The sequence below is a fragment of the Diplotaxodon limnothrissa genome, linkage group LG17 (genome assembly GCF_057381915.1).
Source record: "Diplotaxodon limnothrissa isolate DT_005_m linkage group LG17, D_limnothrissa_male_GT1.1, whole genome shotgun sequence".
Lineage (NCBI taxonomy): Eukaryota > Metazoa > Chordata > Actinopteri > Cichliformes > Cichlidae > Diplotaxodon > Diplotaxodon limnothrissa.
The window spans coordinates 2,731,202-2,800,691 of record NC_140612.1 but is presented as its reverse complement, the minus strand read 5'-3'; the positions used below and the strand labels follow the sequence as shown (position 1 = coordinate 2,800,691).

The 69,490-nt window shown below is 41.1% G+C and overlaps 7 protein-coding genes across 7 annotated transcripts; all 7 read right to left on the bottom strand.

Moving 5' to 3' along the window:
• Positions 1-12,969: 12,969 nt before the first annotated feature.
• LOC146614476 (serine/threonine-protein kinase pim-2-like) lies at positions 12,970-15,488 on the bottom strand. The gene is made up of 9 exons (XM_085376437.1): positions 15,416-15,488; positions 15,135-15,314; positions 14,702-14,890; positions 14,342-14,436; positions 14,209-14,256; positions 13,679-13,900; positions 13,417-13,597; positions 13,151-13,327; positions 12,970-13,061 (listed from the first exon to the last, which is right to left on the bottom strand). The coding sequence occupies exons 1-9, from the start codon at positions 15,486-15,488 to the stop codon at positions 12,970-12,972; spliced, it is 1,257 nt and encodes a 418-aa protein (XP_085232563.1).
• Positions 15,489-20,842: 5,354 nt separating this feature from the next.
• On the bottom strand, positions 20,843-23,358 carry LOC146614475 (serine/threonine-protein kinase pim-2-like). The gene is made up of 9 exons (XM_085376733.1): positions 23,286-23,358; positions 23,010-23,189; positions 22,575-22,763; positions 22,215-22,309; positions 22,082-22,129; positions 21,552-21,773; positions 21,290-21,470; positions 21,024-21,200; positions 20,843-20,934 (listed from the first exon to the last, which is right to left on the bottom strand). Exons 1-9 carry the CDS (start codon positions 23,356-23,358, stop codon positions 20,843-20,845), a joined length of 1,257 nt encoding a protein of 418 aa, XP_085232859.1.
• Positions 23,359-29,259: 5,901 nt separating this feature from the next.
• Positions 29,260-32,803, bottom strand: LOC146614474 (serine/threonine-protein kinase pim-2-like). The gene is made up of 9 exons (XM_085376701.1): positions 32,731-32,803; positions 32,450-32,629; positions 32,015-32,203; positions 31,655-31,749; positions 31,522-31,569; positions 29,969-30,190; positions 29,707-29,887; positions 29,441-29,617; positions 29,260-29,351 (listed from the first exon to the last, which is right to left on the bottom strand). Exons 1-9 carry the CDS (start codon positions 32,801-32,803, stop codon positions 29,260-29,262), a joined length of 1,257 nt encoding a protein of 418 aa, XP_085232827.1.
• A 4,885-nt stretch (positions 32,804-37,688) lies between these two features.
• LOC146614473 (serine/threonine-protein kinase pim-2-like) lies at positions 37,689-41,233 on the bottom strand. The gene is made up of 9 exons (XM_085376742.1): positions 41,161-41,233; positions 40,880-41,059; positions 40,445-40,633; positions 40,085-40,179; positions 39,952-39,999; positions 38,398-38,619; positions 38,136-38,316; positions 37,870-38,046; positions 37,689-37,780 (listed from the first exon to the last, which is right to left on the bottom strand). The coding sequence occupies exons 1-9, from the start codon at positions 41,231-41,233 to the stop codon at positions 37,689-37,691; spliced, it is 1,257 nt and encodes a 418-aa protein (XP_085232868.1).
• A 4,346-nt stretch (positions 41,234-45,579) lies between these two features.
• LOC146614472 (serine/threonine-protein kinase pim-2-like) lies at positions 45,580-48,095 on the bottom strand. The gene is made up of 9 exons (XM_085376731.1): positions 48,023-48,095; positions 47,747-47,926; positions 47,312-47,500; positions 46,952-47,046; positions 46,819-46,866; positions 46,289-46,510; positions 46,027-46,207; positions 45,761-45,937; positions 45,580-45,671 (listed from the first exon to the last, which is right to left on the bottom strand). The coding sequence occupies exons 1-9, from the start codon at positions 48,093-48,095 to the stop codon at positions 45,580-45,582; spliced, it is 1,257 nt and encodes a 418-aa protein (XP_085232857.1).
• Positions 48,096-53,999: 5,904 nt separating this feature from the next.
• Positions 54,000-57,543, bottom strand: LOC146614471 (serine/threonine-protein kinase pim-2-like). The gene is made up of 9 exons (XM_085376704.1): positions 57,471-57,543; positions 57,190-57,369; positions 56,755-56,943; positions 56,395-56,489; positions 56,262-56,309; positions 54,709-54,930; positions 54,447-54,627; positions 54,181-54,357; positions 54,000-54,091 (listed from the first exon to the last, which is right to left on the bottom strand). Exons 1-9 carry the CDS (start codon positions 57,541-57,543, stop codon positions 54,000-54,002), a joined length of 1,257 nt encoding a protein of 418 aa, XP_085232830.1.
• A 4,883-nt stretch (positions 57,544-62,426) lies between these two features.
• LOC146614470 (serine/threonine-protein kinase pim-2-like) lies at positions 62,427-65,971 on the bottom strand. Its single transcript, XM_085376705.1, has 9 exons — positions 65,899-65,971; positions 65,618-65,797; positions 65,183-65,371; positions 64,823-64,917; positions 64,690-64,737; positions 63,136-63,357; positions 62,874-63,054; positions 62,608-62,784; positions 62,427-62,518 (listed from the first exon to the last, which is right to left on the bottom strand). The coding sequence occupies exons 1-9, from the start codon at positions 65,969-65,971 to the stop codon at positions 62,427-62,429; spliced, it is 1,257 nt and encodes a 418-aa protein (XP_085232831.1).
• Between the last annotated feature and the right edge of the window lie 3,519 nt (positions 65,972-69,490).

Here is a 69,490-nt window from a genome sequence, read left to right as displayed (position 1 = left end):
GTTTTGGCTCAAAATCTCACGATACATGGCCCCATTCATTCTGTCCTTAACACGGATCAGTCGTCCTGTCCCCTTGGCAGAAAAACAGCCCCATAGCATGATGTTTCCACCCCCATGCTTCACAGTGGGTATGGTGTTCTTGGGATGCAACTCAGTATTCTTCTTCCTCCAAACACGACGAGTTGAGTTTATACCAAAAAGTTCTACTTTGGTTTCATCTGACCACATGACATTCTCCCAATCCTCTGCTGTATCATCCATGTGCTCTCTGGCAAACTTCAGACGGGCCTGGACATGCACTGGCTTCAGCAGCGGAACACGTCTGGCACTGCGGGATTTGATTCCCTGCCGTTGTAGTGTGTTACTGATGGTGACCTTTGTTACTTTGGTCCCAGCTCTCTGCAGGTCATTCACCAGGTCCCCCCGTGTGGTTCTGGGATCTTTGCTCACCGTTCTCATGATCATTTTGACCCCACGGGATGAGATCTTGCGTGGAGCCCCAGATCGAGGGAGATTATCAGTGGTCTTGTATGTCTTCCATTTTCTGATGATTGCTCCCACAGTTGATTTTTTCACACCAAGCTGCTTGCCTATTGTAGATTCACTCTTCCCAGTCTGGTGCAGGTCTACAATACTTTTCCTGGTGTCCTTCGAAAGCTCTTTGGTCTTGGCCATGGCGGAGTTTGGAGTCTGACTGTTTGAGGCTGTGGACAGGTGTCTTTTATACAGATGATGAGTTCAAACAGGTGCCATTCATACAGGTAACGAGTGGGGGACAGAAAAGCTTCTTACAGAAGACGTTACAGGTCTCTGAGAGCCAGAGATTTTCCTTGTTTGAGGTGACCAAATACTTATTTTCCACCCTGATTTACGAATAAATTCTTTACAAATCCTACCATGTGGATTCATGGATTTTTTTTTCACATTCTGTCTCTCACAGTTGAAGTGTACCTCTGGTGCAAATTACTGACTTCTGTCATCATTTTAAGTGGGGGAACTTGCACAATCGGTGGCTGACTAAATACTTTTTTGCCCCACTGTATATGGATACAACGTAATAACATGGGAATGGTTGGTGATATTAAAGTCCTGTTTGTGGCACAAACCAAACCAGCACAAACATAGCACAACTGATTGACACCAATTTTGTTTGATTCCATTAATATGGGGGGGCTGGTTGACCTCTGATGACCTCTTGAAATTTCTATTAATATCTTTAAAATGATAGTAGCACAAACGAAAATTTTTGCAGCACAAACGTAGCACAAACGTTTGACATCAATTTTGTTGGATTTGAAGAAGGTGGGGGGGCCAACTTCCCTCACATTGGACAAACTTATTTTTTACTGGCACACATCATTTGTGGGGCATCTTATTGTGACACGTGATTGTTCTCTCATTTTAGTTTTAGCAATATTTTTTAATTCTTATACAAATGAAAAAAAGACGGCAGGTGTATTGTCTGCATTTTTAGATAAATAGTTGTATATGTTTACAAAATGTACATTTTATATTTGCATTTCAAGTTGTAAAAATTTACCCAACATGTCTGGGTTTTTTACAGTAAAAAAATACTACTACGATTTTAAGTTATTTGCGTGATTTCAGGTCAGTAATACTAATGCAGTATGTCAGTCAAAACAACTAAATTCAGTTAAGCTGAAAGGATACCAAAAAAGGCAAGGGGGGGGGGGGGGGGGGATTAAACAATTTGAGGGTGAAATACAAACGTAAACTCAAAAGGAGTCAAAAATGACCAGTTGTATTTCAGACCTCAGTGGGTTAATCCAACAAATCATGAAAAATTAGGTTTAAATTTTTGTTCATGACAGTGCAGATTTCTGACATTTTGTGTAATTTAAGTTGTAACAATGTGACTGTTTTCTGACAAAAAACAGTGAAACATGTTGTGTAGCTTTCTGGATTTTATACTTATTGGGCTACATATTTATTTATTATACAGGCTGTACAGTACATAACATCAAAACTCACATGTTTTATGTAACTAAAGTGTTTAATTATGTGGGCTACAGACAATAATTTAGTTATAGACTTTATCTATATGAAAAACGTGTATACTTACTGCATTTGAACTATTTTAACCGTATATAACCACCTGCATATGTGTATGAAAAAAAGGGCTTCGATTTTGCCACCCCATTTGATTTCTTTGCCACCCTCATGCCACCCTAAGGAAATTTCTCTAGATCTGCCCTGCACACACATACAGTGACACTCGTGATTTCCATGGTAAGGGCACTGCAACAAACAGCATCAGACTCCAGAGCGAGCATTGACACAGGCAAATGTAATGTGTTTTGATAGAAGCTCAGGGCTAAACAGGAAGGAAGGGCGAGCAGTGTGTGAAAAACACTGCAGCCACACTCACATAGTTGGCTAGTTTCAGAGAACAGTCATCTGTTTGGCTTTCTGTCAAGTGAGTGAGCTTACATGTGCCCCAGCTGCCCATTTTCAGGGAGCAGAGAACTAAATGACACCATAACTAAGTTATATACTGACCCGTAATATACTGCATATGCAGTAGGGTGACAGGATTAATAATAATAATTAAGAGTGTGATAATGAATGGTTTCTGCTGCCTACCTTCAAAGTCCAATGCTTTGAAAAGAAAAACAAATTTATATCCTTTCACAGTACAGTGGTCCCTCACTATATCGCGGTTCACCTTTCGCAATCTTGCAGATTTTTGTTTTTTTGTGTGTGTGTGTGTAATTTTGCATGCTTTTTTTTTTTTTTTTTTTACACAGCGTATTTTGCTCTGCGTCCTGATTGGCTGCAGACCACTGTCAGTCTTGTGCCGTGTCTCCTGTACAGTACAGAACGCGTTCAGCTTGTCTAATTTACATAAATCTTCAATCCTAGCAGTGTGACTCTGAAGTGCTGTACTGTATGTTTGTAAGTTTTCTCCCAAACAAACGTCAGTGTCGACGAAACGTCGTCACCTGCGGGTTCCTTTGGTTTCTTTCCATAATACTGAACTTATTTTTCTAACAGGATCTGGCCTCTTTAACTGACTCATTATATAAGTGAAGAAGTTCTTTGAAGTGTTCCCGATGGACAACCAGCCCAGTGGACTTTTTTGTATTGTATTGTATTGTATTGTATCTTTATTTGTTTCAGACATATAAAACAAAAAACAATATATACACACTACATATATTTTCATTTACAGATACGAATATATATGTAGATATACACACTAGGGCTGCCACAAACGATTATTTTGATAGTCGACTAGTCACCGATTATTTTTGCGATTAGTCGACTAATCAGATCATCATCCATTGGACGTACAGCGTACAGCTTATTGCACCAGCAGCATCTGGTCTTATATAACTATCATTAGCTTACAGCTTGAAGTGTTTGTGCTAACTAAAAATAAAGACAAGATGGTAGTTTATTAATTTTTAATGAAATTTGCAGATTGTTTCGGTGAAGTTTAATAAACTCCTTGCTTTCTAAAATATAACAGGACACCGGAGTATATTCTCCAGCGTCTCACACTTCTGATAATCAGCTGTCTGCTTGACAGTTTTAGCTGTGCAAAAACTATAACTTTAATCTCAGCCAAACCGATTTACTCAGGAACAAATAAAATACTAAAGAAAGCCAAACAATAACATTTTTAAGTTATCTAAGTGACTTATATATATGTTTAACCTGACTAACGAAAGACGGCGGTGGGTTTGAAAACGATTTGCCGGGAGTCCGGTGTTCTCACCGTGCTAGTGACCTAGCCCCCGGCTAGCTATCGAGCTAGTGGGTAACAGACGTCTCCGAAAACGTCGGAGCGCTTTTGAAAATATGTGGTGTCCTGATAAACTGAGCAGATATTTGAGGTTTACACAGCTACATTCTCGCCTGAAAATATGTTAAAAGTTTATTTTGTGACCCAGAAAGAATAATAAGAGTAAAGTTAAAACTAACTAGCTGCCGCCATTGTTGACAACTGCGCTGGGCTGCGCTATGAATTCTGGGACACAGCTTCTTCTTCTTCGGGGTTTAACGGCAGCTGGCATCCTTGTACATGCAGTGCTGCCATCTTCTGTTTCAGTCCGTTATTACACTCTTAAATCCTACTACGCATTCCTGCGTCCTTTGTGATCTTACAAAGCTTCAAACGATGCGTCGACTATTAAATTAGTCGTCGACGATTTTAATAGTCGACGTAATCGTGACTAGTCGACTAATCGTGGCAGCCCTAATACACACACACACGTATGTGTTCAGATAAACAAAAAATATATAATGAAATAAAACAAAATCGTCTGACATAATGTAACAATGTTTGGTCTGAAAAGGAGTAGGAAGAAGTATGAACATACTTATTAATTCCTACCCCTGCTCAACATCTTATTGATCCCACATAATTCACCTAATTCCCATCATCACATACTCCACACGATACACGAGGAGAACCTATATAAACTTGGCTACCGTGATTGATATAATTTGGATATAATTTGATATTTTTATACATACAATGGGTGATCATCTTTATCGGTATCATATTCTTCCAAAATCAGTTTTCGAAGTATTTTCATGAACTTACTAATTCCTGAGCATTGCTGTAGATCTATAGTAAAACTATTCCACAGTTTTACCCCATAAATAGTGACACAAAAGGTTTTAACCTTTGACCGTGCTTTAAGAATCCTTAGATTCAATTTCCCCCTCAATTCATAGTCTCCTTCTCTGTCATAGAACATCCTCTGTATATTTCCTGGTAACATATTGTATCTGGCCTTGTACATAATTTTTGCAGTTTTATATTTTATAAGATCCATAAACTTCAGTATTTTTAATTTCAAAAACATGATGTTAGTATGGTCTCTAAATCCTGCTTTATTAATCATCCTGATTGCTTTTTTTTTTATTTTACATATTGGTTGAAGTGCAGTTTTATATGTGTTTCCCCAAATTTCCACACAGTATTCCAAATATGGCAATATAAGTGAACAATAAAGTACCCGGAGTGATTTGGAAGGCAAAAAATATTTAACTTTACTTAGTACGGAGATGCTTCTTGACAGTTTGGCTTGTATATGCTTTATGTGAGGTTTCCAGCAGATTTTGTTATCTATTATCACACCCAGAAATTTTGTATCCGAAACTTGCTCTATTTCAACATTGTTTACTAATAATTTTGCTCCTGCATCTTTTTTACAATTTCCGAATAACATAAATGTAGTTTTTTCCAAATTTAATGATAGCTTATTTCTATCAAACCATGTTTTCAGTTTAATCATTTCTTGTGTGACAATTTCCAAAAGCTGCTGTAAGTTCTCTCCAGTACAAAAAATATTTGTATCATCTGCAAATAGAATAAACTGTAGTATATCTGATGTTCTGCATATATCATTGATATAGAGGATAAACAGCTTTGGTCCCAATACTGACCCCTGCGGAACTCCACAAACAATGTCCATACACTCTGATTGATATTCCCCAATTTTCACAAATTGCTGCCTGTCTCTCAAATAACTCTTTACCCATTCTAACACCACTCCTCTAATGCCGTAGTACTCCAGTTTATCAAGTAATATGTCATGATTAATTGTGTCAAAAGCTTTTTTTAGGTCAATGAATACACTAACTATACATTGTCTTTTATCTATATTGTTGGTGATATTTTCGATCAGTTCCATTAATGCCAATGATGTTGATCTATTTGATCTGAAACCATACTGACTATCCATTATTATTTTGTGTTTATCTATAAATTTCTCAAGTCTATTACTAAAGACTTTTTCCAGTATTTTTGAAAATTGAGAAAGTAGAGAGACAGGCCTATAATTTGTGAATTGGTGTCTGTCACCATTTTTAAACAGTGGTGTTACTTTAGCTGTTTTCATTTGTTTTGGGAATGTACCAGTTTGTAAGGACAAATTGCAAATGTGTGTTAAGGGTTTGGAAATGCCCTCTATCACTCTCTTAACGATTTCCATATCAATGTCGTCAGAGTCTGTAGAGTTTTTTGTTTGTGATTTCCCAACAATATCAATGATTTCCATTTCTTCCACCACCTTTAAGAACATTGAATGAGGATTGCGGTCAATGAGTCTAGTTTCTTTCTCTACAGAATCTGTTATATCAGGAATTGTTTCAGCCAAGTCTGGCCCAACACTTACAAAGAATTTGTTGAAATCATTTACCACATCGCTCATATTAGTAATATTTCTATCATTATTTGCGAAATACGAAGGATAGTCTGCCTGCCCCGAGCCCTTTTTGATGATGGTATTTAATGTTTTCCAGATCCCTTTAATATTATTTTTATTCATAATCAGTAATTTTTCATAGTATTCCTTTTTACATGACCTTAAAATACTCGTTAATTTATTTTTATATTTCTTGTATTTATTTTCAGCTTCTGTACTTCTGTTCATTATAAATTCTCTGTATAAGGTATTTTTCTTCTTACATGCATTTTGCAATCCTTTTGTAATCCATGGGCACTCTGCATATTTTTGTTTTTTACTATATTTCTTTACTGGGCAATGACTATTATATAACAGTTTAAATTTTCCTAAAAAAATCTCATAAGCTTTATCAATATTTTTTTCCTTATACAGCATCTCCCATTCTTGCTTGAGTAAATCACTTTTGAATGCGTTTATTGACTCTTCTGTTCTCACTCGTTTGTATTTTATTGTGTTTTGCTGTTTAACCTTCCTGTAATTGCTGTTATACACTATAAAAACAGGTAGATGATCACTGATGTCATTAATTAGGAGACCACTTATGGTTCTATTTTCTATTTCATTAGTAAATATATTGTCTATTAGGGTTGCCGACTGTGCTGTAATCCTATGGAACGCCAGGACTGCCATAATGAATTAATTAAATACACCATTAAATAATTAATTAAATGTGGCAATAATTAATTAAAATTGGAATTAATTAATTAAATAAATAGTTATGACACATGTAATTAATTAATTATTGACACATTTAATTAATTATTTATGTATTTCACATTTTAATTAATTATTGACACATTTCATTAATTATTGACACATTTAATTAATTATTTAATGATATATTTATTTATTTCATTTTGGCAGTCCTGACGCCTGGCTCTCATCATGAAATAATTTTATCAAACTCAGGGGGCGGGGTTAACGCTGATCGAGTCAAAACCATTGCTTTGGCCTGGTGGCCATTGTTTCTAGCACACAACAACCGGCATGTGGAAGCTAACAGAACTGAGCTTTGAAAAACCCTGTTTGTGTGTTACCAAATACCGTTTTAATATTTTTTTAGCCGAGAATGTAGTGGTTTAATCTTCATGTGTCTGGTCGGTTTGTCAAGATACAGCCTCTTTGCAAAAGTGTTTCGAGGATTTCGGAGATGTCTGCCCAGTCTCACGGCAAAGCGTGGGATAGACCCGCTCGCCTCGCAAGCAATCCCACCGACAAAGCGCAGGCCCCGGTACACAGCTGTAGTAACCCCCGCTGACTTCTTTTACTGAGGTTATATTTATCGGTGTTTTATTTCCTGATGTTCTTATGTGTCCTACGTGTTTCAGTCGCCAATTCTGAATTATAACTAACATTAAAAACATGTTTAAGGAGGAGAGAGAGCAAATAAATCTGTTTAACATCTGATCTTTGGGTTTTTGTTCAGTAATCAGCGTGACCTGTGTATAAACACATAAAAGAGATAACGTTGGTGTTTCCGTCATGTAGTAACTGCTGGCTTTAACTGTACAAAGGTTGTTCGACACTATGAAACACATACAGACTTCATGATGTTCGGCTAATATTTTTATTGTGAATATTAATCATGCTGACCTCGCTCTGTACACCACGCAGCGAGGTCAGCATATCCACGATATCCTCAGCTCCATGAGTTAACACAAAGTTTCCCAGCTGACTATCTAACTGCCAACTATTCCAGAGACGTGAAAATATACAGCATAAAGAAAAGTGTAAGAGACTCAGCAGCAGATTAGAATAACAGTTATACATTTAATAAATCACCAAATGAATCCAAGAAACGAGCAAACCTGTTCCGACAATTTGAATTTGTATTCCCTCAGCTGCAGACTCGCTGCTGTTTAAATGTTTGAAAAGGAAGATTAGATATAAAAAACGTCAAACATAGACTCAGTCTGCCTTCACATTTGATATGAGGCCAGCACGTATAGTGGCCTCAGCAGGCTATTACTGAAATACACGTGCTATATCATAAACTATGATATAAACAGGGAGGTCCTATTAACATGTTTAGTTTTAAAGGACACCTTCCTGCCTTTAGTCTCATTCATGAGCAGTATTAGTTTTCTTCTAACATCCAGAAGTCTGCACGATGTGTTTCATAGTTTGTAACAAGCCTTTGACAGGTAAACATAACATGACCGAAAAAGCAAAAAAAAAGCAAAAAAAAAGAGAGAGAGTGTTGACATAAGAAGAGAAAATTCTCTCAATTATGGAGACAGACAAATGGTTCATTTATGTTTGATGTGTGTTTATTCCTCCCTAAATATCGTCGGTGAAGTTCGCCATGCACGTCAGATTTTCCTGCGCATTTTTATACCTCTGCCAACAGAGAGAGAAAAAAAAATCACATTCTAACAGACAGCTGGTGCTTAGAATACAGTTGAATAACTATTAAAAAACAGATGATATTTAGATGATAGTTCAGTCTAACACATGTGCCACTGAACCATTAAACGTCTGTGAAACTATGCAGTTATGAAACGTAACTTTAACCTCAGCCAAACCGATTTGCTCAGTTGTAAATAAAACAGCGAAGTAAACGTGACCCGACAGACAGAACCTGAGTGAATGAAGTCCAGCGTTTAACCACTGAGAGCTAAAACTCAGCTGAGGTTTGAAAGCTGTGTGCCGGTGATTGGACATCAGCCGCTGATAAAGCTGTTCGCCTATAAAGTGCTCTGTAAGGAAACGAGCTCCAGCAGCTCTGCGCTCGGGGAAAACACTATATTTACTTATCTTGTGCAGAAAAATGCGCTGACATTGCGTTATATCGAGCACCGGCTGCCCAGTTAAACTGTGACTATCACCAGGTAACTAGGCGTGTTTCTTGAATTAGCAGCAGGTGTTAAACAGCTGACAGATGAGGAGGAGGATGCATGCAGGTAAACTGAGGGTCTGTTGAGCTGATCGCTGGTTTCGTGAGAAAAATGTCAGCTCGTTCTTTATGTTACAGAAGCACAGAGACACAAGACCAGGCGGAAAGAGACGATCGTTCGGTGAAAATGAGAATCTGCGAATGCAACATGTGGAACACGGAGAGTGGAATATGTAAACAAACCGGTTAACGTAACCCCCTCGGTGCACTCTGCATGCTAACTGTTAGCAGAGCTAGTGAAATCTCTGAAAACATCTGAGCACTTTTGCAAACATGTTCTATGTTGACAACCTGACCAGACATACGTCGCGACATTCGCGGCTAAAACACTGTTAAAAGTGTAGCTGGTGACAGAAAAACGGGGTATTTTAAAACTACACCACCACCATTGCTGCCTGTGATTTGATCTGCATTCTGGGATAACTGGCTGCCCCAAGTCTACACAAGCAATCGATTTTCTAGGATCGACCTGTTTTGACTTACTTTGCACGGCAACCAATCAAATGTTAGAGAAGCTGCATGGGCAGCGTTAACCCCTCCCCCTGAGTTTGATGGGTGAGGCTGACAGATAAAATTATTTCATGACGAGAGCCAGGCGTCAGGACTGCCAAAATGAAATAAATAAATATATCATTAAATAATTAATTAAATGTGTCAATAATTAATTAAATGTGTCAATAATTAATTAAAATGTGAAATACATAAATAATTAATTAAATGTGTCAATAATTAATTAATTACATGTGTCATAACTATTTATTTAATTAATTAATTCCAATTTTAATTAATTATTGCCACATTTAATTAATTATTTAATGGTGTATTTAATTAATTCATTATGGCAGTCCTGGCGTTCCATATAATCCTGCTGGGCTTAGTGATCACTGGAAAAAGTCCCAAGCTATACATTGTATTAATAAATTCCTCTGTCGCTCTCTGCTTGTTTGGATTTAGTAGATCTATGTTAAAATCCCCACAAATGAACATGACTTTTTGATTTGTCCTAATGAATGTTTTATCTACCCACTCCTTAAAAATTTCAATATTAGAACCTGGTGTTCTATATATACAGCTTACAATGACAGTGAGTAGGACTTCCAGAGACGCTCTGCTTTTCGACAGGAGCGTCGAAGACCACGGGTTTGATTATTTAACCATGGTGTGCAGGAACTAACAGTGCAATGACTAGTTTTGAAAGGAGCAACCTGATTAAGAATGTCAAGACAGTGTTCATTAAAAGAATTAATAAGGATGTCAACCTCGTCAGAAGAAGGTTTAAAATTAAAAAGAGAAGAAAACTTTAAAATGACAGAGTCATCAATAATGCGCCTGCGCCTAATAAAACTTTGGGGAAGAGACTCTGAATTGAACAATACATTAAAAAAGACTGACTTATGATCGCTAAAAGAAACATCATTTAAGTTCATGTGGTCAAGGGAAACACCACAGGTGAAGACCAAGTCCAGAGTATGCCCAGCTGTGTGAGTAGGACCTGATACATGTTGAACAAAATTAAAAGAGTCCATAATGCTCAGGAACTCCTTAGTGGTACTATTTGATGAGTCCTCTGCATGAATGTTGAAGTCACCAACAATGATGACCTCGCCCAGTTTAATCGTGGAAGTTAAAAATTCTTGTAGGTCTGACAGAAAAGCTGCAGCAGACCCAGGTGGACGATAAATTAAAATGCCGTATATGGGCTGTTCTCGTCCAATTTTTATCATAATCATCTCAAAAGAGTTGTAACAGCTTGAGGAGATCATCTGGCATAAGAATGTCTTTTTGAAAATTACCGCTGTTCCACCCCCTCGTCCAGATATCCGAGGCACACAGAGAAATGAACAGTCAGTGGGACACAGCTCTAAAAGATGTGAGACTTCATTCTCACGCTGCCACGTCTCAAAGATAAACATAAAATCAAGCTTCTCCGCACAGAACAAGTCATTTAAGATATAAGACTTGTTGGCAATTGAGCGCGCATTAATTAACATCCATTTAACGCTGCGACCCACCGGGACAGGGGTAGAGTTTCCAGGAACAGAGTTCGTACTATGCGGTAAGCTGCGCAGCAAAACAGGGTTCCTGCCGCGATGAGGCATTGCTTTCCATACTTTTAGGTGGAAGCTTGGGTGGTAAACACAGTGGGTTGTGGGGATTAATCCAGCTCCGACAAGTCTCAGGCGGATCTTACCACTAGCAGCCCAGGAATAAAGCCCCCGAAGATCTGCCTCTTTCCGAAGACGACGGAGCAGGACAACAAAGCCGGCTCTCTTCCCCCGCTTCCTCCGACGAGGCCTCTGAAGCAAAATTGACCAAGAGTGGAGGTGAACCGGGTGCTGCGTCGCGCTCAAGCGGCGGTGGGAAAACAACGTCGTATCGTTGACTCTGAAAGTTATCCATAGCAGATTTGATCGCCAGTAACGCATGGCGATCATAAATCCGAAGGGAGATGACATCGGACAAAACTGTAGCAAGAACACTTGCATAACATATGAAGTAAACAAACACACGGACGGAGGCAGCGGCACAGCCAAACACAGGCGCCATCTTGCTTCTTGGGACAACAACAGTAATAAAAAAATCACACAAAATATGACTCTTTTTTTTTTTGTTTTTAATAGTTGTTAACTTAAAATGGCACCAAATAGTACCCCCAAAGCAAACCTTTCGGTATGCCAACATTTCTTCAGCTATTTTCAGGGCAGGGTCGGATGATGATGAGCTACAATAAAATGCATCATGGCCTCAATTCAATTCAATTCAATTGTATTTATATAGCGCCAAATCACAACAAAAGTCGCCTCAAGGCGCTTCATAGATACAGAGAAAAACCCAACAATCATATGACCCCCTTTGAGCAAGCACTTTGGCGACAGTGGGAAGGAAAAACTCCCTTTTAACAGGAAGAAACCTCCGGCAGAACCAGGCTCAGGGAGGGGCGGCCATCTGCTGCGACCGGTTGGGGTGAGAGAAGGAAGACAGGATAAAGACATGCTGTGGAAGAGAGACAGAGGTTAATAACAGATATACACTACATTTTCATCAATGACATTTTTCATAAAGCAAGCCTACAAAAGCCTATATGTCATGGTCCTGGGTCATTTTGACCCAGTGTTCTTAGTTTTCCTGTAGTTTTGTATTTTGTTCCTTATGTCCATTGGATTGGTTGGTTTGGTATTTGGATTCCCCCTGTGTCCATGTTTTTATTGTGGTGTTTGTTCTGGTACCGTGTTCCCATCCTTTGTGTTCTGTGTTCTCCTCATCCCCCCATATTCATCCTTCTTCTCTGCCTCTCTCTCTCTGTGCTCATCTCTGTGTACTGTGTTGTGTTTAAGGTCCACATCTTGGTGTCAGTATTTTCAGTTTCGTGTCCTCCCTGCTCGCTAATTGTCTTCAGCTGTGTTCCCCGTGTGTTCCCACTTCTCTCATTACCTTCTGTGTATTTATGTCAGAGTGTCCCTTTGTTCTGTGTTGCGTCGTCCCTCTAGGTTGTGTGCATTTACCGTGTCTTCCCAGCGCCTCAGCTTTAGTTGCTCCCAGGTTAGTTATTGTATGGCTTCTTACGTTCCTGTTAATAAAGACCTGCCTTTGAGGTCATCACCGTGTGTCTAGAGCTGTGTATTTGGGTCCTCTCTTGCCTTCACACAGCCGCCGCTTGACACTATATTTAGATGAAGGTCAGATGGAGGTCTCAGACTGCTTGCTGCTGGATTGGAAAAGAAAACACCAAAAAAGAGCCACGTGACAGCAACTGCAACATTGCTACTAAATTTGAAAAGTGACTTGTTGATGACTTGTGATGTGTTGGAGCTTTTGCTCCATAACCTTTTAGTTCATGGTGCGCAGAAATCATTTGAGCCACATGTGATTCCGAAGATCCTCCAGGGTGAAGCGGTCCTTGTAGTGCTTCCTCAGACACCCCGTCAAAAAATCCCTGCATTCTTTACAGAAATGAAATACTCTTGTTAAAGTTATCCACAAAGTTATTTCACCTTTCTTATATCAACAGCCCTTTTGGCAGAAATCTTACTGTTTGAAATGTCAGCTAAAATCGGTGGGTTTTGGTTGATGATCTTGTAGTCGCAGTCAAATGGTAACTTGTTGTGTAACAGCTGGTACATCACAACACCCAGCTGCCAGGCTGTAGTATATTCTGCAGAGCAGAAGCCGTACATGAACCACTCTGGACTATAGTAGATCCTGGTTCCTAAAACACAAAGATAAGAAGAATTAATGGGGAGGGAACATGATGTGGAGACAGTTCATGACAGCACAACGCTGTGGCTGAAAACATACCTGCGTTCCTCCTGAACCTTTGTCCCGGAGTAAACGTGACTCCACAGCCAAAATCGATGTATCGCACTCGGGGTTCCTCCGAAGATGTTTCAATTAGAATGTTGTGTGGTTTAATATCTCGGTGGAAAACCCCCTTGTTATCCATCGTAATGGCTGCGTCAACTAGTTGCTTCATTATGACCTAAAAGAAAGGAAGCCATATTTGGAGCACAGGACATTCTCTATGAAAAACTGCTGTAAGCTCCAAATGCTCGTCACTTACCTTAACATGTGTCTCTGACAGAGGTTTATCTGTAGTTTTGAGGTAATTGTCTAAGTCCATGCAATTTTCTGGTTTCTCAAAAACCATAATAAGCTCATCTTCCAGATCAAACCAGTCAAGTAGAAGTGGGGTTATACTGCTTTCCGTATCGTGTGGTCCAGCCCCAACTTGTATCAGTAGCGCCACCTCCAGGGGAACATCAGTACTTTTCCCATTCCAATCCTTCAGAAGGAAAGTTACTTCAGGTCAGTATTCAGAATTTCAACAAAAGTAGCTATCAGCGTACAGACAGTTTTGAAATAGTCACAAAATGACCTGATCTTTAAAAAGCATTCTTTCCACTGAAACATGTCAGTTTAAACAATAAGGTGACCCACTGTTCATAGAATTCGACCATATTTCCTGACGATTTCACACACAACTGTGAGACCAGTCTGGTTCATGCACGGAGGAAATACGTGCCTTATGCTTGATGCCTGAGAAGGCCTGAAATAATATAAATACCTGCTGGAATAAGAAAAGACGCTTACCATTGTTGTGCGCGCAAGTCTGCGCTGTTGAACATGTTTGATTGCCACCTGCATTAAAGACATTTTCTGGGTTAGAGAAGTACAAACAGGAATAAACTGAAGATCTGTGAAATGCAAATGTAAGAAGCCATACTGGAAAACTGTCTTTTATGCGTATTCCAGAAAACACGGTGGCAAAGCCTCCATGACCCAGCACCTCCAGCTCTTGATATTTTTCCAGGAAGTCTTCTGCAGACACACAGGAAAAACATACAGGTTATGACTTGTTACACAGAAAACAGCTGGCACAGTCCTATAGAGCTTTGTTATAACATTTCTATTAATTGGTAAATAGCAGCTACATTTTAGCAGATTAGTAGGTAGGTAACGTCACTACTGCCCAGAGTGTCTCTTATTGTCGATTGGTCCCACAGGAATCAAACCCAATCTCAAACCCCAGGACAAATTCTAAAGGATCTTGTGATCCAGCTCAGAAATATTGCCATTATCTTACCTTTTCTGTCAGTGCCGGATATCCTCGGTGAGTCACATGTTTCAGAGGGTTCCTGGGTGGGACTCTCCTCTGGGCTTGTTGTCCTGCTTTTTTTGCTGGATGGTCCCTCAGATTCGTCACTAGTGCTCTTCCGTTTGTTGCTCCTCTTAATTATACTAGAGTCGCTTGAAGGCACTATGAGAAGGCCAACTAAAATGGAAAAAGTAGTTTGACTTTAAGCATTTTCAGTCCAACTCTGTGTCAACTGCTTTCTACTGACTTTCTAAGGTCTGGCAATCGTGCATTAAAGCAATAACTGCACACTGAAAATCAACACAAAGAAGGCTAAATGAACCAACTACAAAGTTAAAGACCGTTAAGTACACAGTTAAAGTCACAAAATAAACTACATAGCCAAGATAATGTCACAGCTAAAACAGGTCTTATCACTTACATTTCAAACTGGATTCCCCAGAAACAAAGTGGCTGGGACCCGGTTTTGGACCTCCACTGCTTTTGCTTTTTTTGGGGGATTTGTCCAGTCTTTCAGGTAAGTCCCTTCTCTTTCTTCCCTCTATTCTTCCATCTGGAGTCATCTTCACCAGTGTGGAGATGCAAGGCTCTGTTTGGTGTCCTGAAATCAACAAAAGATGATTTTGTTTAAGTCAAATTCAGTTGCCTCAAATAAAAACCCAGAAGCATGCATAATTACCATATGAATCCCATTTGACTTACCTAGAGGGTTATTCAGATCCACAGGACGTGGTGCAGTATAAGTTGGCCAAGACTTTGACATTGTGTGATTCATTTAGGTTAATTTAGTTTCAGGATTTCACTCTTCACTCTGCAAAGATGCAATGAGCTGTGTGTGAGAACTATGATCTTTAGTGTCTTATAACAATGTCTTATAACAACGAGGTGATGACATCACAAGATTTTGGAATTCTTGGTTTCCATAGCTACAGAACATCAGCCTGGGCTAGGCAGTAGTTTCTGGTGAAGGCAAAGTTCTGTAAAGATTTATTTAGGGGTGCAATATTGCAAAAACTGTAGCGCAGCTGCATAAATGCATGTTTATAGAGGGCTGCTTCAAGGTGGGAACTGTGCTTCTACAACAAAGGCCATAAAACTAGTTAGGAACAAGCAATGGATATTATAGATAATATTGTAGCTATTATACCAACAAGAAGGACTCTCTTTGGGCAGCATTTACTTGTAAGGCAGTAGTGAAGGCTAATGGATAGCTTTGCAGGCTAAAAGCTAGCAGCACAGGTTAAGAGATAAGATAAGATAAGATAAGATAGAACTTTATTAATCCCTCGGGTGGGTTCCTCTGGGAAATTCGACTTCCAAAAAAAGCACAGCAACGACCAAAGTTACAGTTACAGAACTGTTATATATATATACACACACACACACACACACACACACACACACACACACACACACACACACATATATAAATACAGAGACAAATATAAATAAAATATACAAAGGGGATAAATAGAATAAATAGGAATAAAAAATAAAAATACAAGTGAATTGCACATTTCAAGTATTGAGTCTGTTGACTATTTACAAAAAGTATTGCACAAGGTATTGTACAGTGAGGTGAAGAGGCACTACAGCTTAGTTGTTCCCCCCTCCTTTGTCCTCCTGTTTCCCCTCCCTCTCCCCTCCAGAGAGGAGTTAAACAGTCTGATGGCGTGTGGGACAAAGGAGTTTTTAAGTCTGTTAGTTCTTGTCTTGGGGAGAAGCAACCTGTCACTGAACAGACTCTTCTGATTGTTTATGGCCGTGTGCAGAGGATGCCCAGCATTGTCCATAATGTCCATCAGTTTCTTTAATGTCCTTTTCTCTGCCACTGTCACCAGAGTGTCCAGCTTCATGCCGACCACAGAGCTAGCCCTCCTGATCAGTTTCTCCAGCCTGGATGAGTCCCTCTTTGCTGTGCTGCTCCCCCAGCACACCACAGCATAGAAAAGTACTCCAGCAACCACTGACTGGTAAAACATCCTCAGGAGCTTCCTGCAGATGTTAAAAGACCTCAGCCTCCTGAGGAAGTACAGTCGGCTTTGGGCTTTTTTATACAGGTGCTCTGTGTTGCATGACCAGTCCAGTTTATTGTCCACCCACAGCCCGAGGTACTTGTACTTGTTGACCACCTCCACCTCCTCCCCCTCTATCTGAACTGGCAGTGGACCTTCTCTGGACCTCCCGAAGTCCACAACCAGTTCCTTAGTCTTTGAGGTGTTGAGTTGCAGGTGGTTTGTGTGACTCCATAAGTCAAAATTCACTTGATTTCAGTTTTATTTACAGCACCAAATCACAAAAACAGTTGCCTAAAGGTGCTGGAATGTGTTGACTGATCTATAAATCGTATCTGTGCGCATTATTGTGACTAGTTACTCACTAAATGTATGAGCAGTATTGGATGTAATGCATAATAAAATTATGCGTTACTGTGATGAGGTTATATTTTTCAAGGTTCAAAGGCTATAGAAAGAAAGCACGTGTAGCCCAGTGAATTTGAACTTCCACAGTTATTCTTTTTCCTTTCCTGCCTAATGTATTTTCTTATAATTTCTCAATAATTTATTTGCTCTGTTTTACCTAACCTCCGACTGTCTTGGTGAGTGTTGTGGAAGTTAGTATTGTTAGCTGATGTAACAAGCATGGTACCTGCTTCCCAACTCTATCGGTGTGGGTTTTTTTTTCTTTTTTTCTTTAACCGCTGGTTGTTCATATTTATGTTCCACTTGTATACCTCATCTGTTTGTATGTTGTATACTCACTGATTGTTCAATAAAGTTCTTGTTAAAATTACACACATATATATATATATTAGGGGTGCAACAATACACAAAATTCACGGTTCGGTTCGATACTTTGGTGTCACGGTTCGATATTTTTTCGATACAAAAAAAATGTTCATGCCTTTTTAATTTGTCATTTATTAAAATTATAAATATATATTTTAACTCAAAAGTACAGTTTTTAAATTTAACCCTAACCCTTGTGCGTGTTTTTTATTTTGACAGCGAATGCGCACCTGCGGACCACTTATGTGCAGCCCTGGTTATTTAGCTCATCATATCGCAGCCACAGAAATTCTTTTGTCCATGAAACCATAAAGCTGCACTTTCTTTTTGCCTTATAGTCTGATTTGTCATAACTTCTCCGTTTTGTGGTAAGCTTTTCTTTGGCTGTCACTTCTTCACCCTGACCTGTCTTATTTGGCTCAGCAGAACTAAAATATATATCCTGCTGCTTTTACACACGCACTCACATAACGCTCAGCGATTCTCTGCGCGATCAACCTCTCACATGTTTAAGCTGCAGGAGATTTCACTTGTCATGTTTGCATAGTAAGCTAACGATTGATAAGACGATGTCAGAGGAATTGGTGCACAAATTATCATCACTCACCAATCAGTGCTGTCGCTCTCTATACACAGTTCGTGCGATTGCAAAGTGAAAGCAAAAAACAAGCGCAAATTCAAACGCGATTTCAATATGTCACATATTGACAGTATATAAGTATTGTCTTGAGCACTGTTAGTGCCAACATATATAAATGGCAAAATAAAATAAAAATACTTCATGAATATCTCATAATTGTATATATTTGTGCATTTGAGCTGAGCATTGAGCGGGGACTTTTCACTATCGATTGATTATGATCAATGACAGTGAACCTGAGCACCTCCCCTACCTTTGGTGTGCGCTCACGCAGCTTGTAGAAAAAGTTTAGTGTGGAAGAAGTGGAGAAGGTGGAGCTGAAAAGCTGACATAAAACAATTAAAACTAAAAATGGGTGCAGCAAAATGTGTCGATTTAACCGCCATGTTAGCTGTCAGTGCTGCTGCACCAGCAGCAAGCGGTAACAACTAGTGACAACCAGTGAGAACCAGCAACAACCGGTAACCAAGCCTCACAGTCAAATATTGTTTGAAACAGATACTTGGATTTCAAATAATTTAGAACTGATACTACCTTTTATGTGATGCTCCTCTTCTATCCAAATCACCTGAAAGGCAACAAAAAAGATTCTCTATCCCTGGTGATTGCTGCAACCAGCAGCACAGCAGTGAAAAAAAAGCAGTGATCATTTGTATGTAAACAACACATGAGTTATTGGATGTGATCGCTACAGGTTATCACATCCAATATGGCAACAGCTCTTGAGCAATGTGTGCATGACATGACAAAGGTTAATAAGAGGCCTAACATTGTAGAGGGAAGCCAAAGTGTTTGAGGAGAACTCGGAAAGACACAGGCCATCACCATGGACTCAACCAAAAAGGATGAATGCATGTTGTGTGCATGCTGCATACCTATGTGTTCAAAGTAAAACGTGTGTACTGAACAGAGCATTTGCCATCCAGAAGCATTTATTGTATTTGTAATCATGCTTTTGTATCATATTTTATGAAGAAGACTAGTCAGTTGGCAATATGGCGCCACCTGTTGTCATCTTCTCTCTGCTCTGATTCCCAAATGTGGTCAAACATTAATATAGTATATACAACAGTAATGAAAAAATCACACAAAATATGACTCTTTTTTTTTTTTTTAATAGTTGTTAACTTAAAATGGCACCAAATAGTACCCCCAAAGCAAACCTTTCGGTATGCCAACATTTCTTCAGCTACTTTCAGGGCAGGGTCGGATGATGATGAGCTACAATAAAATGCATCATGGCCTCACTTCAATTCAAGGGTCGCGGGGGGCGCTGGAGCCTATCCCAGCTGTCATAGGGCGAGAGGCAGGGTACACCCTGGACAGGTCGCCAGTCTGTCGCAGGGCCAACACACAGGGACAGACAACCATTCACACTCACGTTCACACCTAATGGCAATTTGGATTATCCAATTAACCTATCCCCACAAGCTGCATGTCTTTGGACGGTGGGAGGAAGCCGGAGTACCCGGAGGGAACCCACGCAAACACGGGGAGAACATGCAAACTCCACACAGAAAGACCCCAGCCTGATGTTGGAATTGAACTCAGGACCTTCTTGCTGTGCGGCAACAGTGCTAACCACCGTGCCACCGTGCTGCCCAATTCAATTCAATTGTATTTATATAGCGCCAAATCACAACAAAAGTCGCCTCAAGGCGCTTCATAGATACAGAGAAAAACCCAACAATCATATGACCCCCTTTGAGCAAGCACTTTGGCGACAGTGGGAAGGAAAAACTCCCTTTTAACAGGAAGAAACCTCCGGCAGAACCAGGCTCAGGGAGGGGCGGCCATCTGCTGCGACCGGTTGGGGTGAGAGAAGGAAGACAGGATAAAGACATGCTGTGGAAGAGAGACAGAGGTTAATAACAGATATACACTACATTTTCATCAATGACATTTTTCATAAAGCAAGCCTACAAAAGCCTATATGTCATGGTCCTGGGTCATTTTGACCCAGTGTTCTTAGTTTTCCTGTAGTTTTGTATTTTGTTCCTTATGTCCATTGGATTGGTTGGTTTGGTATTTGGATTCCCCCTGTGTCCATGTTTTTATTGTGGTGTTTGTTCTGGTACCGTGTTCCCATCCTTTGTGTTCTGTGTTCTCCTCATCCCCCCATATTCATCCTTCTTCTCTGCCTCTCTCTCTCTGTGCTCATCTCTGTGTACTGTGTTGTGTTTAAGGTCCACATCTTGGTGTCAGTATTTTCAGTTTCGTGTCCTCCCTGCTCGCTAATTGTCTTCAGCTGTGTTCCCCGTGTGTTCCCACTTCTCTCATTACCTTCTGTGTATTTATGTCAGAGTGTCCCTTTGTTCTGTGTTGCGTCGTCCCTCTAGGTTGTGTGCATTTACCGTGTCTTCCCAGCGCCTCAGCTTTAGTTGCTCCCAGGTTAGTTATTGTATGGCTTCTTACGTTCCTGTTAATAAAGACCTGCCTTTGAGGTCATCACCGTGTGTCTAGAGCTGTGCATTTGGGTCCTCTCTTGCCTTTACACAGCTGCCACTTGACACTATATTTAGATGAAGGTCAGATGGAGGTCTCAGACTGCTTGCTGCTGGATTGGAAAAGAAAACACCAAAAAAGAGCCACGTGACAGCAACTGCAACATTGCTACTAAATTTGAAAAGTGACTTGTTGATGACTTGTGATGTGTTGGAGCTTTTGCTCCATAACCTTTTAGTTCATGGTGCGCAGAAATCATTTGAGCCACATGTGATTCCGAAGATCCTCCAGGGTGAAGCGGTCCTTGTAGTGCTTCCTCAGACACCCCGTCAAAAAATCCCTGCATTCTTTACAGAAATGAAATACTCTTGTTAAAGTTATCCACAAAGTTATTTCACCTTTCTTATATCAACAGCCCTTTTGGCAGAAATCTTACTGTTTGAAATGTCAGCTAAAATCGGTGGGTTTTGGTTGATGATCTTGTAGTCGCAGTCAAATGGTAACTTGTTGTGTAACAGCTGGTACATCACAACACCCAGCTGCCAGGCTGTAGTATATTCTGCAGAGCAGAAGCCGTACATGAACCACTCTGGACTATAGTAGATCCTGGTTCCTAAAACACAAAGATAAGAAGAATTAATGGGGAGGGAACATGATGTGGAGACAGTTCATGACAGCACAACGCTGTGGCTGAAAACATACCTGCGTTCCTCCTGAACCTTTGTCCCGGAGTAAACGTGACTCCACAGCCAAAATCGATGTATCGCACTCGGGGTTCCTCCGAAGATGTTTCAATTAGAATGTTGTGTGGTTTAATATCTCGGTGGAAAACCCCCTTGTTATCCATCGTAATGGCTGCGTCAACTAGTTGCTTCATTATGACCTAAAAGAAAGGAAGCCATATTTGGAGCACAGGACATTCTCTATGAAAAACTGCTGTAAGCTCCAAATGCTCGTCACTTACCTTAACATGTGTCTCTGACAGAGGTTTATCTGTAGTTTTGAGGTAATTGTCTAAGTCCATGCAATTTTCTGGTTTCTCAAAAACCATAATAAGCTCATCTTCCAGATCAAACCAGTCAAGTAGAAGTGGGGTTATACTGCTTTCCGTATCGTGTGGTCCAGCCCCAACTTGTATCAGTAGCGCCACCTCCAGGGGAACATCAGTACTTTTCCCATTCCAATCCTTCAGAAGGAAAGTTACTTCAGGTCAGTATTCAGAATTTCAACAAAAGTAGCTATCAGCGTACAGACAGTTTTGAAATAGTCACAAAATGACCTGATCTTTAAAAAGCATTCTTTCCACTGAAACATGTCAGTTTAAACAATAAGGTGACCCACTGTTCATAGAATTCGACCATATTTCCTGACGATTTCACACACAACTGTGAGACCAGTCTGGTTCATGCACGGAGGAAATACGTGCCTTATGCTTGATGCCTGAGAAGGCCTGAAATAATATAAATACCTGCTGGAATAAGAAAAGACGCTTACCATTGTTGTGCGCGCAAGTCTGCGCTGTTGAACATGTTTGATTGCCACCTGCATTAAAGACATTTTCTGGGTTAGAGAAGTACAAACAGGAATAAACTGAAGATCTGTGAAATGCAAATGTAAGAAGCCATACTGGAAAACTGTCTTTTATGCGTATTCCAGAAAACACGGTGGCAAAGCCTCCATGACCCAGCACCTCCAGCTCTTGATATTTTTCCAGGAAGTCTTCTGCAGACACACAGGAAAAACATACAGGTTATGACTTGTTACACAGAAAACAGCTGGCACAGTCCTATAGAGCTTTGCTATAACATTTCTATTAATTGGTAAATAGCAGCTACATTTTAGCAGATTAGTAGGTAGGTAACGTCACTACTGCCCAGAGTGTCTCTTATTGTCGATTGGTCCCACAGGAATCAAACCCAATCTCAAACCCCAGGACAAATTCTAAAGGATCTTGTGATCCAGCTCAGAAATATTGCCATTATCTTACCTTTTCTGTCAGTGCCGGATATCCTCGGTGAGTCACATGTTTCAGAGGGTTCCTGGGTGGGACTCTCCTCTGGGCTCGTTGTCCTGCTTTTTTTGCTGGATGGTCCCTCAGATTCGTCACTAGTGCTCTTCCGTTTGTTGCTCCTCTTAATTATACTAGAGTCGCTTGAAGGCACTATGAGAAGGCCAACTAAAATGGAAAAAGTAGTTTGACTTTAAGCATTTTCAGTCCAACTCTGTGTGTCAACTGCTTTCTACTGACTTTCTAAGGTCTGGCAATCGTGCATTAAAGCAATAACTGCACACTGAAAATCAACACAAAGAAGGCTAAATGAACCAACTACAAAGTTAAAGACCGTTAAGTACACAGTTAAAGTCACAAAATAAACTACATAGCCAAGATAATGTCACAGCTAAAACAGGTCTTATCACTTACATTTCAAACTGGATTCCCCAGAAACAAAGTGGCTGGGACCCGGTTTTGGACCTCCACTGCTTTTGCTTTTTTTGGGGGATTTGTCCAGTCTTTCAGGTAAGTCCCTTCTCTTTCTTCCCTCTATTCTTCCATCTGGAGTCATCTTCACCAGTGTGGAGATGCAAGGCTCTGTTTGGTGTCCTGAAATCAACAAAAGATGATTTAAGTCAAATTCAGTTGCCTCAAATAAAAACCCAGAAGCATGCATAATTACCATATGAATCCCATTTGACTTACCTAGAGGGTTATTCAGATCCACAGGACGTGGTGCAGTATAAGTTGGCCAAGACTTTGACATTGTGTGATTCATTTAGGTTAATTTAGTTTCAGGATTTCACTCTTCACTCTGCAAAGATGCAATGAGCTGTGTGTGAGAACTATGATCTTTAGTGTCTTATAACAATGTCTTATAACAACGAGGTGATGACATCACAAGATTTTGGAATTCTTGGTTTCCATAGCTACAGAACATCAGCCTGGGCTAGGCAGTAGTTTCTGGTGAAGGCAAAGTTCTGTAAAGATTTATTTAGGGGTGCAATATTGCAAAAACTGTAGCGCAGCTGCATAAATGCATGTTTATAGAGGGCTGCTTCAAGGTGGGAACTGTGCTTCTACAACAAAGGCCATAAAACTAGTTAGGAACAAGCAATGGATATTATAGATAATATTGTAGCTATTATACCAACAAGAAGGACTCTCTTTGGGCAGCATTTACTTGTAAGGCAGTAGTGAAGGCTAATGGATAGCTTTGCAGGCTAAAAGCTAGCAGCACAGGTTAAGAGATAAGATAAGATAAGATAAGATAGAACTTTATTAATCCCTCGGGTGGGTTCCTCTGGGAAATTCGACTTCCAAAAAAAGCACAGCAACGACCAAAGTTACAGTTACAGAACTGTTATATATATATATACACACACACACACACACACACACACACACACACACACACACACACACACACACACACATATATAAATACAGAGACAAATATAAATAAAATATACAAAGGGGATAAATAGAATAAATAGGAATAAAAAATAAAAATACAAGTGAATTGCACATTTCAAGTATTGAGTCTGTTGACTATTTACAAAAAGTATTGCACAAGGTATTGCACAGTGAGGTGAAGAGGCACTACAGCTTAGTTGTTCCCTCCTTTGTCCTCCTGTTTCCCCTCCCTCTCCCCTCCAGAGAGGAGTTAAACAGTCTGATGGCGTGTGGGACAAAGGAGTTTTTAAGTCTGTTATTTCTTGTCTTGGGGAGAAGCAACCTGTCACTGAACAGACTCTTCTGATTGTTTATGGCCGTGTGCAGAGGATGCCCAGCATTGTCCATAATGTCCATCAGTTTCTTTAATGTCCTTTTCTCTGCCACTGTCACCAGAGTGTCCAGCTTCATGCCGACCACAGAGCTAGCCCTCCTGATCAGTTTCTCCAGCCTGGATGAGTCCCTCTTTGCTGTGCTGCTCCCCCAGCACACCACAGCATAGAAAAGTACTCCAGCAACCACTGACTGGTAAAACATCCTCAGGAGCTTCCTGCAGATGTTAAAAGACCTCAGCCTCCTGAGGAAGTACAGTCGGCTTTGGGCTTTTTTATACAGGTGCTCTGTGTTGCATGACCAGTCCAGTTTATTGTCCACCCACAGCCCGAGGTACTTGTACTTGTTGACCACCTCCACCTCCTCCCCCTCTATCTGAACTGGCAGTGGACCTTCTCTGGACCTCCCGAAGTCCACAACCAGTTCCTTAGTCTTTGAGGTGTTGAGTTGCAGGTGGTTTGTGTGACTCCATAAGTCAAAATTCACTTGATTTCAGTTTTATTTACAGCACCAAATCACAAAAACAGTTGCCTAAAGGTGCTGGAATGTGTTGACTGATCTATAAATCGTATCTGTGCGCATTATTGTGACTAGTTACTCACTAAATGTATGAGCAGTATTGGATGTAATGCATAATAAAATTATGCGTTACTGTGATGAGGTTATATTTTTCAAGGTTCAAAGGCTATAGAAAGAAAGCACGTGTAGCCCAGTGAATTTGAACTTCCACAGTTATTCTTTTTCCTTTCCTGCCTAATGTATTTTCTTATAATTTCTCAATAATTTATTTGCTCTGTTTTACCTAACCTCCGACTGTCTTGGTGAGTGTTGTGGAAGTTAGTATTGTTAGCTGATGTAACAAGCATGGTACCTGCTTCCCAACTCTATCGGTGTGGGGTTTTTTTTCTTTTTTTCTTTAACTGCTGGTTGTTCATATTTATGTTCCACTTGTATACCTCATCTGTTTGTATGTTGTATACTCACTGATTGTTCAATAAAGTTCTTGTTAAAATTACACACATATATATATATATTAGGGGTGCAACAATACACAAAATTCACGGTTCGGTTCGATACTTTGGTGTCACGGTTCGATGTTTTTTCGATACAAAAAAATGTTCATGCCTTTTTAATTTGTCATTTATTAAAATTATGAATATATATTTTAACTCAAAAGTACAGTTTTTAAATTTAACCCTAACCCTTGTGCGTGTTTTTTATTTTGACAGCGAATGCACACCTGCGGACCACTTATGTGCAGCCCTGGTTATTTAGCTCATCATATCGCAGCCACAGAAATTCTTTTGTCCATGAAACCATAAAGCTGCACTTTCTTTTTGCCTTATAGTCTGATTTGTCATAACTTCTCCGTTTTGTGGTAAGCTTTTCTTTGGCTGTCACTTCTTCACCCTGACCTGTCTTATTTGGCTCAGCAGAACTAAAATATATATCCTGCTGCTTTTACACACGCACTCACATAACGCTCAGCGATTCTCTGCGCGATCAACCTCTCACATGTTTAAGCTGCAGGAGATTTCACTTGTCATGTTTGCATAGTAAGCTAACGATTGATAAGACGATGTCAGAGGAATTGGTGCACAAATTATCATCACTCACCAATCAGTGCTGTCGCTCTCTATACACAGTTCGTGCGATTGCAAAGTGAAAGCAAAAAACAAGCGCAAATTCAAACGCGATTTCAATATGTCACATATTGACAGTATATAAGTATTGTCTTGAGCACTGTTAGTGCCAACATATATAAATGGCAAAATAAAATAAAAATACTTCATGAATATCTCATAATTGTATATATTTGTGCATTGAGCTGAGCATTGAGCGGGGACTTTTCACTATCGATCGATTATGATCAATGACAGTGAACCTGAGCACCTCCCCTACCTTTGGTGTGCGCTCACGCAGCTTGTAGAAAAAGTTTAGTGTGGAAGAAGTGGAGAAGGTGGAGCTGAAAAGCTGACATAAAACAATTAAAACTAAAAATGGGTGCAGCAAAATGTGTCGATTTAACCGCCATGTTAGCTGTCAGTGCTGCTGCACCAGCAGCAAGCGGTAACAACTAGTGACAACCAGTGAGAACCAGCAACAACCGGTAACCAAGCCTCACAGTCAAATATTGTTTGAAACAGATACTTGGATTTCAAATAATTTAGAACTGATACTACCTTTTATGTGATGCTCCTCTTCTATCCAAATCACCTGAAAGGCAACAAAAAAGATTCTCTATCCCTGGTGATTGCTGCAACCAGCAGCACAGCAGTGAAAAAAAAGCAGTGATCATTTGTATGTAAACAACACATGAGTTATTGGATGTGATCGCTACAGGTTATCACATCCAATATGGCAACAGCTCTTGAGCAATGTGTGCATGACATGACAAAGGTTAATAAGAGGCCTAACATTGTAGAGGGAAGCCAAAGTGTTTGAGGAGAACTCGGAAAGACACAGGCCATCACCATGGACTCAACCAAAAAGGATGAATGCATGTTGTGTGCATGCTGCATACCTATGTGTTCAAAGTAAAACGTGTGTACTGAACAGAGCATTTGCCATCCAGAAGCATTTATTGTATTTGTAATCATGCTTTTGTATCATATTTTATGAAGAAGACTAGTCAGTTGGCAATATGGCGCCACCTGTTGTCATCTTCTCTCTGCTCTGATTCCCAAATGTGGTCAAACATTAATATATAGTTTTTTATACACAAGTACTTGGAGAAACAAAGGTTTCTGGGGCAATGTGCTCATTTAAAGGCACATATAGGGCTAAGGGCTCAGTTCAAACACAGTGGGTTGTGGGGATTAATCCAGCTCCGACAAGTCTCAGGCGGATCTTACCGCTAGCAGCCCAGGAATAAAGCCCCCGAAGATCTGCCTCTTTCCGAAGACGACGGAGCAGGACAACAAAGCCGGCTCTCTTCCCCCGCTTCCTCCGACGAGGCCTCTGAAGCAAAATTGAGCTGACCGGCAAGAGTGGAGGTGAACCGGGTGCTGCGTCGCGCTCAAGCGGCGGTGGGAAAACAACGTCGTATCGTTGACTCTGAAAGTTATCCATAGCAGATTTGATCGGCAGTAACGCATGGCGATCATAAATCCGAAGGGAGATGACATCGGACAAAGCTGTAGCAAGAACACTTGCATAACATATGAAGTAAACAAACACACGGACGGAGGCAGCGGCACAGCCAAACACAGGTGCCATCTTGCTTCTTGGGACAACAACAGTAATGAAAAAATCACACAAAATATGACTCTTTTTGTTTTGTTTTTTTAATAGTTTTTAACTTAAAATGGCACCAAATAGTATACCCCCAAAGCAAACCTTTCGGTATGCCAACATTTCTTCAGCTATTTTCAGGGCAGGGTCGGATGATGATGAGCTACAATAAAATGCATCATGGCCTCACTTCAATTCAATTCAATTCAAGGGTCGCGGGGGGCGCTGGAGCCTATCCCAGCTGTCATAGGGCGAGAGGCGGGGTACACCCTGGACAGGTCGCCAGTCTGTCGCAGGGCCAACACACAGGGACAGACAACCATTCGCACTCACATTCACACCTAATGGCAATTTGGATTATCCAATTAACCTATCCCCACAAGCTGCATGTCTTTGGACGGTGGGAGGAAGCCGGAGTACCCGGAGGGAACCCACGCAAACACGGGGAGAACATGCAAACTCCACACAGAAAGACCCCGGCCTGATGTTGGAATTGAACTCAGGACCTTCTTGCTGTGCGGCAACAGTGCTAACCACCGTGCCACCGTGCTGCCCAATTCAATTCAATTCAATTGTATTTATATAGCGCCAAATCACAACAAAAGTCGCCTCAAGGCGCTTCATAGATACAGAGAAAAACCCAACAATCATATGACCCCCTTTGAGCAAGCACTTTGGCGACAGTGGGAAGGAAAAACTCCCTTTTAACAGGAAGAAACCTCCGGCAGAACCAGGCTCAGGGAGGGGCGGCCATCTGCTGCGACCGGTTGGGGTGAGAGAAGGAAGACAGGATAAAGACATGCTGTGGAAGAGAGACAGAGGTTAATAACAGATATACACTACATTTTCATCAATGACATTTTTCATAAAGCAAGCCTACAAAAGCCTATATGTCATGGTCCTGGGTCATTTTGACCCAGTGTTCTTAGTTTTCCTGTAGTTTTGTATTTTGTTCCTTATGTCCATTGGATTGGTTGGTTTGGTATTTGGATTCCCCCTGTGTCCATGTTTTTATTGTGGTGTTTGTTCTGGTACCGTGTTCCCATCCTTTGTGTTCTGTGTTCTCCTCATCCCCCCATATTCATCCTTCTTCTCTGCCTCTCTCTCTCTGTGCTCATCTCTGTGTACTGTGTTGTGTTTAAGGTCCACATCTTGGTGTCAGTATTTTCAGTTTCGTGTCCTCCCTGCTCGCTAATTGTCTTCAGCTGTGTTCCCCGTGTGTTCCCACTTCTCTCATTACCTTCTGTGTATTTATGTCAGAGTGTCCCTTTGTTCTGTGTTGCGTCGTCCCTCTAGGTTGTGTGCATTTACCGTGTCTTCCCAGCGCCTCAGCTTTAGTTGCTCCCAGGTTAGTTATTGTATGGCTTCTTATGTTCCTGTTAATAAAGACCTGCCTTTGAGGTCATCACCGTGTGTCTAGAGCTGTGCATTTGGGTCCTCTCTTGCCTTCACACAGCCGCCGCTTGACACTATATTTAGATGAAGGTCAGATGGAGGTCTCAGACTGCTTGCTGCTGGATTGGAAAAGAAAACACCAAAAAAGAGCCACGTGACAGCAACTGCAACATTGCTACTAAATTTGAAAAGTGACTTGTTGATGACTTGTGATGTGTTGGAGCTTTTGCTCCATAACCTTTTAGTTCATGGTGCGCAGAAATCATTTGAGCCACATGTGATTCTGAAGATCCTCCAGGGTGAAGCGGTCCTTGTAGTGCTTCCTCAGACACCCCGTCAAAAAATCCCTGCATTCTTTACAGAAATGAAATACTCTTGTTAAAGTTATCCACAAAGTTATTTCACCTTTCTTATATCAACAGCCCTTTTGGCAGAAATCTTACTGTTTGAAATGTCAGCTAAAATCGGTGGGTTTTGGTTGATGATCTTGTAGTCGCAGTCAAATGGTAACTTGTTGTGTAACAGCTGGTACATCACAACACCCAGCTGCCAGGCTGTAGTATATTCTGCAGAGCAGAAGCCGTACATGAACCACTCTGGACTATTGTAGATCCTGGTTCCTAAAACACAAAGATAAGAAGAATTAATGGGGAGGGAACATGATGTGGAGACAGTTCATGACAGCACAACGCTGTGGCTGAAAACATACCTGCGTTCCTCCTGAACCTTTGTCCCGGAGTAAACGTGACTCCACAGCCAAAATCGATGTATCGCACTCGGGGTTCCTCCGAAGATGTTTCAATTAGAATGTTGTGTGGTTTAATATCTCGGTGGAAAACCCCCTTGTTATCCATCGTAATGGCTGCGTCAACTAGTTGCTTCATTATGACCTAAAAGAAAGGAAGCCATATTTGGAGCACAGGACATTCTCTATGAAAAACTGCTGTAAGCTCCAAATGCTCGTCACTTACCTTAACATGTGTCTCTGACAGAGGTTTATCTGTAGTTTTGAGGTAATTGTCTAAGTCCATGCAATTTTCTGGTTTCTCAAAAACCATAATAAGCTCATCTTCCAGATCAAACCAGTCAAGTAGAAGTGGGGTTATACTGCTTTCCGTATCGTGTGGTCCAGCCCCAACTTGTATCAGTAGCGCCACCTCCAGGGGAACATCAGTACTTTTCCCATTCCAATCCTTCAGAAGGAAAGTTACTTCAGGTCAGTATTCAGAATTTCAACAAAAGTAGCTATCAGCGTACAGACAGTTTTGAAATAGTCACAAAATGACCTGATCTTTAAAAAGCATTCTTTCCACTGAAACATGTCAGTTTAAACAATAAGGTGACCCACTGTTCATAGAATTCGACCATATTTCCTGACGATTTCACACACAACTGTGAGACCAGTCTGGTTCATGCACGGAGGAAATACGTGCCTTATGCTTGATGCCTGAGAAGGCCTGGAATAATATAAATACTAGGGCTGCCACAAACGATCATTTTGATAGTCGACTAGTCACCGATTATTTTTGCGATTAGTCGACTAATCAGATCATCCATTGGACGTAAAACTACAGCTTATTGCACCAGCAGTATCTGCTCTTATATAACTATCATTAGCTTACAGCTTTAAGTGTTTAAGGTCTGTGCTAACTAAAAATAAAGACAAGATGATAGTTTATTAAATTTTAATGAAATTTGCAGATTATTTCGGTGAAGTTTAATAAACTCCTTGCTATCTAAAATATAACAGGACACTGGAGTATATTCTGGAGCATCTCACACTTCTGATAATCAGCTGTCTGCTTGATGTTTATTCAGCTGTGTAAAAGCTATAACTTTAATCTCAGACAAACTGATTTACTCAGGAACAAATAAAATACTAAAAAAAAAGCCAAACAATAACATTTTAAGTTATCTAAGTGACTCATATATATTTAACCTGAGTAGCGAAAGACGGCGGTGGGTTTGAAAACGATTTGCGGGGAGTCCGGTGTTCTCACGGCGCTAGTGAGCCTAGCCCCCGGCTAGCTATCGAGCTAGTGGGTAACAGACGTCTCCGAAAACGTCGGAGCGCTTTTGAAAATATGTGGTGTCCTGATAAACTGAGCAGATATTTGAGGTTTACACAGCTACATTCTCGCCTGAAAATATGTTAAACGTTTATTTTGTGACCCAGAAAGAATAATAAGAGTAACATTAAAACTAACTAGCTGCCGCCATTGTTGGAAACTGAGCTGGGCCGCGCTATGAATTCTGGGACACAGCTGCTTCTTCTTCTTCTTCGGGGTTTAACGGCAGCTGGCATCCTCGTACATGCAATGCTGCCATCTTCTGTTTCAGTCCGTTATTACACTCTTAAATCCTGCCACTTACTCCTGCGTCTTTTGTGATCTTACAAAGCTTCAAACGACGCGTCGACTATTAAATCAGTCGTCGACGATTTTGATAGTCGACGTAATCGTGACTAGTCGACAAATCGTGGCAGCCCTAATAAATATCTGCTGGAATAAGAAAAGACGCTTACCATTGTTGTGCGCGCAAGTCTGCGCTGTTGAACATGTTTGATTGCCACCTGCATTAAAGACATTTTCTGGGTTAGAGAAGTACAAACAGGAATAAACTGAAGATCTGTGAAATGCAAATGTAAGAAGCCATACTGGAAAACTGTCTTTTATGCGTATTCCAGAAAACACGGTGGCAAAGCCTCCATGACCCAGCACCTCCAGCTCTTGATATTTTTCCAGGAAGTCTTCTGCAGACACACAGGAAAAACATACAGGTTATGACTTGTTACACAGAAAACAGCTGGCACAGTCCTATAGAGCTTTGCTATAACATTTCTATTAATTGGTAAATAGCAGCTACATTTTAGCAGATTAGTAGGTAGGTAACGTCACTACTGCCCAGAGTGTCTCTTATTGTCGATTGGTCCCACAGGAATCAAACCCAATCTCAAACCCCAGGACAAATTCTAAAGGATCTTGTGATCCAGCTCAGAAATATTGCCATTATCTTACCTTTTCTGTCAGTGCCGGATATCCTCGGTGAGTCACATGTTTCAGAGGGTTCCTGGGTGGGACTCTCCTCTGGGCTCGTTGTCCTGCTTTTTTTGCTGGATGGTCCCTCAGATTCGTCACTAGTGCTCTTCCGTTTGTTGCTCCTCTTAATTATACTAGAGTCGCTTGAAGGCACTATGAGAAGGCCAACTAAAATGGAAAAAGTAGTTTGACTTTAAGCATTTTCAGTCCAACTCTGTGTGTCAACTGCTTTCTACTGACTTTCTAAGGTCTGGCAATCGTGCATTAAAGCAATAACTGCACACTGAAAATCAACACAAAGAAGGCTAAATGAACCAACTACAAAGTTAAAGACCGTTAAGTACACAGTTAAAGTCACAAAATAAACTACATAGCCAAGATAATGTCACAGCTAAAACAGGTCTTATCACTTACATTTCAAACTGGATTCCCCAGAAACAAAGTGGCTGGGACCCGGTTTTGGACCTCCACTGCTTTTGCTTTTTTTGGGGGATTTGTCCAGTCTTTCAGGTAAGTCCCTTCTCTTTCTTCCCTCTATTCTTCCATCTGGAGTCATCTTCACCAGTGTGGAGATGCAAGGCTCTGTTTGGTGTCCTGAAATCAACAAAAGATGATTTTGTTTAAGTCAAATTCAGTTGCCTCAAATAAAAACCCAGAAGCATGCATAATTACCATATGAATCCCATTTGACTTACCTAGAGGGTTATTCAGATCCACAGGACGTGGTGCAGTATAAGTTGGCCAAGACTTTGACATTGTGTGATTCATTTAGGTTAATTTAGTTTCAGGATTTCACTCTTCACTCTGCAAAGATGCAATGAGCTGTGTGTGAGAACTATGATCTTTAGTGTCTTATAACAATGTCTTATAACAACGAGGTGATGACATCACAAGATTTTGGAATTCTTGGTTTCCATAGCTACAGAACATCAGCCTGGGCTAGGCAGTAGTTTCTGGTGAAGGCAAAGTTCTGTAAAGATTTATTTAGGGGTGCAATATTGCAAAAACTGTAGCGCAGCTGCATAAATGCATGTTTATAGAGGGCTGCTTCAAGGTGGGAACTGTGCTTCTACAACAAAGGCCATAAAACTAGTTAGGAACAAGCAATGGATATTATAGATAATATTGTAGCTATTATACCAACAAGAAGGACTCTCTTTGGGCAGCATTTACTTGTAAGGCAGTAGTGAAGGCTAATGGATAGCTTTGCAGGCTAAAAGCTAGCAGCACAGGTTAAGTCAAAATTCACTTGATTTCAGTTTTATTTACAGCACCAAATCACAAAAACAGTTGCCTAAAGGTGCTGGAATGTGTTGACTGATCTATAAATCGTATCTGTGCGCATTATTGTGACTAGTTACTCACTAAATGTATGAGCAGTATTGGATGTAATGCATAATAAAATTATGCGTTACTGTGATGAGGTTATATTTTTCAAGGTTCAAAGGCTATAGAAAGAAAGCACGTGTAACCCAGTGAATTTGAACTTCCACAGTTATTCTTTTTCCTTTCCTGCCTAATGTATTTTCTTATAATTTCTCAATAATTTATTTGCTCTGTTTTACCTAACCTCCGACTGTCTTGGTGAGTGTTGTGGAAGTTAGTATTGTTAGCTGATGTAACAAGCATGGTACCTGCTTCCCAACTCTATCGGTGTGGGGTTTTTTTTCTTTTTTTCTTTAACCGCTGGTTGTTCATATTTATGTTCCACTTGTATACCTCATCTGTTTGTATGTTGTATACTCACTGATTGTTCAATAAAGTTCTTGTTAAAATTACACACATATATATATATATTAGGGGTGCAACAATACACAAAATTCACGGTTCGGTTCGATACTTTGGTGTCACGGTTCGATATTTTTTCGATACAAAAAAAATGTTCATGCCTTTTTAATTTGTCATTTATTAAAATTATAAATATATATTTTAACTCAAAAGTACAGTTTTTAAATTTAACCCTAACCCTTGTGCGTGTTTTTTATTTTGACAGCGAATGCACACCTGCGGACCACTTATGTGCAGCCCTGGTTATTTAGCTCGTCATATTGCAGCCACAGAAATTCTTTTGTCCATGAAACCATAAAGCTGCACTTTCTTTTTGCCTTATAGTCTGATTTGTCATAACTTCTCCGTTTTATGGTAAGCTTTTCTTTGGCTGTCACTTCTTCACCCTGACCTGTCTTATTTGGCTCAGCAGAACTAAAATATATATCCTGCTGCTTTTACACACGCACTCACATAACGCTCAGCGATTCTCTGCGCGATCAACCTCTCACATGTTTAAGCTGCGGGAGATTTCACTTGTCATGTTTGCATAGTAAGCTAACGATTGATAAGACGATGTCAGAGGAATTGGTGCACAAATTATCATCACTCACCAATCAGTGCTGTCGCTCTCTATACACAGTTCGTGCGATTGCAAAGTGAAAGCAAAAAACAAGCGCAAATTCAAACGCGATTTCAATATGTCACATATTGACAGTATATAAGTATTGTCTTGAGCACTGTTAGTGCCAACATATATAAATGGCAAAATAAAATAAAAATACTTCATGAATATCTCATAATTGTATATATTTGTGCATTTGAGCTGAGCATTGAGCGGGGACTTTTCACTATCGATCGATTATGATCAATGACAGTGAACCTGAGCACCTCCCCTACCTTTGGTGTGTGCTCACGCAGCTTGTAGAAAAAGTTTAGTGTGGAAGAAGTGGAGAAGGTGGAGCTGAAAAGCTGACATAAAACAATTAAAACTAAAAATGGGTGCAGCAAAATGTGTCGATTTAACCGCCACGTTAGCTGTCAGTGCTGCTGCACCAGCAGCAAGCGGTAACAACTAGTGACAACCAGTGAGAACCAGCAACAACCGGTAACCAAGCCTCACAGTCAAATATTGTTTGAAACAGATACTTGGATTTCAAATAATTTAGAACTGATACTACCATTTATGTGATGCTCCTCTTCTATCCAAATCACCTGAAAGGCAACAAAAGAGATTCTCTATCCCTGGTGATTGCTGCAACCAGCAGCACAGCAGTGAAAAAAAAGCAGTGATCATTTGTATGTAAACAACACATGAGTTATTGGATGTGATCGCTACAGGTTATCACATCCAATATGGCAACAGCTCTTGAGCAATGTGTGCATGACATGACAAAGGTTAATAAGAGGCCTAACATTGTAGAGGGAAGCCAAAGTGTTTGAGGAGAACTCGGAAAGACACAGGCCATCACCATGGACTCAACCAAAAAGGATGAATGCATGTTGTGTGCATGCTGCATACCTATGTGTTCAAAGTAAAACGTGTGTACTGAACAGAGCATTTGCCATCCAGAAGCATTTATTGTATTTGTAATCATGCTTTTGTATCATATTTTATGAAGAAGACTAGTCAGTTGGCAATATGGCGCCACCTGTTGTCATCTTCTCTCTGCTCTGATTCCCAAATGTGGTCAAACATTAATATATAGTTTTTTATACACAAGTACTTGGAGAAACAAAGGTTTCTGGGGCAATGTGCTCATTTAAAGGCACATATAGGGCTAAGGGCTCAGTTCAAACACAGTGGGTTGTGGGGATTAATCCAGCTCCGACAAGTCTCAGGCGGATCTTACCGCTAGCAGCCCAGGAATAAAGCCCCCGAAGATCTGCCTCTTTCCGAAGACAACGGAGCAGGACAACAAAGCCGGCTCTCTTCCCCCGCTTCCTCCGACGAGGCCTCTGAAGCAAAATTGAGCTGACCGGCAAGAGTGGAGGTGAACCGGGTGCTGCGTCGCGCTCAAGCGGCGGTGGGAAAACAACGTCGTATCGTTGACTCTGAAAGTTATCCATAGCAGATTTGATCGGCAGTAACGCATGGCGATCATAAATCCGAAGGGAGATGACATCGGACAAAGCTGTAGCAAGAACACTTGCATAACATATAAAGTAAACAAACACACGGACGGAGGCAGCGGCACAGCCAAACACAGGCGCCATCTTGCTTCTTGGGACAACAACAGTAATGAAAAAAATCACACAAAATATGACTCTTTTTTTTTTTTTTTTAATAGTTTTTAACTTAAAATGGCACCAAATAGTACCCCCAAAGCAAACCTTTCGGTATGCCAACATTTCTTCAGCTATTTTCAGGGCAGGGTCGGATGATGATGAGCTACAATAAAATGCATCATGGCCTCACTTCAATTCAATTCAATTCAAGGGTCGCGGGGGGCGCTGGAGCCTATCCCAGCTGTCATAGGGCGAGAGGCGGGGTACACCCTGGACAGGTCGCCAGTCTGTCGCAGGGCCAACACACAGGGACAGACAACCATTCGCACTCACATTCACACCTAATGGCAATTTGGATTATCCAATTAACCTATCCCCACAAGCTGCATGTCTTTGGACGGTGGGAGGAAGCCGGAGTACCCGGAGGGAACCCACGCAAACACGGGGAGAACATGCAAACTCCACACAGAAAGACCCCGGCCTGATGTTGGAATTGAACTCAGGACCTTCTTGCTGTGCGGCAACAGTGCTAACCACCGTGCCACCGTGCTGCCCAATTCAATTCAATTCAATTGTATTTATATAGCGCCAAATCACAACAAAAGTCGCCTCAAGGCACTTCATAGATACAGAGAAAAACCCAACAATCATATGACCCCCTTTGAGCAAGCACTTTGGCGACAGTGGGAAGGAAAAACTCCCTTTTAACAGGAAGAAACCTCCGGCAGAACCAGGCTCAGGGAGGGGCGGCCATCTGCTGCGACCGGTTGGGGTGAGAGAAGGAAGACAGGATAAAGACATGCTGTGGAAGAGAGACAGAGGTTAATAACAGATATACACTACATTTTCATCAATGACATTTTTCATAAAGCAAGCCTACAAAAGCCTATATGTCATGGTCCTGGGTCATTTTGACCCAGTGTTCTTAGTTTTCCTGTAGTTTTGTATTTTGTTCCTTATGTCCATTGGATTGGTTGGTTTGGTATTTGGATTCCCCCTGTGTCCATGTTTTTATTGTGGTGTTTGTTCTGGTACCGTGTTCCCATCCTTTGTGTTCTGTGTTCTCCTCATCCCCCCATATTCATCCTTCTTCTCTGCCTCTCTCTCTCTGTGCTCATCTCTGTGTACTGTGTTGTGTTTAAGGTCCACATCTTGGTGTCAGTATTTTCAGTTTCGTGTCCTCCCTGCTCGCTAATTGTCTTCAGCTGTGTTCCCCGTGTGTTCCCACTTCTCTCATTACCTTCTGTGTATTTATGTCAGAGTGTCCCTTTGTTCTGTGTTGCGTCGTCCCTCTAGGTTGTGTGCATTTACCGTGTCTTCCCAGCGCCTCAGCTTTAGTTGCTCCCAGGTTAGTTATTGTATGGCTTCTTATGTTCCTGTTAATAAAGACCTGCCTTTGAGGTCATCACCGTGTGTCTAGAGCTGTGCATTTGGGTCCTCTCTTGCCTTCACACAGCCGCCGCTTGACACTATATTTAGATGAAGGTCAGATGGAGGTCTCAGACTGCTTGCTGCTGGATTGGAAAAGAAAACACCAAAAAAGAGCCACGTGACAGCAACTGCAACATTGCTACTAAATTTGAAAAGTGACTTGTTGATGACTTGTGATGTGTTGGAGCTTTTGCTCCATAACCTTTTAGTTCATGGTGCGCAGAAATCATTTGAGCCACATGTGATTCCGAAGATCCTCCAGGGTGAAGCGGTCCTTGTAGTGCTTCCTCAGACACCCCGTCAAAAAATCCCTGCATTCTTTACAGAAATGAAATACTCTTGTTAAAGTTATCCACAAAGTTATTTCACCTTTCTTATATCAACAGCCCTTTTGGCAGAAATCTTACTGTTTGAAATGTCAGCTAAAATTGGTGGGTTTTGGTTGATGATCTTGTAGTCGCAGTCAAATGGTAACTTGTTGTGTAACAGCTGGTACATCACAACACCCAGCTGCCAGGCTGTAGTATATTCTGCAGAGCAGAAGCCGTACATGAACCACTCTGGACTATTGTAGATCCTGGTTCCTAAAACACAAAGATAAGAAGAATTAATGGGGAGGGAACATGATGTGGAGACAGTTCATGACAGCACAACGCTGTGGCTGAAAACATACCTGCGTTCCTCCTGAACCTTTGTCCCGGAGTAAACGTGACTCCACAGCCAAAATCGATGTATCGCACTCGGGGTTCCTCCGAAGATGTTTCAATTAGAATGTTGTGTGGTTTAATATCTCGGTGGAAAACCCCCTTGTTATCCATCGTAATGGCTGCGTCAACTAGTTGTTTCATTATGACCTAAAAGAAAGGAAGCCATATTTGGAGCACAGGACATTCTCTATGAAAAACTGCTGTAAGCTCCAAATGCTCGTCACTTACCTTAACATGTGTCTCTGACAGAGGTTTATCTGTAGTTTTGAGGTAATTGTCTAAGTCCATGCAATTTTCTGGTTTCTCAAAAACCATAATAAGCTCATCTTCCAGATCAAACCAGTCAAGTAGAAGTGGGGTTATACTGCTTTCCGTATCGTGTGGTCCAGCCCCAACTTGTATCAGTAGCGCCACCTCCAGGGGAACATCAGTACTTTTCCCATTCCAATCCTTCAGAAGGAAAGTTACTTCAGGTCAGTATTCAGAATTTCAACAAAAGTAGCTATCAGCGTACAGACAGTTTTGAAATAGTCACAAAATGACCTGATCTTTAAAAAGCATTCTTTCCACTGAAACATGTCAGTTTAAACAATAAGGTGACCCACTGTTCATAGAATTCGACCATATTTCCTGACGATTTCACACACAACTGTGAGACCAGTCTGGTTCATGCACGGAGGAAATACGTGCCTTATGCTTGATGCCTGAGAAGGCCTGAAATAATATAAATACTAGGGCTGCCACAAACGATCATTTTGATAGTCGACTAGTCACCGATTATTTTTGCGATTAGTCGACTAATCAGATCGTCCATTGGACGTAAAACTACAGCTTATTGCACCAGCAGTATCTGCTCTTATATAACTATCATTAGCTTACAGCTTTAAGTGTTTAAGGTCTGTGCTAACTAAAAATAAAGACAAGATGATAGTTTATTACATTTTAATGAAATTTGCAGATTGTTTCGGTGAAGTTTAATAAACTCCTTGCTATCTAAAATATAACAGGACACTGGAGTATATTCTGGAGCATCTCACACTTCTGATAATCAGTTGTCTGCTTGATGTTTATTCAGCTGTGTAAAAACTATAACTTTAATCTCAGACAAACCGATTTACTCAGGAACAAATAAAATACTAAAAAAAAAAGCCAAACAATAACATTTTAAGTTATCTAAGTGACTCATATATATTTAACCTGAGTAGCGAAAGACGGCGGTGGGTTTGAAAACGATTTGCGGGGAGTCCGGTGTTCTCACGGCGCTAGTGAGCCTAGCCCCCGGCTAGCTATCGAGCTAGTGGGTAACAGACGTCTCCGAAAACGTCGGAGCGCTTTTGAAAATATGTGGTGTCCTGATAAACTGAGCAGATATTTGAGGTTTACACAGCTACATTCTCGCCTGAAAATATGTTAAACGTTTATTTTGTGACCCAGAAAGAATAATAAGAGTAACATTAAAACTAACTAGCTGCCGCCATTGTTGGAAACTGAGCTGGGCCGCGCTATGAATTCTGGGACACAGCTGCTTCTTCTTCTTCTTCGGGGTTTAACGGCAGCTGGCATCCTCGTACATGCAATGCTGCCATCTTCTGTTTCAGTCCGTTATTACACTCTTAAATCCTGCCACTTACTCCTGCGTCTTTTGTGATCTTACAAAGCTTCAAATGACGCGTCGACTATTAAATCAGTCGTCGACGATTTTGATAGTCGACGTAATCGTGACTAGTCGACAAATCGTGGCAGCCCTAATAAATATCTGCTGGAATAAGAAAAGACGCTTACCATTGTTGTGCGCGCAAGTCTGCGCTGTTGAACATGTTTGATTGCCACCTGCATTAAAGACATTTTCTGGGTTAGAGAAGTACAAACAGGAATAAACTGAAGATCTGTGAAATGCAAATGTAAGAAGCCATACTGGAAAACTGTCTTTTATGCGTATTCCAGAAAACACGGTGGCAAAGCCTCCATGACCCAGCACCTCCAGCTCTTGATATTTTTCCAGGAAGTCTTCTGCAGACACACAGGAAAAACATACAGGTTATGACTTGTTACACAGAAAACAGCTGGCACAGTCCTATAGAGCTTTGCTATAACATTTCTATTAATTGGTAAATAGCAGCTACATTTTAGCAGATTAGTAGGTAGGTAACGTCACTACTGCCCAGAGTGTCTCTTATTGTCGATTGGTCCCACAGGAATCAAACCCAATCTCAAACCCCAGGACAAATTCTAAAGGATCTTGTGATCCAGCTCAGAAATATTGCCATTATCTTACCTTTTCTGTCAGTGCCGGATATCCTCGGTGAGTCACATGTTTCAGAGGGTTCCTGGGTGGGACTCTCCTCTGGGCTCGTTGTCCTGCTTTTTTTGCTGGATGGTCCCTCAGATTCGTCACTAGTGCTCTTCCGTTTGTTGCTCCTCTTAATTATACTAGAGTCGCTTGAAGGCACTATGAGAAGGCCAACTAAAATGGAAAAAGTAGTTTGACTTTAAGCATTTTCAGTCCAACTCTGTGTGTCAACTGCTTTCTACTGACTTTCTAAGGTCTGGCAATCGTGCATTAAAGCAATAACTGCACACTGAAAATCAACACAAAGAAGGCTAAATGAACCAACTACAAAGTTAAAGACCGTTAAGTACACAGTTAAAGTCACAAAATAAACTACATAGCCAAGATAATGTCACAGCTAAAACAGGTCTTATCACTTACATTTCAAACTGGATTCCCCAGAAACAAAGTGGCTGGGACCCGGTTTTGGACCTCCACTGCTTTTGCTTTTTTTGGGGGATTTGTCCAGTCTTTCAGGTAAGTCCCTTCTCTTTCTTCCCTCTATTCTTCCATCTGGAGTCATCTTCACCAGTGTGGAGATGCAAGGCTCTGTTTGGTGTCCTGAAATCAACAAAAGATGATTTTGTTTAAGTCAAATTCAGTTGCCTCAAATAAAAACCCAGAAGCATGCATAATTACCATATGAATCCCATTTGACTTACCTAGAGGGTTATTCAGATCCACAGGACGTGGTGCAGTATAAGTTGGCCAAGACTTTGACATTGTGTGATTCATTTAGGTTAATTTAGTTTCAGGATTTCACTCTTCACTCTGCAAAGATGCAATGAGCTGTGTGTGAGAACTATGATCTTTAGTGTCTTATAACAATGTCTTATAACAACGAGGTGATGACATCACAAGATTTTGGAATTCTTGGTTTCCATAGCTACAGAACATCAGCCTGGGCTAGGCAGTAGTTTCTGGTGAAGGCAAAGTTCTGTAAAGATTTATTTAGGGGTGCAATATTGCAAAAACTGTAGCGCAGCTGCATAAATGCATGTTTATAGAGGGCTGCTTCAAGGTGGGAACTGTGCTTCTACAACAAAGGCCATAAAACTAGTTAGGAACAAGCAATGGATATTATAGATAATATTGTAGCTATTATACCAACAAGAAGGACTCTCTTTGGGCAGCATTTACTTGTAAGGCAGTAGTGAAGGCTAATGGATAGCTTTGCAGGCTAAAAGCTAGCAGCACAGGTTAAGTCAAAATTCACTTGATTTCAGTTTTATTTACAGCACCAAATCACAAAAACAGTTGCCTAAAGGTGCTGGAATGTGTTGACTGATCTATAAATCGTATCTGTGCGCATTATTGTGACTAGTTACTCACTAAATGTATGAGCAGTATTGGATGTAATGCATAATAAAATTATGCGTTACTGTGATGAGGTTATATTTTTCAAGGTTCAAAGGCTATAGAAAGAAAGCACGTGTAACCCAGTGAATTTGAACTTCCACAGTTATTCTTTTTCCTTTCCTGCCTAATGTATTTTCTTATAATTTCTCAATAATTTATTTGCTCTGTTTTACCTAACCTCCGACTGTCTTGGTGAGTGTTGTGGAAGTTAGTATTGTTAGCTGATGTAACAAGCATGGTACCTGCTTCCCAACTCTATCGGTGTGGGTTTTTTTTTCTTTTTTTCTTTAACCGCTGGTTGTTCATATTTATGTTCCACTTGTATACCTCATCTGTTTGTATGTTGTATACTCACTGATTGTTCAATAAAGTTCTTGTTAAAATTACACACATATATATATATATTAGGGGTGCAACAATACACAAAATTCACGGTTCGGTTCGATACTTTGGTGTCACGGTTCGATATTTTTTCGATACAAAAAAAATGTTCATGCCTTTTTAATTTGTCATTTATTAAAATTATAAATATATATTTTAACTCAAAAGTACAGTTTTTAAATTTAACCCTAACCCTTGTGCGTGTTTTTTATTTTGACAGCGAATGCGCACCTGCGGACCACTTATGTGCAGCCCTGGTTATTTAGCTCATCATATCGCAGCCACAGAAATTCTTTTGTCCATGAAACCATAAAGCTGCACTTTCTTTTTGCCTTATAGTCTGATTTGTCATAACTTCTCCGTTTTGTGGTAAGCTTTTCTTTGGCTGTCACTTCTTCACCCTGACCTGTCTTATTTGGCTCAGCAGAACTAAAATATATATCCTGCTGCTTTTACACACGCACTCACATAACGCTCAGCGATTCTCTGCGCGATCAACCTCTCACATGTTTAAGCTGCAGGAGATTTCACTTGTCATGTTTGCATAGTAAGCTAACGATTGATAAGACGATGTCAGAGGAATTGGTGCACAAATTATCATCACTCACCAATCAGTGCTGTCGCTCTCTATACACAGTTCGTGCGATTGCAAAGTGAAAGCAAAAAACAAGCGCAAATTCAAACGCGATTTCAATATGTCACATATTGACAGTATATAAGTATTGTCTTGAGCACTGTTAGTGCCAACATATATAAATGGCAAAATAAAATAAAAATACTTCATGAATATCTCATAATTGTATATATTTGTGCATTTGAGCTGAGCATTGAGCGGGGACTTTTCACTATCGATTGATTATGATCAATGACAGTGAACCTGAGCACCTCCCCTACCTTTGGTGTGCGCTCACGCAGCTTGTAGAAAAAGTTTAGTGTGGAAGAAGTGGAGAAGGTGGAGCTGAAAAGCTGACATAAAACAATTAAAACTAAAAATGGGTGCAGCAAAATGTGTCGATTTAACCGCCATGTTAGCTGTCAGTGCTGCTGCACCAGCAGCAAGCGGTAACAACTAGTGACAACCAGTGAGAACCAGCAACAACCGGTAACCAAGCCTCACAGTCAAATATTGTTTGAAACAGATACTTGGATTTCAAATAATTTAGAACTGATACTACCTTTTATGTGATGCTCCTCTTCTATCCAAATCACCTGAAAGGCAACAAAAAAGATTCTCTATCCCTGGTGATTGCTGCAACCAGCAGCACAGCAGTGAAAAAAAAGCAGTGATCATTTGTATGTAAACAACACATGAGTTATTGGATGTGATCGCTACAGGTTATCACATCCAATATGGCAACAGCTCTTGAGCAATGTGTGCATGACATGACAAAGGTTAATAAGAGGCCTAACATTGTAGAGGGAAGCCAAAGTGTTTGAGGAGAACTCGGAAAGACACAGGCCATCACCATGGACTCAACCAAAAAGGATGAATGCATGTTGTGTGCATGCTGCATACCTATGTGTTCAAAGTAAAACGTGTGTACTGAACAGAGCATTTGCCATCCAGAAGCATTTATTGTATTTGTAATCATGCTTTTGTATCATATTTTATGAAGAAGACTAGTCAGTTGGCAATATGGCGCCACCTGTTGTCATCTTCTCTCTGCTCTGATTCCCAAATGTGGTCAAACATTAATATAGTATATACAACAGTAATGAAAAAATCACACAAAATATGACTCTTTTTTTTTTTTTTAATAGTTGTTAACTTAAAATGGCACCAAATAGTACCCCCAAAGCAAACCTTTCGGTATGCCAACATTTCTTCAGCTACTTTCAGGGCAGGGTCGGATGATGATGAGCTACAATAAAATGCATCATGGCCTCACTTCAATTCAAGGGTCGCGGGGGGCGCTGGAGCCTATCCCAGCTGTCATAGGGCGAGAGGCAGGGTACACCCTGGACAGGTCGCCAGTCTGTCGCAGGGCCAACACACAGGGACAGACAACCATTCACACTCACATTCACACCTAATGGCAATTTGGATTATCCAATTAACCTATCCCCACAAGCTGCATGTCTTTGGACGGTGGGAGGAAGCCGGAGTACCCGGAGGGAACCCACGCAAACACGGGGAGAACATGCAAACTCCACACAGAAAGACCCCAGCCTGATGTTGGAATTGAACTCAGGACCTTCTTGCTGTGCGGCAACAGTGCTAACCACCGTGCCACCGTGCTGCCCAATTCAATTCAATTGTATTTATATAGCGCCAAATCACAACAAAAGTCGCCTCAAGGCGCTTCATAGATACAGAGAAAAACCCAACAATCATATGACCCCCTTTGAGCAAGCACTTTGGCGACAGTGGGAAGGAAAAACTCCCTTTTAACAGGAAGAAACCTCCGGCAGAACCAGGCTCAGGGAGGGGCGGCCATCTGCTGCGACCGGTTGGGGTGAGAGAAGGAAGACAGGATAAAGACATGCTGTGGAAGAGAGACAGAGGTTAATAACAGATATACACTACATTTTCATCAATGACATTTTTCATAAAGCAAGCCTACAAAAGCCTATATGTCATGGTCCTGGGTCATTTTGACCCAGTGTTCTTAGTTTTCCTGTAGTTTTGTATTTTGTTCCTTATGTCCATTGGATTGGTTGGTTTGGTATTTGGATTCCCCCTGTGTCCATGTTTTTATTGTGGTGTTTGTTCTGGTACCGTGTTCCCATCCTTTGTGTTCTGTGTTCTCCTCATCCCCCCATATTCATCCTTCTTCTCTGCCTCTCTCTCTCTGTGCTCATCTCTGTGTACTGTGTTGTGTTTAAGGTCCACATCTTGGTGTCAGTATTTTCAGTTTCGTGTCCTCCCTGCTCGCTAATTGTCTTCAGCTGTGTTCCCCGTGTGTTCCCACTTCTCTCATTACCTTCTGTGTATTTATGTCAGAGTGTCCCTTTGTTCTGTGTTGCGTCGTCCCTCTAGGTTGTGTGCATTTACCGTGTCTTCCCAGCGCCTCAGCTTTAGTTGCTCCCAGGTTAGTTATTGTATGGCTTCTTACGTTCCTGTTAATAAAGACCTGCCTTTGAGGTCATCACCGTGTGTCTAGAGCTGTGCATTTGGGTCCTCTCTTGCCTTTACACAGCTGCCACTTGACACTATATTTAGATGAAGGTCAGATGGAGGTCTCAGACTGCTTGCTGCTGGATTGGAAAAGAAAACACCAAAAAAGAGCCACGTGACAGCAACTGCAACATTGCTACTAAATTTGAAAAGTGACTTGTTGATGACTTGTGATGTGTTGGAGCTTTTGCTCCATAACCTTTTAGTTCATGGTGCGCAGAAATCATTTGAGCCACATGTGATTCCGAAGATCCTCCAGGGTGAAGCGGTCCTTGTAGTGCTTCCTCAGACACCCCGTCAAAAAATCCCTGCATTCTTTACAGAAATGAAATACTCTTGTTAAAGTTATCCACAAAGTTATTTCACCTTTCTTATATCAACAGCCCTTTTGGCAGAAATCTTACTGTTTGAAATGTCAGCTAAAATCGGTGGGTTTTGGTTGATGATCTTGTAGTCGCAGTCAAATGGTAACTTGTTGTGTAACAGCTGGTACATCACAACACCCAGCTGCCAGGCTGTAGTATATTCTGCAGAGCAGAAGCCGTACATGAACCACTCTGGACTATAGTAGATCCTGGTTCCTAAAACACAAAGATAAGAAGAATTAATGGGGAGGGAACATGATGTGGAGACAGTTCATGACAGCACAACGCTGTGGCTGAAAACATACCTGCGTTCCTCCTGAACCTTTGTCCCGGAGTAAACGTGACTCCACAGCCAAAATCGATGTATCGCACTCGGGGTTCCTCCGAAGATGTTTCAATTAGAATGTTGTGTGGTTTAATATCTCGGTGGAAAACCCCCTTGTTATCCATCGTAATGGCTGCGTCAACTAGTTGCTTCATTATGACCTAAAAGAAAGGAAGCCATATTTGGAGCACAGGACATTCTCTATGAAAAACTGCTGTAAGCTCCAAATGCTCGTCACTTACCTTAACATGTGTCTCTGACAGAGGTTTATCTGTAGTTTTGAGGTAATTGTCTAAGTCCATGCAATTTTCTGGTTTCTCAAAAACCATAATAAGCTCATCTTCCAGATCAAACCAGTCAAGTAGAAGTGGGGTTATACTGCTTTCCGTATCGTGTGGTCCAGCCCCAACTTGTATCAGTAGCGCCACCTCCAGGGGAACATCAGTACTTTTCCCATTCCAATCCTTCAGAAGGAAAGTTACTTCAGGTCAGTATTCAGAATTTCAACAAAAGTAGCTATCAGCGTACAGACAGTTTTGAAATAGTCACAAAATGACCTGATCTTTAAAAAGCATTCTTTCCACTGAAACATGTCAGTTTAAACAATAAGGTGACCCACTGTTCATAGAATTCGACCATATTTCCTGACGATTTCACACACAACTGTGAGACCAGTCTGGTTCATGCACGGAGGAAATACGTGCCTTATGCTTGATGCCTGAGAAGGCCTGAAATAATATAAATACCTGCTGGAATAAGAAAAGACGCTTACCATTGTTGTGCGCGCAAGTCTGCGCTGTTGAACATGTTTGATTGCCACCTGCATTAAAGACATTTTCTGGGTTAGAGAAGTACAAACAGGAATAAACTGAAGATCTGTGAAATGCAAATGTAAGAAGCCATACTGGAAAACTGTCTTTTATGCGTATTCCAGAAAACACGGTGGCAAAGCCTCCATGACCCAGCACCTCCAGCTCTTGATATTTTTCCAGGAAGTCTTCTGCAGACACACAGGAAAAACATACAGGTTATGACTTGTTACACAGAAAACAGCTGGCACAGTCCTATAGAGCTTTGCTATAACATTTCTATTAATTGGTAAATAGCAGCTACATTTTAGCAGATTAGTAGGTAGGTAACGTCACTACTGCCCAGAGTGTCTCTTATTGTCGATTGGTCCCACAGGAATCAAACCCAATCTCAAACCCCAGGACAAATTCTAAAGGATCTTGTGATCCAGCTCAGAAATATTGCCATTATCTTACCTTTTCTGTCAGTGCCGGATATCCTCGGTGAGTCACATGTTTCAGAGGGTTCCTGGGTGGGACTCTCCTCTGGGCTCGTTGTCCTGCTTTTTTTGCTGGATGGTCCCTCAGATTCGTCACTAGTGCTCTTCCGTTTGTTGCTCCTCTTAATTATACTAGAGTCGCTTGAAGGCACTATGAGAAGGCCAACTAAAATGGAAAAAGTAGTTTGACTTTAAGCATTTTCAGTCCAACTCTGTGTGTCAACTGCTTTCTACTGACTTTCTAAGGTCTGGCAATCGTGCATTAAAGCAATAACTGCACACTGAAAATCAACACAAAGAAGGCTAAATGAACCAACTACAAAGTTAAAGACCGTTAAGTACACAGTTAAAGTCACAAAATAAACTACATAGCCAAGATAATGTCACAGCTAAAACAGGTCTTATCACTTACATTTCAAACTGGATTCCCCAGAAACAAAGTGGCTGGGACCCGGTTTTGGACCTCCACTGCTTTTGCTTTTTTTGGGGGATTTGTCCAGTCTTTCAGGTAAGTCCCTTCTCTTTCTTCCCTCTATTCTTCCATCTGGAGTCATCTTCACCAGTGTGGAGATGCAAGGCTCTGTTTGGTGTCCTGAAATCAACAAAAGATGATTTAAGTCAAATTCAGTTGCCTCAAATAAAAACCCAGAAGCATGCATAATTACCATATGAATCCCATTTGACTTACCTAGAGGGTTATTCAGATCCACAGGACGTGGTGCAGTATAAGTTGGCCAAGACTTTGACATTGTGTGATTCATTTAGGTTAATTTAGTTTCAGGATTTCACTCTTCACTCTGCAAAGATGCAATGAGCTGTGTGTGAGAACTATGATCTTTAGTGTCTTATAACAATGTCTTATAACAACGAGGTGATGACATCACAAGATTTTGGAATTCTTGGTTTCCATAGCTACAGAACATCAGCCTGGGCTAGGCAGTAGTTTCTGGTGAAGGCAAAGTTCTGTAAAGATTTATTTAGGGGTGCAATATTGCAAAAACTGTAGCGCAGCTGCATAAATGCATGTTTATAGAGGGCTGCTTCAAGGTGGGAACTGTGCTTCTACAACAAAGGCCATAAAACTAGTTAGGAACAAGCAATGGATATTATAGATAATATTGTAGCTATTATACCAACAAGAAGGACTCTCTTTGGGCAGCATTTACTTGTAAGGCAGTAGTGAAGGCTAATGGATAGCTTTGCAGGCTAAAAGCTAGCAGCACAGGTTAAGAGATAAGATAAGATAAGATAAGATAGAACTTTATTAATCCCTCGGGTGGGTTCCTCTGGGAAATTCGACTTCCAAAAAAAGCACAGCAACGACCAAAGTTACAGTTACAGAACTGTTATATATATATATACACACACACACACACACACACACACACACACACACACACACACACACACACACACACATATATAAATACAGAGACAAATATAAATAAAATATACAAAGGGGATAAATAGAATAAATAGGAATAAAAAATAAAAATACAAGTGAATTGCACATTTCAAGTATTGAGTCTGTTGACTATTTACAAAAAGTATTGCACAAGGTATTGCACAGTGAGGTGAAGAGGCACTACAGCTTAGTTGTTCCCCCCTCCTTTGTCCTCCTGTTTCCCCTCCCTCTCCCCTCCAGAGAGGAGTTAAACAGTCTGATGGCGTGTGGGACAAAGGAGTTTTTAAGTCTGTTATTTCTTGTCTTGGGGAGAAGCAACCTGTCACTGAACAGACTCTTCTGATTGTTTATGGCCGTGTGCAGAGGATGCCCAGCATTGTCCATAATGTCCATCAGTTTCTTTAATGTCCTTTTCTCTGCCACTGTCACCAGAGTGTCCAGCTTCATGCCGACCACAGAGCTAGCCCTCCTGATCAGTTTCTCCAGCCTGGATGAGTCCCTCTTTGCTGTGCTGCTCCCCCAGCACACCACAGCATAGAAAAGTACTCCAGCAACCACTGACTGGTAAAACATCCTCAGGAGCTTCCTGCAGATGTTAAAAGACCTCAGCCTCCTGAGGAAATACAGTCGGCTTTGGGCTTTTTTATACAGGTGCTCTGTGTTGCATGACCAGTCCAGTTTATTGTCCACCCACAGCCCGAGGTACTTGTACTTGTTGACCACCTCCACCTCCTCCCCCTCTATCTGAACTGGCAGTGGACCTTCTCTGGACCTCCCGAAGTCCACAACCAGTTCCTTAGTCTTTGAGGTGTTGAGTTGCAGGTGGTTTGTGTGACTCCATAAGTCAAAATTCACTTGATTTCAGTTTTATTTACAGCACCAAATCACAAAAACAGTTGCCTAAAGGTGCTGGAATGTGTTGACTGATCTATAAATCGTATCTGTGCGCATTATTGTGACTAGTTACTCACTAAATGTATGAGCAGTATTGGATGTAATGCATAATAAAATTATGCGTTACTGTGATGAGGTTATATTTTTCAAGGTTCAAAGGCTATAGAAAGAAAGCACGTGTAGCCCAGTGAATTTGAACTTCCACAGTTATTCTTTTTCCTTTCCTGCCTAATGTATTTTCTTATAATTTCTCAATAATTTATTTGCTCTGTTTTACCTAACCTCCGACTGTCTTGGTGAGTGTTGTGGAAGTTAGTATTGTTAGCTGATGTAACAAGCATGGTACCTGCTTCCCAACTCTATCGGTGTGGGGTTTTTTTTCTTTTTTTCTTTAACTGCTGGTTGTTCATATTTATGTTCCACTTGTATACCTCATCTGTTTGTATGTTGTATACTCACTGATTGTTCAATAAAGTTCTTGTTAAAATTACACACATATATATATATATTAGGGGTGCAACAATACACAAAATTCACGGTTCGGTTCGATACTTTGGTGTCACGGTTCGATGTTTTTTCGATACAAAAAAATGTTCATGCCTTTTTAATTTGTCATTTATTAAAATTATGAATATATATTTTAACTCAAAAGTACAGTTTTTAAATTTAACCCTAACCCTTGTGCGTGTTTTTTATTTTGACAGCGAATGCACACCTGCGGACCACTTATGTGCAGCCCTGGTTATTTAGCTCATCATATCGCAGCCACAGAAATTCTTTTGTCCATGAAACCATAAAGCTGCACTTTCTTTTTGCCTTATAGTCTGATTTGTCATAACTTCTCCGTTTTGTGGTAAGCTTTTCTTTGGCTGTCACTTCTTCACCCTGACCTGTCTTATTTGGCTCAGCAGAACTAAAATATATATCCTGCTGCTTTTACACACGCACTCACATAACGCTCAGCGATTCTCTGCGCGATCAACCTCTCACATGTTTAAGCTGCAGGAGATTTCACTTGTCATGTTTGCATAGTAAGCTAACGATTGATAAGACGATGTCAGAGGAATTGGTGCACAAATTATCATCACTCACCAATCAGTGCTGTCGCTCTCTATACACAGTTCGTGCGATTGCAAAGTGAAAGCAAAAAACAAGCGCAAATTCAAACGCGATTTCAATATGTCACATATTGACAGTATATAAGTATTGTCTTGAGCACTGTTAGTGCCAACATATATAAATGGCAAAATAAAATAAAAATACTTCATGAATATCTCATAATTGTATATATTTGTGCATTGAGCTGAGCATTGAGCGGGGACTTTTCACTATCGATCGATTATGATCAATGACAGTGAACCTGAGCACCTCCCCTACCTTTGGTGTGCGCTCACGCAGCTTGTAGAAAAAGTTTAGTGTGGAAGAAGTGGAGAAGGTGGAGCTGAAAAGCTGACATAAAACAATTAAAACTAAAAATGGGTGCAGCAAAATGTGTCGATTTAACCGCCATGTTAGCTGTCAGTGCTGCTGCACCAGCAGCAAGCGGTAACAACTAGTGACAACCAGTGAGAACCAGCAACAACCGGTAACCAAGCCTCACAGTCAAATATTGTTTGAAACAGATACTTGGATTTCAAATAATTTAGAACTGATACTACCTTTTATGTGATGCTCCTCTTCTATCCAAATCACCTGAAAGGCAACAAAAGAGATTCTCTATCCCTGGTGATTGCTGCAACCAGCAGCACAGCAGTGAAAAAAAAGCAGTGATCATTTGTATGTAAACAACACATGAGTTATTGGATGTGATCGCTACAGGTTATCACATCCAATATGGCAACAGCTCTTGAGCAATGTGTGCATGACATGACAAAGGTTAATAAGAGGCCTAACATTGTAGAGGGAAGCCAAAGTGTTTGAGGAGAACTCGGAAAGACACAGGCCATCACCATGGACTCAACCAAAAAGGATGAATGCATGTTGTGTGCATGCTGCATACCTATGTGTTCAAAGTAAAACGTGTGTACTGAACAGAGCATTTGCCATCCAGAAGCATTTATTGTATTTGTAATCATGCTTTTGTATCATATTTTATGAAGAAGACTAGTCAGTTGGCAATATGGCGCCACCTGTTGTCATCTTCTCTCTGCTCTGATTCCCAAATGTGGTCAAACATTAATATATAGTTTTTTATACACAAGTACTTGGAGAAACAAAGGTTTCTGGGGCAATGTGCTCATTTAAAGGCACATATAGGGCTAAGGGCTCAGTTCAAACACAGTGGGTTGTGGGGATTAATCCAGCTCCGACAAGTCTCAGGCGGATCTTACCGCTAGCAGCCCAGGAATAAAGCCCCCGAAGATCTGCCTCTTTCCGAAGACGACGGAGCAGGACAACAAAGCCGGCTCTCTTCCCCCGCTTCCTCCGACGAGGCCTCTGAAGCAAAATTGAGCTGACCGGCAAGAGTGGAGGTGAACCGGGTGCTGCGTCGCGCTCAAGCGGCGGTGGGAAAACAACGTCGTATCGTTGACTCTGAAAGTTATCCATAGCAGATTTGATCGGCAGTAACGCATGGCGATCATAAATCCGAAGGGAGATGACATCGGACAAAGCTGTAGCAAGAACACTTGCATAACATATGAAGTAAACAAACACACGGACGGAGGCAGCGGCACAGCCAAACACAGGTGCCATCTTGCTTCTTGGGACAACAACAGTAATGAAAAAATCACACAAAATATGACTCTTTTTGTTTTGTTTTTTTAATAGTTTTTAACTTAAAATGGCACCAAATAGTATACCCCCAAAGCAAACCTTTCGGTATGCCAACATTTCTTCAGCTATTTTCAGGGCAGGGTCGGATGATGATGAGCTACAATAAAATGCATCATGGCCTCACTTCAATTCAATTCAATTCAAGGGTCGCGGGGGGCGCTGGAGCCTATCCCAGCTGTCATAGGGCGAGAGGCGGGGTACACCCTGGACAGGTCGCCAGTCTGTCGCAGGGCCAACACACAGGGACAGACAACCATTCGCACTCACATTCACACCTAATGGCAATTTGGATTATCCAATTAACCTATCCCCACAAGCTGCATGTCTTTGGACGGTGGGAGGAAGCCGGAGTACCCGGAGGGAACCCACGCAAACACGGGGAGAACATGCAAACTCCACACAGAAAGACCCCGGCCTGATGTTGGAATTGAACTCAGGACCTTCTTGCTGTGCGGCAACAGTGCTAACCACCGTGCCACCGTGCTGCCCAATTCAATTCAATTCAATTGTATTTATATAGCGCCAAATCACAACAAAAGTCGCCTCAAGGCGCTTCATAGATACAGAGAAAAACCCAACAATCATATGACCCCCTTTGAGCAAGCACTTTGGCGACAGTGGGAAGGAAAAACTCCCTTTTAACAGGAAGAAACCTCCGGCAGAACCAGGCTCAGGGAGGGGCGGCCATCTGCTGCGACCGGTTGGGGTGAGAGAAGGAAGACAGGATAAAGACATGCTGTGGAAGAGAGACAGAGGTTAATAACAGATATACACTACATTTTCATCAATGACATTTTTCATAAAGCAAGCCTACAAAAGCCTATATGTCATGGTCCTGGGTCATTTTGACCCAGTGTTCTTAGTTTTCCTGTAGTTTTGTATTTTGTTCCTTATGTCCATTGGATTGGTTGGTTTGGTATTTGGATTCCCCCTGTGTCCATGTTTTTATTGTGGTGTTTGTTCTGGTACCGTGTTCCCATCCTTTGTGTTCTGTGTTCTCCTCATCCCCCCATATTCATCCTTCTTCTCTGCCTCTCTCTCTCTGTGCTCATCTCTGTGTACTGTGTTGTGTTTAAGGTCCACATCTTGGTGTCAGTATTTTCAGTTTCGTGTCCTCCCTGCTCGCTAATTGTCTTCAGCTGTGTTCCCCGTGTGTTCCCACTTCTCTCATTACCTTCTGTGTATTTATGTCAGAGTGTCCCTTTGTTCTGTGTTGCGTCGTCCCTCTAGGTTGTGTGCATTTACCGTGTCTTCCCAGCGCCTCAGCTTTAGTTGCTCCCAGGTTAGTTATTGTATGGCTTCTTATGTTCCTGTTAATAAAGACCTGCCTTTGAGGTCATCACCGTGTGTCTAGAGCTGTGCATTTGGGTCCTCTCTTGCCTTCACACAGCCGCCGCTTGACACTATATTTAGATGAAGGTCAGATGGAGGTCTCAGACTGCTTGCTGCTGGATTGGAAAAGAAAACACCAAAAAAGAGCCACGTGACAGCAACTGCAACATTGCTACTAAATTTGAAAAGTGACTTGTTGATGACTTGTGATGTGTTGGAGCTTTTGCTCCATAACCTTTTAGTTCATGGTGCGCAGAAATCATTTGAGCCACATGTGATTCCGAAGATCCTCCAGGGTGAAGCGGTCCTTGTAGTGCTTCCTCAGACACCCCGTCAAAAAATCCCTGCATTCTTTACAGAAATGAAATACTCTTGTTAAAGTTATCCACAAAGTTATTTCACCTTTCTTATATCAACAGCCCTTTTGGCAGAAATCTTACTGTTTGAAATGTCAGCTAAAATCGGTGGGTTTTGGTTGATGATCTTGTAGTCGCAGTCAAATGGTAACTTGTTGTGTAACAGCTGGTACATCACAACACCCAGCTGCCAGGCTGTAGTATATTCTGCAGAGCAGAAGCCGTACATGAACCACTCTGGACTATTGTAGATCCTGGTTCCTAAAACACAAAGATAAGAAGAATTAATGGGGAGGGAACATGATGTGGAGACAGTTCATGACAGCACAACGCTGTGGCTGAAAACATACCTGCGTTCCTCCTGAACCTTTGTCCCGGAGTAAACGTGACTCCACAGCCAAAATCGATGTATCGCACTCGGGGTTCCTCCGAAGATGTTTCAATTAGAATGTTGTGTGGTTTAATATCTCGGTGGAAAACCCCCTTGTTATCCATCGTAATGGCTGCGTCAACTAGTTGCTTCATTATGACCTAAAAGAAAGGAAGCCATATTTGGAGCACAGGACATTCTCTATGAAAAACTGCTGTAAGCTCCAAATGCTCGTCACTTACCTTAACATGTGTCTCTGACAGAGGTTTATCTGTAGTTTTGAGGTAATTGTCTAAGTCCATGCAATTTTCTGGTTTCTCAAAAACCATAATAAGCTCATCTTCCAGATCAAACCAGTCAAGTAGAAGTGGGGTTATACTGCTTTCCGTATCGTGTGGTCCAGCCCCAACTTGTATCAGTAGCGCCACCTCCAGGGGAACATCAGTACTTTTCCCATTCCAATCCTTCAGAAGGAAAGTTACTTCAGGTCAGTATTCAGAATTTCAACAAAAGTAGCTATCAGCGTACAGACAGTTTTGAAATAGTCACAAAATGACCTGATCTTTAAAAAGCATTCTTTCCACTGAAACATGTCAGTTTAAACAATAAGGTGACCCACTGTTCATAGAATTCGACCATATTTCCTGACGATTTCACACACAACTGTGAGACCAGTCTGGTTCATGCACGGAGGAAATACGTGCCTTATGCTTGATGCCTGAGAAGGCCTGGAATAATATAAATACTAGGGCTGCCACAAACGATCATTTTGATAGTCGACTAGTCACCGATTATTTTTGCGATTAGTCGACTAATCAGATCATCCATTGGACGTAAAACTACAGCTTATTGCACCAGCAGTATCTGCTCTTATATAACTATCATTAGCTTACAGCTTTAAGTGTTTAAGGTCTGTGCTAACTAAAAATAAAGACAAGATGATAGTTTATTAAATTTTAATGAAATTTGCAGATTATTTCGGTGAAGTTTAATAAACTCCTTGCTATCTAAAATATAACAGGACACTGGAGTATATTCTGGAGCATCTCACACTTCTGATAATCAGCTGTCTGCTTGATGTTTATTCAGCTGTGTAAAAGCTATAACTTTAATCTCAGACAAACTGATTTACTCAGGAACAAATAAAATACTAAAAAAAAAGCCAAACAATAACATTTTAAGTTATCTAAGTGACTCATATATATTTAACCTGAGTAGCGAAAGACGGCAGTGGGTTTGAAAACGATTTGCGGGGAGTCCGGTGTTCTCACGGCGCTAGTGAGCCTAGCCCCCGGCTAGCTATCGAGCTAGTGGGTAACAGACGTCTCCGAAAACGTCGGAGCGCTTTTGAAAATATGTGGTGTCCTGATAAACTGAGCAGATATTTGAGGTTTACACAGCTACATTCTCGCCTGAAAATATGTTAAACGTTTATTTTGTGACCCAGAAAGAATAATAAGAGTAACATTAAAACTAACTAGCTGCCGCCATTGTTGGAAACTGAGCTGGGCCGCGCTATGAATTCTGGGACACAGCTGCTTCTTCTTCTTCTTCGGGGTTTAACGGCAGCTGGCATCCTCGTACATGCAATGCTGCCATCTTCTGTTTCAGTCCGTTATTACACTCTTAAATCCTGCCACTTACTCCTGCGTCTTTTGTGATCTTACAAAGCTTCAAACGACGCGTCGACTATTAAATCAGTCGTCGACGATTTTGATAGTCGACGTAATCGTGACTAGTCGACAAATCGTGGCAGCCCTAATAAATATCTGCTGGAATAAGAAAAGACGCTTACCATTGTTGTGCGCGCAAGTCTGCGCTGTTGAACATGTTTGATTGCCACCTGCATTAAAGACATTTTCTGGGTTAGAGAAGTACAAACAGGAATAAACTGAAGATCTGTGAAATGCAAATGTAAGAAGCCATACTGGAAAACTGTCTTTTATGCGTATTCCAGAAAACACGGTGGCAAAGCCTCCATGACCCAGCACCTCCAGCTCTTGATATTTTTCCAGGAAGTCTTCTGCAGACACACAGGAAAAACATACAGGTTATGACTTGTTACACAGAAAACAGCTGGCACAGTCCTATAGAGCTTTGCTATAACATTTCTATTAATTGGTAAATAGCAGCTACATTTTAGCAGATTAGTAGGTAGGTAACGTCACTACTGCCCAGAGTGTCTCTTATTGTCGATTGGTCCCACAGGAATCAAACCCAATCTCAAACCCCAGGACAAATTCTAAAGGATCTTGTGATCCAGCTCAGAAATATTGCCATTATCTTACCTTTTCTGTCAGTGCCGGATATCCTCGGTGAGTCACATGTTTCAGAGGGTTCCTGGGTGGGACTCTCCTCTGGGCTCGTTGTCCTGCTTTTTTTGCTGGATGGTCCCTCAGATTCGTCACTAGTGCTCTTCCGTTTGTTGCTCCTCTTAATTATACTAGAGTCGCTTGAAGGCACTATGAGAAGGCCAACTAAAATGGAAAAAGTAGTTTGACTTTAAGCATTTTCAGTCCAACTCTGTGTGTCAACTGCTTTCTACTGACTTTCTAAGGTCTGGCAATCGTGCATTAAAGCAATAACTGCACACTGAAAATCAACACAAAGAAGGCTAAATGAACCAACTACAAAGTTAAAGACCGTTAAGTACACAGTTAAAGTCACAAAATAAACTACATAGCCAAGATAATGTCACAGCTAAAACAGGTCTTATCACTTACATTTCAAACTGGATTCCCCAGAAACAAAGTGGCTGGGACCCGGTTTTGGACCTCCACTGCTTTTGCTTTTTTTGGGGGATTTGTCCAGTCTTTCAGGTAAGTCCCTTCTCTTTCTTCCCTCTATTCTTCCATCTGGAGTCATCTTCACCAGTGTGGAGATGCAAGGCTCTGTTTGGTGTCCTGAAATCAACAAAAGATGATTTTGTTTAAGTCAAATTCAGTTGCCTCAAATAAAAACCCAGAAGCATGCATAATTACCATATGAATCCCATTTGACTTACCTAGAGGGTTATTCAGATCCACAGGACGTGGTGCAGTATAAGTTGGCCAAGACTTTGACATTGTGTGATTCATTTAGGTTAATTTAGTTTCAGGATTTCACTCTTCACTCTGCAAAGATGCAATGAGCTGTGTGTGAGAACTATGATCTTTAGTGTCTTATAACAATGTCTTATAACAACGAGGTGATGACATCACAAGATTTTGGAATTCTTGGTTTCCATAGCTACAGAACATCAGCCTGGGCTAGGCAGTAGTTTCTGGTGAAGGCAAAGTTCTGTAAAGATTTATTTAGGGGTGCAATATTGCAAAAACTGTAGCGCAGCTGCATAAATGCATGTTTATAGAGGGCTGCTTCAAGGTGGGAACTGTGCTTCTACAACAAAGGCCATAAAACTAGTTAGGAACAAGCAATGGATATTATAGATAATATTGTAGCTATTATACCAACAAGAAGGACTCTCTTTGGGCAGCATTTACTTGTAAGGCAGTAGTGAAGGCTAATGGATAGCTTTGCAGGCTAAAAGCTAGCAGCACAGGTTAAGTCAAAATTCACTTGATTTCAGTTTTATTTACAGCACCAAATCACAAAAACAGTTGCCTAAAGGTGCTGGAATGTGTTGACTGATCTATAAATCGTATCTGTGCGCATTATTGTGACTAGTTACTCACTAAATGTATGAGCAGTATTGGATGTAATGCATAATAAAATTATGCGTTACTGTGATGAGGTTATATTTTTCAAGGTTCAAAGGCTATAGAAAGAAAGCACGTGTAACCCAGTGAATTTGAACTTCCACAGTTATTCTTTTTCCTTTCCTGCCTAATGTATTTTCTTATAATTTCTCAATAATTTATTTGCTCTGTTTTACCTAACCTCCGACTGTCTTGGTGAGTGTTGTGGAAGTTAGTATTGTTAGCTGATGTAACAAGCATGGTACCTGCTTCCCAACTCTATCGGTGTGGGTTTTTTTTCTTTTTTTCTTTAACCGCTGGTTGTTCATATTTATGTTCCACTTGTATACCTCATCTGTTTGTATGTTGTATACTCACTGATTGTTCAATAAAGTTCTTGTTAAAATTACACACATATATATATATATTAGGGGTGCAACAATACACAAAATTCACGGTTCGGTTCGATACTTTGGTGTCACGGTTCGATATTTTTTCGATACAAAAAAAATGTTCATGCCTTTTTAATTTGTCATTTATTAAAATTATAAATATATATTTTAACTCAAAAGTACAGTTTTTAAATTTAACCCTAACCCTTGTGCGTGTTTTTTATTTTGACAGCGAATGCACACCTGCGGACCACTTATGTGCAGCCCTGGTTATTTAGCTCATCATATCGCAGCCACAGAAATTCTTTTGTCCATGAAACCATAAAGCTGCACTTTCTTTTTGCCTTATAGTCTGATTTGTCATAACTTCTCCGTTTTATGGTAAGCTTTTCTTTGGCTGTCACTTCTTCACCCTGACCTGTCTTATTTGGCTCAGCAGAACTAAAATATATATCCTGCTGCTTTTACACACGCACTCACATAACGCTCAGCGATTCTCTGCGCGATCAACCTCTCACATGTTTAAGCTGCGGGAGATTTCACTTGTCATGTTTGCATAGTAAGCTAACGATTGATAAGACGATGTCAGAGGAATTGGTGCACAAATTATCATCACTCACCAATCAGTGCTGTCGCTCTCTATACACAGTTCGTGCGATTGCAAAGTGAAAGCAAAAAACAAGCGCAAATTCAAATGCGATTTCAATATGTCACATATTGACAGTATATAAGTATTGTCTTGAGCACTGTTAGTGCCAACATATATAAATGGCAAAATAAAATAAAAATACTTCATGAATATCTCATAATTGTATATATTTGTGCATTTGAGCTGAGCATTGAGCGGGGACTTTTCACTATCGATCGATTATGATCAATGACAGTGAACCTGAGCACCTCCCCTACCTTTGGTGTGTGCTCACGCAGCTTGTAGAAAAAGTTTAGTGTGGAAGAAGTGGAGAAGGTGGAGCTGAAAAGCTGACATAAAACAATTAAAACTAAAAATGGGTGCAGCAAAATGTGTCGATTTAACCGCCACGTTAGCTGTCAGTGCTGCTGCACCAGCAGCAAGCGGTAACAACTAGTGACAACCAGTGAGAACCAGCAACAACCGGTAACCAAGCCTCACAGTCAAATATTGTTTGAAACAGATACTTGGATTTCAAATAATTTAGAACTGATACTACCATTTATGTGATGCTCCTCTTCTATCCAAATCACCTGAAAGGCAACAAAAGAGATTCTCTATCCCTGGTGATTGCTGCAACCAGCAGCACAGCAGTGAAAAAAAAGCAGTGATCATTTGTATGTAAACAACACATGAGTTATTGGATGTGATCGCTACAGGTTATCACATCCAATATGGCAACAGCTCTTGAGCAATGTGTGCATGACATGACAAAGGTTAATAAGAGGCCTAACATTGTAGAGGGAAGCCAAAGTGTTTGAGGAGAACTCGGAAAGACACAGGCCATCACCATGGACTCAACCAAAAAGGATGAATGCATGTTGTGTGCATGCTGCATACCTATGTGTTCAAAGTAAAACGTGTGTACTGAACAGAGCATTTGCCATCCAGAAGCATTTATTGTATTTGTAATCATGCTTTTGTATCATATTTTATGAAGAAGACTAGTCAGTTGGCAATATGGCGCCACCTGTTGTCATCTTCTCTCTGCTCTGATTCCCAAATGTGGTCAAACATTAATATATAGTTTTTTATACACAAGTACTTGGAGAAACAAAGGTTTCTGGGGCAATGTGCTCATTTAAAGGCACATATAGGGCTAAGGGCTCAGTTCAAACACAGTGGGTTGTGGGGATTAATCCAGCTCCGACAAGTCTCAGGCGGATCTTACCGCTAGCAGCCCAGGAATAAAGCCCCCGAAGATCTGCCTCTTTCCGAAGACAACGGAGCAGGACAACAAAGCCGGCTCTCTTCCCCCGCTTCCTCCGACGAGGCCTCTGAAGCAAAATTGAGCTGACCGGCAAGAGTGGAGGTGAACCGGGTGCTGCGTCGCGCTCAAGCGGCGGTGGGAAAACAACGTCGTATCGTTGACTCTGAAAGTTATCCATAGCAGATTTGATCGGCAGTAACGCATGGCGATCATAAATCCGAAGGGAGATGACATCGGACAAAGCTGTAGCAAGAACACTTGCATAACATATAAAGTAAACAAACACACGGACGGAGGCAGCGGCACAGCCAAACACAGGCGCCATCTTGCTTCTTGGGACAACAACAGTAATGAAAAAATCACACAAAATATGACTCTTTTTTTTTTTTTTTTAATAGTTTTTAACTTAAAATGGCACCAAATAGTACCCCCAAAGCAAACCTTTCGGTATGCCAACATTTCTTCAGCTATTTTCAGGGCAGGGTCGGATGATGATGAGCTACAATAAAATGCATCATGGCCTCACTTCAATTCAATTCAATTCAAGGGTCGCGGGGGGCGCTGGAGCCTATCCCAGCTGTCATAGGGCGAGAGGCGGGGTACACCCTGGACAGGTCGCCAGTCTGTCGCAGGGCCAACACACAGGGACAGACAACCATTCGCACTCACATTCACACCTAATGGCAATTTGGATTATCCAATTAACCTATCCCCACAAGCTGCATGTCTTTGGACGGTGGGAGGAAGCCGGAGTACCCGGAGGGAACCCACGCAAACACGGGGAGAACATGCAAACTCCACACAGAAAGACCCCGGCCTGATGTTGGAATTGAACTCAGGACCTTCTTGCTGTGCGGCAACAGTGCTAACCACCGTGCCACCGTGCTGCCCAATTCAATTCAATTCAATTGTATTTATATAGCGCCAAATCACAACAAAAGTCGCCTCAAGGCACTTCATAGATACAGAGAAAAACCCAACAATCATATGACCCCCTTTGAGCAAGCACTTTGGCGACAGTGGGAAGGAAAAACTCCCTTTTAACAGGAAGAAACCTCCGGCAGAACCAGGCTCAGGGAGGGGCGGCCATCTGCTGCGACCGGTTGGGGTGAGAGAAGGAAGACAGGATAAAGACATGCTGTGGAAGAGAGACAGAGGTTAATAACAGATATACACTACATTTTCATCAATGACATTTTTCATAAAGCAAGCCTACAAAAGCCTATATGTCATGGTCCTGGGTCATTTTGACCCAGTGTTCTTAGTTTTCCTGTAGTTTTGTATTTTGTTCCTTATGTCCATTGGATTGGTTGGTTTGGTATTTGGATTCCCCCTGTGTCCATGTTTTTATTGTGGTGTTTGTTCTGGTACCGTGTTCCCATCCTTTGTGTTCTGTGTTCTCCTCATCCCCCCATATTCATCCTTCTTCTCTGCCTCTCTCTCTCTGTGCTCATCTCTGTGTACTGTGTTGTGTTTAAGGTCCACATCTTGGTGTCAGTATTTTCAGTTTCGTGTCCTCCCTGCTCGCTAATTGTCTTCAGCTGTGTTCCCCGTGTGTTCCCACTTCTCTCATTACCTTCTGTGTATTTATGTCAGAGTGTCCCTTTGTTCTGTGTTGCGTCGTCCCTCTAGGTTGTGTGCATTTACCGTGTCTTCCCAGCGCCTCAGCTTTAGTTGCTCCCAGGTTAGTTATTGTATGGCTTCTTATGTTCCTGTTAATAAAGACCTGCCTTTGAGGTCATCACCGTGTGTCTAGAGCTGTGCATTTGGGTCCTCTCTTGCCTTCACACAGCCGCCGCTTGACACTATATTTAGATGAAGGTCAGATGGAGGTCTCAGACTGCTTGCTGCTGGATTGGAAAAGAAAACACCAAAAAAGAGCCACGTGACAGCAACTGCAACATTGCTACTAAATTTGAAAAGTGACTTGTTGATGACTTGTGATGTGTTGGAGCTTTTGCTCCATAACCTTTTAGTTCATGGTGCGCAGAAATCATTTGAGCCACATGTGATTCCGAAGATCCTCCAGGGTGAAGCGGTCCTTGTAGTGCTTCCTCAGACACCCCGTCAAAAAATCCCTGCATTCTTTACAGAAATGAAATACTCTTGTTAAAGTTATCCACAAAGTTATTTCACCTTTCTTATATCAACAGCCCTTTTGGCAGAAATCTTACTGTTTGAAATGTCAGCTAAAATTGGTGGGTTTTGGTTGATGATCTTGTAGTCGCAGTCAAATGGTAACTTGTTGTGTAACAGCTGGTACATCACAACACCCAGCTGCCAGGCTGTAGTATATTCTGCAGAGCAGAAGCCGTACATGAACCACTCTGGACTATTGTAGATCCTGGTTCCTAAAACACAAAGATAAGAAGAATTAATGGGGAGGGAACATGATGTGGAGACAGTTCATGACAGCACAACGCTGTGGCTGAAAACATACCTGCGTTCCTCCTGAACCTTTGTCCCGGAGTAAACGTGACTCCACAGCCAAAATCGATGTATCGCACTCGGGGTTCCTCCGAAGATGTTTCAATTAGAATGTTGTGTGGTTTAATATCTCGGTGGAAAACCCCCTTGTTATCCATCGTAATGGCTGCGTCAACTAGTTGTTTCATTATGACCTAAAAGAAAGGAAGCCATATTTGGAGCACAGGACATTCTCTATGAAAAACTGCTGTAAGCTCCAAATGCTCGTCACTTACCTTAACATGTGTCTCTGACAGAGGTTTATCTGTAGTTTTGAGGTAATTGTCTAAGTCCATGCAATTTTCTGGTTTCTCAAAAACCATAATAAGCTCATCTTCCAGATCAAACCAGTCAAGTAGAAGTGGGGTTATACTGCTTTCCGTATCGTGTGGTCCAGCCCCAACTTGTATCAGTAGCGCCACCTCCAGGGGAACATCAGTACTTTTCCCATTCCAATCCTTCAGAAGGAAAGTTACTTCAGGTCAGTATTCAGAATTTCAACAAAAGTAGCTATCAGCGTACAGACAGTTTTGAAATAGTCACAAAATGACCTGATCTTTAAAAAGCATTCTTTCCACTGAAACATGTCAGTTTAAACAATAAGGTGACCCACTGTTCATAGAATTCGACCATATTTCCTGACGATTTCACACACAACTGTGAGACCAGTCTGGTTCATGCACGGAGGAAATACGTGCCTTATGCTTGATGCCTGAGAAGGCCTGAAATAATATAAATACTAGGGCTGCCACAAACGATCATTTTGATAGTCGACTAGTCACCGATTATTTTTGCGATTAGTCGACTAATCAGATCATCCATTGGACGTAAAACTACAGCTTATTGCACCAGCAGTATCTGCTCTTATATAACTATCATTAGCTTACAGCTTTAAGTGTTTAAGGTCTGTGCTAACTAAAAATAAAGACAAGATGATAGTTTATTACATTTTAATGAAATTTGCAGATTGTTTCGGTGAAGTTTAATAAACTCCTTGCTATCTAAAATATAACAGGACACTGGAGTATATTCTGGAGCATCTCACACTTCTGATAATCAGTTGTCTGCTTGATGTTTATTTAGCTGTGTAAAAACTATAACTTTAATCTCAGACAAACCGATTTACTCAGGAACAAATAAAATACTAAAAAAAAAAGCCAAACAATAACATTTTAAGTTATCTAAGTGACTCATATATATTTAACCTGAGTAGCGAAAGACGGCGGTGGGTTTGAAAACGATTTGCGGGGAGTCCGGTGTTCTCACGGCGCTAGTGAGCCTAGCCCCCGGCTAGCTATCGAGCTAGTGGGTAACAGACGTCTCCGAAAACGTCGGAGCGCTTTTGAAAATATGTGGTGTCCTGATAAACTGAGCAGATATTTGAGGTTTACACAGCTACATTCTCGCCTGAAAATATGTTAAACGTTTATTTTGTGACCCAGAAAGAATAATAAGAGTAACATTAAAACTAACTAGCTGCCGCCATTGTTGGAAACTGAGCTGGGCCGCGCTATGAATTCTGGGACACAGCTGCTTCTTCTTCTTCTTCGGGGTTTAACGGCAGCTGGCATCCTCGTACATGCAATGCTGCCATCTTCTGTTTCAGTCCGTTATTACACTCTTAAATCCTGCCACTTACTCCTGCGTCTTTTGTGATCTTACAAAGCTTCAAACGACGCGTCGACTATTAAATCAGTCGTCGACGATTTTGATAGTCGACGTAATCGTGACTAGTCGACAAATCGTGGCAGCCCTAATAAATATCTGCTGGAATAAGAAAAGACGCTTACCATTGTTGTGCGCGCAAGTCTGCGCTGTTGAACATGTTTGATTGCCACCTGCATTAAAGACATTTTCTGGGTTAGAGAAGTACAAACAGGAATAAACTGAAGATCTGTGAAATGCAAATGTAAGAAGCCATACTGGAAAACTGTCTTTTATGCGTATTCCAGAAAACACGGTGGCAAAGCCTCCATGACCCAGCACCTCCAGCTCTTGATATTTTTCCAGGAAGTCTTCTGCAGACACACAGGAAAAACATACAGGTTATGACTTGTTACACAGAAAACAGCTGGCACAGTCCTATAGAGCTTTGCTATAACATTTCTATTAATTGGTAAATAGCAGCTACATTTTAGCAGATTAGTAGGTAGGTAACGTCACTACTGCCCAGAGTGTCTCTTATTGTCGATTGGTCCCACAGGAATCAAACCCAATCTCAAACCCCAGGACAAATTCTAAAGGATCTTGTGATCCAGCTCAGAAATATTGCCATTATCTTACCTTTTCTGTCAGTGCCGGATATCCTCGGTGAGTCACATGTTTCAGAGGGTTCCTGGGTGGGACTCTCCTCTGGGCTCGTTGTCCTGCTTTTTTTGCTGGATGGTCCCTCAGATTCGTCACTAGTGCTCTTCCGTTTGTTGCTCCTCTTAATTATACTAGAGTCGCTTGAAGGCACTATGAGAAGGCCAACTAAAATGGAAAAAGTAGTTTGACTTTAAGCATTTTCAGTCCAACTCTGTGTGTCAACTGCTTTCTACTGACTTTCTAAGGTCTGGCAATCGTGCATTAAAGCAATAACTGCACACTGAAAATCAACACAAAGAAGGCTAAATGAACCAACTACAAAGTTAAAGACCGTTAAGTACACAGTTAAAGTCACAAAATAAACTACATAGCCAAGATAATGTCACAGCTAAAACAGGTCTTATCACTTACATTTCAAACTGGATTCCCCAGAAACAAAGTGGCTGGGACCCGGTTTTGGACCTCCACTGCTTTTGCTTTTTTTGGGGGATTTGTCCAGTCTTTCAGGTAAGTCCCTTCTCTTTCTTCCCTCTATTCTTCCATCTGGAGTCATCTTCACCAGTGTGGAGATGCAAGGCTCTGTTTGGTGTCCTGAAATCAACAAAAGATGATTTTGTTTAAGTCAAATTCAGTTGCCTCAAATAAAAACCCAGAAGCATGCATAATTACCATATGAATCCCATTTGACTTACCTAGAGGGTTATTCAGATCCACAGGACGTGGTGCAGTATAAGTTGGCCAAGACTTTGACATTGTGTGATTCATTTAGGTTAATTTAGTTTCAGGATTTCACTCTTCACTCTGCAAAGATGCAATGAGCTGTGTGTGAGAACTATGATCTTTAGTGTCTTATAACAATGTCTTATAACAACGAGGTGATGACATCACAAGATTTTGGAATTCTTGGTTTCCATAGCTACAGAACATCAGCCTGGGCTAGGCAGTAGTTTCTGGTGAAGGCAAAGTTCTGTAAAGATTTATTTAGGGGTGCAATATTGCAAAAACTGTAGCGCAGCTGCATAAATGCATGTTTATAGAGGGCTGCTTCAAGGTGGGAACTGTGCTTCTACAACAAAGGCCATAAAACTAGTTAGGAACAAGCAATGGATATTATAGATAATATTGTAGCTATTATACCAACAAGAAGGACTCTCTTTGGGCAGCATTTACTTGTAAGGCAGTAGTGAAGGCTAATGGATAGCTTTGCAGGCTAAAAGCTAGCAGCACAGGTTAAGTCAAAATTCACTTGATTTCAGTTTTATTTACAGCACCAAATCACAAAAACAGTTGCCTAAAGGTGCTGGAATGTGTTGACTGATCTATAAATCGTATCTGTGCGCATTATTGTGACTAGTTACTCACTAAATGTATGAGCAGTATTGGATGTAATGCATAATAAAATTATGCGTTACTGTGATGAGGTTATATTTTTCAAGGTTCAAAGGCTATAGAAAGAAAGCACGTGTAACCCAGTGAATTTGAACTTCCACAGTTATTCTTTTTCCTTTCCTGCCTAATGTATTTTCTTATAATTTCTCAATAATTTATTTGCTCTGTTTTACCTAACCTCCGACTGTCTTGGTGAGTGTTGTGGAAGTTAGTATTGTTAGCTGATGTAACAAGCATGGTACCTGCTTCCCAACTCTATCGGTGTGGGTTTTTTTTTCTTTTTTTCTTTAACCGCTGGTTGTTCATATTTATGTTCCACTTGTATACCTCATCTGTTTGTATGTTGTATACTCACTGATTGTTCAATAAAGTTCTTGTTAAAATTACACACATATATATATATATTAGGGGTGCAACAATACACAAAATTCACGGTTCGGTTCGATACTTTGGTGTCACGGTTCGATATTTTTTCGATACAAAAAAAATGTTCATGCCTTTTTAATTTGTCATTTATTAAAATTATAAATATATATTTTAACTCAAAAGTACAGTTTTTAAATTTAACCCTAACCCTTGTGCGTGTTTTTTATTTTGACAGCGAATGCACACCTGCGGACCACTTATGTGCAGCCCTGGTTATTTAGCTCATCATATCGCAGCCACAGAAATTCTTTTGTCCATGAAACCATAAAGCTGCACTTTCTTTTTGCCTTATAGTCTGATTTGTCATAACTTCTCCGTTTTATGGTAAGCTTTTCTTTGGCTGTCACTTCTTCACCCTGACCTGTCTTATTTGGCTCAGCAGAACTAAAATATATATCCTGCTGCTTTTACACACGCACTCACATAAGCTCAGCGATTCTCTGCGCGATCAACCTCTCACATGTTTAAGCTGCAGGAGATTTCACTTGTCATGTTTGCATAGTAAGCTAACGATTGATAAGACGATGTCAGAGGAATTGGTGCACAAATTATCATCACTCACCAATCAGTGCTGTCGCTCTCTATACACAGTTCGTGCGATTGCAAAGTGAAAGCAAAAAACAAGCGCAAATTCAAACGCGATTTCAATATGTCACATATTGACAGTATATAAGTATTGTCTTGAGCACTGTTAGTGCCAACATATATAAATGGCAAAATAAAATAAAAATACTTCATGAATATCTCATAATTGTATATATTTGTGCATTTGAGCTGAGCATTGAGCGGGGACTTTTCACTATCGATCGATTATGATCAATGACAGTGAACCTGAGCACCTCCCCTACCTTTGGTGTGTGCTCACGCAGCTTGTAGAAAAAGTTTAGTGTGGAAGAAGTGGAGAAGGTGGAGCTGAAAAGCTGACATAAAACAATTAAAACTAAAAATGGGTGCAGCAAAATGTGTCGATTTAACCGCCACGTTAGCTGTCAGTGCTGCTGCACCAGCAGCAAGCGGTAACAACTAGTGACAACCAGTGAGAACCAGCAACAACCGGTAACCAAGCCTCACAGTCAAATATTGTTTGAAACAGATACTTGGATTTCAAATAATTTAGAACTGATACTACCATTTATGTGATGCTCCTCTTCTATCCAAATCACCTGAAAGGCAACAAAAGAGATTCTCTATCCCTGGTGATTGCTGCAACCAGCAGCACAGCAGTGAAAAAAAAGCAGTGATCATTTGTATGTAAACAACACATGAGTTATTGGATGTGATCGCTACAGGTTATCACATCCAATATGGCAACAGCTCTTGAGCAATGTGTGCATGACATGACAAAGGTTAATAAGAGGCCTAACATTGTAGAGGGAAGCCAAAGTGTTTGAGGAGAACTCGGAAAGACACAGGCCATCACCATGGACTCAACCAAAAAGGATGAATGCATGTTGTGTGCATGCTGCATACCTATGTGTTCAAAGTAAAACGTGTGTACTGAACAGAGCATTTGCCATCCAGAAGCATTTATTGTATTTGTAATCATGCTTTTGTATCATATTTTATGAAGAAGACTAGTCAGTTGGCAATATGGCGCCACCTGTTGTCATCTTCTCTCTGCTCTGATTCCCAAATGTGGTCAAACATTAATATATAGTTTTTTATACACAAGTACTTGGAGAAACAAAGGTTTCTGGGGCAATGTGCTCATTTAAAGGCACATATAGGGCTAAGGGCTCAGTTCAAACACAGTGGGTTGTGGGGATTAATCCAGCTCCGACAAGTCTCAGGCGGATCTTACCGCTAGCAGCCCAGGAATAAAGCCCCCGAAGATCTGCCTCTTTCCGAAGACGACGGAGCAGGACAACAAAGCCGGCTCTCTTCCCCCGCTTCCTCCGACGAGGCCTCTGAAGCAAAATTGAGCTGACCGGCAAGAGTGGAGGTGAACCGGGTGCTGCGTCGCGCTCAAGCGGCGGTGGGAAAACAACGTCGTATCGTTGACTCTGAAAGTTATCCATAGCAGATTTGATCGGCAGTAACGCATGGCGATCATAAATCCGAAGGGAGATGACATCGGACAAAGCTGTAGCAAGAACACTTGCATAACATATAAAGTAAACAAACACACGGACGGAGGCAGCGGCACAGCCAAACACAGGCGCCATCTTGCTTCTTGGGACAACAACAGTAATGAAAAAATCACACAAAATATGACTCTTTTTTTTTTTTTTTAATAGTTTTTAACTTAAAATGGCACCAAATAGTACCCCCAAAGCAAACCTTTCGGTATGCCAACATTTCTTCAGCTATTTTCAGGGCAGGGTCGGATGATGATGAGCTACAATAAAATGCATCATGGCCTCACTTCAATTCAATTCAATTCAAGGGTCGCGGGGGGCGCTGGAGCCTATCCCAGCTGTCATAGGGCGAGAGGCGGGGTACACCCTGGACAGGTCGCCAGTCTGTCGC

What these genes read in the sequence shown, in the direction of transcription:
- LOC146614476 (XM_085376437.1), bottom strand. Translation starts at nt 15,488, where the DNA reads ATGAATCACACAATGTCAAAGTCTTGGCCAACTTATACTGCACCACGT. An exon ending in GGATCTGAATAACCCTCTAG is followed by an intron (nt 15,315 to 15,415) that starts GTAAGTCAAATG and finishes TGTTGATTTCAG; the next exon opens with GACACCAAACAGAGCCTTGC. An exon ending in TGTCAGAGACACATGTTAAG is followed by an intron (nt 13,598 to 13,678) that starts GTAAGTGACGAG and finishes CCTTTCTTTTAG; the next exon opens with GTCATAATGAAGCAACTAGT.
- LOC146614475 (XM_085376733.1), bottom strand. Translation starts at nt 23,358, where the DNA reads ATGAATCACACAATGTCAAAGTCTTGGCCAACTTATACTGCACCACGT. An exon ending in TGGGGAATCCAGTTTGAAAT is followed by an intron (nt 22,764 to 23,009) that starts GTAAGTGATAAG and finishes TTTCCATTTTAG; the next exon opens with TTGGCCTTCTCATAGTGCCT. An exon ending in AAGGTTCAGGAGGAACGCAG is followed by an intron (nt 21,201 to 21,289) that starts GTATGTTTTCAG and finishes TTTGTGTTTTAG; the next exon opens with GAACCAGGATCTACTATAGT.
- LOC146614474 (XM_085376701.1), bottom strand. Translation starts at nt 32,803, where the DNA reads ATGAATCACACAATGTCAAAGTCTTGGCCAACTTATACTGCACCACGT. An exon ending in GCATAAAAGACAGTTTTCCA is followed by an intron (nt 31,570 to 31,654) that starts GTATGGCTTCTT and finishes TCTTTAATGCAG; the next exon opens with GTGGCAATCAAACATGTTCA. An exon ending in AAGGTTCAGGAGGAACGCAG is followed by an intron (nt 29,618 to 29,706) that starts GTATGTTTTCAG and finishes TTTGTGTTTTAG; the next exon opens with GAACCAGGATCTACAATAGT.
- LOC146614473 (XM_085376742.1), bottom strand. Translation starts at nt 41,233, where the DNA reads ATGAATCACACAATGTCAAAGTCTTGGCCAACTTATACTGCACCACGT. An exon ending in GACTTGCGCGCACAACAATG is followed by an intron (nt 38,620 to 39,951) that starts GTAAGCGTCTTT and finishes TTCCTTCTGAAG; the next exon opens with GATTGGAATGGGAAAAGTAC. An exon ending in TGTCAGAGACACATGTTAAG is followed by an intron (nt 38,317 to 38,397) that starts GTAAGTGACGAG and finishes CCTTTCTTTTAG; the next exon opens with GTCATAATGAAACAACTAGT.
- LOC146614472 (XM_085376731.1), bottom strand. Translation starts at nt 48,095, where the DNA reads ATGAATCACACAATGTCAAAGTCTTGGCCAACTTATACTGCACCACGT. An exon ending in GGATCTGAATAACCCTCTAG is followed by an intron (nt 47,927 to 48,022) that starts GTAAGTCAAATG and finishes TGTTGATTTCAG; the next exon opens with GACACCAAACAGAGCCTTGC. An exon ending in ATCCGGCACTGACAGAAAAG is followed by an intron (nt 47,047 to 47,311) that starts GTAAGATAATGG and finishes GTGTGTCTGCAG; the next exon opens with AAGACTTCCTGGAAAAATAT.
- LOC146614471 (XM_085376704.1), bottom strand. Translation starts at nt 57,543, where the DNA reads ATGAATCACACAATGTCAAAGTCTTGGCCAACTTATACTGCACCACGT. An exon ending in ATCCGGCACTGACAGAAAAG is followed by an intron (nt 56,490 to 56,754) that starts GTAAGATAATGG and finishes GTGTGTCTGCAG; the next exon opens with AAGACTTCCTGGAAAAATAT. An exon ending in AAGGTTCAGGAGGAACGCAG is followed by an intron (nt 54,358 to 54,446) that starts GTATGTTTTCAG and finishes TTTGTGTTTTAG; the next exon opens with GAACCAGGATCTACAATAGT.
- LOC146614470 (XM_085376705.1), bottom strand. Translation starts at nt 65,971, where the DNA reads ATGAATCACACAATGTCAAAGTCTTGGCCAACTTATACTGCACCACGT. An exon ending in GGATCTGAATAACCCTCTAG is followed by an intron (nt 65,798 to 65,898) that starts GTAAGTCAAATG and finishes TGTTGATTTCAG; the next exon opens with GACACCAAACAGAGCCTTGC. An exon ending in GACTTGCGCGCACAACAATG is followed by an intron (nt 63,358 to 64,689) that starts GTAAGCGTCTTT and finishes TTCCTTCTGAAG; the next exon opens with GATTGGAATGGGAAAAGTAC.